This window comes from Salminus brasiliensis, chromosome 23 (assembly GCF_030463535.1).
Source record: "Salminus brasiliensis chromosome 23, fSalBra1.hap2, whole genome shotgun sequence".
Classification (NCBI taxonomy): Eukaryota; Metazoa; Chordata; class Actinopteri; order Characiformes; family Bryconidae; genus Salminus; species Salminus brasiliensis.
This window is the reverse complement of record NC_132900.1, coordinates 26,817,848-26,889,936: the sequence shown is the minus strand read 5'-3', so window position 1 is coordinate 26,889,936 and position 72,089 is coordinate 26,817,848. Positions and strand designations below refer to the sequence as shown.

General features: G+C 42.5%; 1 protein-coding gene and 1 non-coding gene across 2 annotated transcripts; both read left to right on the top strand.

The window, feature by feature from the left end:
* Window positions 1–12,499: 12,499 nt before the first annotated feature.
* On the top strand, window positions 12,500–54,069 carry cdh10a (cadherin 10, type 2a (T2-cadherin)). Its single transcript, XM_072668515.1, has 12 exons — window positions 12,500–12,732; window positions 20,226–20,599; window positions 32,633–32,927; window positions 40,502–40,621; window positions 44,189–44,356; window positions 45,044–45,231; window positions 46,385–46,638; window positions 48,271–48,407; window positions 48,527–48,648; window positions 50,428–50,536; window positions 50,755–51,006; window positions 53,020–54,069. The coding sequence occupies exons 2-12, from the start codon at window positions 20,369–20,371 to the stop codon at window positions 53,523–53,525; spliced, it is 2,382 nt and encodes a 793-aa protein (XP_072524616.1). The 5' UTR covers window positions 12,500–12,732; window positions 20,226–20,368; the 3' UTR covers window positions 53,526–54,069.
* Window positions 49,201–49,366, top strand: LOC140546263 (U1 spliceosomal RNA). Its single transcript, XR_011978325.1, has one exon. It is a non-coding gene; the product is annotated as a U1 spliceosomal RNA (small nuclear RNA).
* Window positions 54,070–72,089: the final 18,020 nt, after the last annotated feature.

Below are 72,089 nucleotides of genomic sequence, written 5' to 3'. Positions count from 1 at the left end.
TAGAGTTATTTACAGGTAGAAACCCTCACTGACCACTGACTTTGTTTATTTGCATTTATTCTAGTGTTATATAGAGTTAATTACAGGTAGAAACTCTCACTGACCACTGACTTTGTTTATTTGGATTTATTTAATTGTATATAGAGTTTTATAGGTAGACACTCTCACTGACCACTGACTTTGTTTATTTGAGTTTATTTTAATGTTATATAGAGTTAATTACAGGTAGACACTCCCACTGACCACTGACTTTGTTTATTTGAGTTTATTTTAATGTTATATAGAGTTATTTACAGGTAGAAACCCTCACTGACCACTGACTTTGTTTATTTGGATTTATTTAATTGTATATAGAGTTTTATAGGTAGACACTCTCACTGACCACTGACTTTGTTTATTTGAGTTTATTTTAATGTTATATAGAGTTAATTACAGGTAGTCACTCCCACTGACCACTGACTTTGTTTATTTGAGTTTATTTTAATGTTATATAGAGTTAATTACAGGTAGACACTCCCACTGACCACTGACTTTGTTTATTTGGGTTTATTCTAATGTTATATAGAGTTAATTACAGGTAGACACTCTCACTGACCACTGACTTTGTTTATTTGCATTTATTCTAATGTTATATAGAGTTAATTACAGGTAGAAACTCTCACTGACCACTGACTTTGTTTATTTGCATTTATTCTAATGTTATATAGAGTTAATTACAGGTAGAAACTCTCACTGACCACTAACTTTGTTTATTTGGATTTATTTAATTGTATATAGAGTTTTAGAGCTAGACACTTGCAGTGATCACTGATATTGTTTATTTGAGTTTATTCTAATTTTATATTGAGTTAATTACAGATAGACACACTCACTGACCACTGACTATGTTTATTTGGGTTTAATGTTATATAACAATCTTATGTTTTATAAGTATACTCTCACTGACCACTGACTTAATATATATTTAGTCATTTTTAATGTTATCTACTGTATTTGTTCAGGTAGAACATTATGTTTAGTTGGTTTTATGTTTATGTATGTTATATACTTTAGTTTTACAAGTAGACACTCTCACTGATCACTTACTGTTATGTTATCCCGACTTTACGTTTGGGTTTATTCTAATGTTATATAGAGTTTTGCTGGTATACACACTCACTGACCACTGGCGTTATGTTCATTTGGTTTTATTCTAATGTTTTATAGAATTTTACAGGTAGACACTCTCACTGACCACTGACTTTTTGTTTATTTCTGTTAATTCCAATGTTATAAACTGTAGTTTTACAGGTATAAACATTCACTGATCACTTACTGTAATGTTATCCTGACTTTATGTTTACGTTTATTCTAATGTTATACAGAGTTTTACAGGTATAAACTCCCACTGTCCCACCTTGTTTTTATTCTAATGTTATATACTGTAGTTTTACAGGCAGATACATTTTCTGACCACTGACTTTTTATTTACTTGAGTTTTTTCTAATGTAATTTAGAATTTACTGGTTTTGAACAATGGTGCTAACTTTCTAGGACTTTTCTAGGAGTTCTGCAAGTAAGTGGTTTAGCATGTAATTTTAGCATTGACAGCGGACTGTAAGTCCTTTGAGGCAGAAACTAGAGTATAAAGTCCAAGTTTAAGTTCTATCAGATTGTGATAAAAAGCTCCCAAGATACGTGTCCTGATTTCACCCGGCTCTGTTATCTGTCGTATTAAAATTTTGCAGCTTTCTAAATGCCAAACAGCCAGTTAGCATCAGCGCTGCTAAAAGATTGCTGATTCATGGAAAACAGTCTTGTATCTTGTGCCCATTAATTCAAGAACTACACTGGTCTGAGATGATTCGGTTCAGAAAGCATGCAAAGCTGACATCTGTTGTAGCTTTTCTCTAAACTGTGAACACGCTTTCGAAGAAGAATGTTTTCCTTGATCCTCTGTTTCACTGACCGACCACTGTTTTAGCTCCCCACCTTAACCACTCTTGCTGGTGGACAGTTAGAGACTGTTGCCATGCTATAGCTCTTTACCAGCTTCCAGTGTCTGACAACAGACCTGCTCTTGGGTGGATATTTTTGGGTGGTGGACCCCTTTCACCCCAGCAACTACCATCAACACTATTAAGTCAGGGTTACTGCTGTGCTGAGGATGGACCAGCACCCCAATAGTGTCTGGTCAACAGTCTTGGGTCAGAAACTGACCAATTATGAGTGCTACAGTAATTGGCCAGTGAGTAGAAGTACAAGGAAGGTGTTTCTAATAAAGTGACCAGTAGGTGGAAACACAAGGTAGGTGTTTCTAATAAAGTGACCAGTGGGTGGAAACACAAGGCAGGTGTTTCTAATAAAGTGACCAGTGGGTGGAAACACAAGGCAGGTGTTTCTAATAAAGTGGCCAATGGGTGGAAACACAAGGTAGGTGTTTCTAATAAAGTGACCAGTGGGTGGAAACACAAGGCAGGTGTTTCTAATAAAGTGGCCAGTAGGTGGAAACACAAGGTAGGTGTTTCTAATAAAGTGTCCAGTGAGTGAAAGGAAAAGGTCTGTGTTTCTAATAAAGTGGTGAGTGAGTGGAAGCACAAGGTAGGTGTTTCTAATAAAGTGGCCAGTGAGTGAAAGGAAAAGGTCTGTGTTTGGAGGTGAAAGGTAGGTGTTTCTAATAAAATGGCCAATGAGTGCAAGCACAAGGTAGGTGTTTCTAATAAAATGGCCAGTGAGTAGAAGCACAAGGTAGGTGTTTCTAATAAAATGGCCAGTGAGTGGAAGCACAAGGTAGGTGTTTCTAATAAAGTGACCAGTAAGTGGAAACACAAGGCAGGTGTTTCTAATAAAGTGGCCAGTGAGTGGAAGCACAAGGTAGGTGTTTCTAATAAAATGGCCAGTGAGTGGAAGCACAAGGTAGGTGTTTCTAATAAAATGGCCAGTAAGTGGAAGTAAAAGGTCTGTGTTTCTAATAAAGTGGCCACTGAATGGAGGTAAAAGGTAGCTGTTTCTAATAAAGTGGACGATGTACCAGCAATGTGGATATGACCTGAATCTTGTGTGGCTTGCATGAGAGAGAGAGAGAGAGAGAGAGAAAGAGAGAGAGAGAGGGTGAGTCACACAGATCCAGAGACAGCAGCACTCAGCAATATTTGGGATAAATCGGCGCGGCTAAAGGAGCAAAATCGCCGCTCAGTCCTCAAAAGCTCTGCTTACTCCAGCATTGCAGAGGTGTACCCTTTAACTGGGAGATTTGTGCCAGCTGTAGCATTTGGCAGGGCATCCCCCGAGGACACAACTGGCTGTGTTCCCATTGGCAGGGAAGGATGGTAGGAGCCCCCCTTTCTCTCGTTGCTATGTGACATCCTGTCCAATCAAGTGTCTGCATGGCTCGTGGACTTTGCCTTCTCCTCTAAATGTGTTGAGATGTGGATTGCAGGCCATGGTCTGACCTTTTCAGCACAGGTCAAGGAATGCAGGCCTTTCCTCAGCTTATCGCTGCATAAAGTCCAGCATGGATTTTCTGGGTATGACTTTACCCTGCTCATTGTGTTGCTTGGACATATGGAAGATATGGAAAATAAATACAGAATGAAATGTGGTGGATGTGCTAGCATCGTTAGTCAAAAGTTTGGACACACGTGGTTGAATGTGTGCCGGTCGTCACCTTAAAAATATTAGATCTTAATGCTTGGGCGACCATATTTTTGAGAACACTGGGGACACACAGGTCTCCACAGTTGTGGCTGGGGTGAAGAGGAACCATGGCAAATACCATTCGCCTATTTAGCAAGACCAACAATAGGCCTTAATGACCTATATGGTCCTGGTGGTCTTCCTGCCTTGCACATTTAAGTGCTTTCCTGCTCTTAACGCCTTTTCAGTTTAAGAAGAGCTTGTTGATGAGCTGATTAGCTGGATCAGGTGTGTTGGGAGCAGGGTAGATGCTAAAATGAGCAGGGCTGGTCGGTCCTCCAGGACCAGGGTTGAGGACCACTGCTCTATGTCATCATTCAAAGCCCCCTTTTTTCCTCAAATGTTGAGGAACAAAATGATGGAAAAGCGTAATTTCTTCTTGATCACTGGAACTTTGTTGGTAACAATTCCAGGAAGTTCTCAGATCACCACAGTGTGTTGAGGGGTATTTTTTTTTCCATGTTACTTTGATATGATTCTCCATCGGGCCACTTTAGCACAGGCCAGATTGGGGTGGCTAGACAACCGGGTCAGAGCATCAACTACTATAAGTTGTTTTTTGCTAATGCTAAACCTTCAACTTCGAGGACACCACACATGGCAGGGCTTGGAAAACTGTTGGGTTCCATAAATTGCTTTTTTTCATTAGACAATTAGTTTGGACTGTTAATTACTATAGTTCATTATTTTAAGTTGCGTATGTTTTCTGGCTAATGCTAAGCCTTTAGCTTTGAGGGTCTCAGGGATACTGCACACAACACGGCATGTTATACCTCAGGCTGGCCAAGCTGACTAAGCTTGGGGGATGTTTTCGTTTGAGTTTGATGGTTTAGCTTGTCTACAAGCAACCTGACCAGGCTAGACCACCAGTATGAACAAGCTTGACCATACTGGTTAAGTAGCACGACCAAGCTGATTGACCAGCACGACCAGCATGGTCAGCTAGCATAAGCAAGCCTGACCAGAATCAAACGCAACATACACTATACAGGTCAAAACCTGGCTATTTCAATTTAAGAAGAGCTTGTTGATGAGCTGATTAGCTGGATCAGGTGTGTTGGGAGCAGGGTAGATGCTAAAATGAGCAGGGCTGGTCGGTCCTCCAGGACAAGGGTTGAGGACCACTGCTCTATGTCATCATTCAAAGCCCCCTTTTTTCCTCAAATGTTGAGGAACAAAATGATGGAAAAGCGTAAAATTCTTCTTGATCACTGGAACTTTGTTGGTAACAACTCCAGGAAGTTCTCAGATCACCACAGTGTGTTGGGGGGGGGGTATTTTTATTTTCCATGTTACTTTGATATGATTCTCCATCGGGCTCGGCATGCCTTCGTCTCTCTAACCCCTGTTGACTGTTGCGTTCTGTCATTATTACAGCTGACGTTTGCACTTTGATAAGTCTCAAGTGGCACCTCGCCACGGAGTCAGGAATTTGAATCCATTAACATTTCATTCAGCCTTCACCTGCTGCCGCCCCTTGATGGCATTTCCAATACGGCGACACTTACATCAGCAATAAGCAAGTTAAAAGACCCTCTGCGAGAGGGGAAAAAAAAAAAAACACCCAAGATTGACACATCAGAGTACGCTCGCTGAAACGGAGGATTATTTCAACTGGGGCTTTGCTCGCCGTCGGTTTAAATATATACGGAAAGTGGAGAGGAAATTACCAGCAATTAGTTTACAGCACATGCTCTGTCAATTTCCGTTATTTTGGACCAGCAGAAAAGGGATGATGCCGGTATTGAAAAGAGGCATACATTTGGAAAACCTCTCTGGCATGTGGGCTATTCAAGCACCGTAGATCACAGACTCACAGATTCACAATAGGCACATTTCGCCTCAGGTGAGGGACCAACCGCAGCTCGGCTCATTGTTTATTTATCCGTTTATTATTTTGGTAATAGATTGACTTATGTATGCACATGCTCCTTCCAGCATCGGTGTCTTGGGACATTCCCATATCTCCGGTCTTTGATCCCCCTCATATATCACATCAAAGTGGAGCTTCATTGGAAAGCAGCATTTCTCATTTCTCCTCTTGACTCTTTCCAAACCTACTGGCTGAAGTCTAGTGGCTGCCGGTCCATGCTCGGCCCTTTGAGAGGCTACTGATGTTCGATACTTGACTAGATATTATGTGAAGACAGTGGGAATACCAGAAGACATACAGCAGGACATGCTCATTAGAAATGGCAACTGCCGATGTTTCCACCAGGCCTGTCAAATGGTTCTGATTGTTTATGGTGAAGCCCAGCTGCTAGTGCACCACGCCTTGCTTTGGTTGAATCCACACCTGGATTCAACCATAATACCTGTGGAATCTTCAGCAGATTGCGCTGGATGGTGCAAGCGGGAGACCTTTGGATAAGCCAACCGGCAGCAATGTAAAGCTACAGTTTCCTTTAAGGAAAATAAACCACTGATATCAAGTGACTAGCATTGATTAACTGGTTACAATGACACCAATCAAGATGTGGGACATGTTAGACAGTGGGTGAACAGACTCTGGAGACATGAGAGCAGTGTAAGGTGTCAGGTGAAGTCTCCTGGTAGAACTTTCGCTAGAAGCTTGGATTTGCGTAAGGATCCGAACAAGCACAGGCCAGATTGGGGTGGCTGGATTATATTTATATAATAAACTATTTATAAGTTGTTTTCTTGCTAATGCTAAATGTTCAACTTCGAGGACACCACACATGACAGGGCTTGTTGGTTGTCTGGTTGGGTGTTGGGTTCCAAAAGACAATTAGTTTGGACTGTTAATTACTATAGTTCATTATTTTAAGTTGCGTCTGTTTTCTGGCTAATGCTAAGCCTTTAGCTTTGAGGGTCTCAGGGATACTGCACACAACATGACATGTTATACCTCAGGCTGGCCAAGCTGACTAAGCTTGGGGGATGTTTTCGTTTGAGTTTGATGGTTTAGCTTGTCTACAAGCAACCTGACCAGGCTAGACTACCAGTATGAACAAGCTTGACCATACTGGTTAAGTAGCACGACCAAGCTGATTGACCAGCACGACCAGCATGGTCAGCTAGCATAAGCAAGCCTGACCAGAATCAAATGCAACATACACCATGCAGGTCAAAAGCTGGCTAATCAGCTAGTTTACCAGCATACGGTATGTTTTCACTTGATGACCAGCTTTTGGACCATCCCAAACCAGCTACCATTGTTCAGCAGGCTTGTAATGGACATGTTTTGGGTTCCGTATTTTGTTATATTAACTGAATATTTGCTACGGTTAACACAATTATCTGGGCTAACTAGGCTAACTAGGATATTTCTAGCTAACAACCTCAAGTCTCTAGAGGACACTATACATAATAGCTTACCAAATCATGAATCATTTGTTTTTATGCAACATTTTAATATTGAATATTTATTCTGAGGAGTATAATTAGTTTAGCTAACTTGGTGACTTTGGTGAGCTAATGCTAAAGCTTCAGGCTCTCAGGTAGACCCTACACCATACATAACGAGGCATGCTACCGTCTAGCTAATGCTTACGTCTCAACACTCTTACCTTACCTCAGAAAAGTTTTAGCTTCCATAAATGTTCGATTCTAAATAACAAAGTAACATCTGCTCATTTTCATATTTGACGATCAGCCATAACATTAGTACCACCTGCCCAGTGTGCAGTAGGTACCCCCTATATACCGCCACAAATGATCTTACCCCTCGAGGCATGTCCTCCACAAGACCTCTAAAGGTTTCCTAAAGGTGTGGTATCCTTTAAGATCCTTTAAGTCCTGTAGGTTGTGAGGTGGGGCCTCGCAATGAGACAATTGACCCATCGATGACCCTAACGAGAGTTCATCACAATTCGGCCCTTAACAAAGTGGGCCTTCTTTCATCACCTTCAAAATCTGACTGTTCACTTGCTGCCTAACACTGTATGTTGATCCCACCCCCTGACAGATGCCACTGTCTTCATCCGTCTGATGGCATTCATGGCTGATGGCGGTGTAAGGTTTACATTGGCTCTTGTAGGCCGCTGATATTCAGAGTAAATATCACCTTAAGCCTATATCTTTTCACACATACACACACACACACACACTACTGTGAAAGTTCATGGCGGGCTGCAATTTGACTGGCCCTTGCTGAGAGGGACAGCGTTTGGTCAGGGTTATTCCAGTTTCGGATACTTTGACAGAAAGAAAAAAAATTTTCTCCTATAGTCGGTGCCAACAAAGTGAAGCTGACAAGAATTTCTTTGCTAGGCTTTGCCCCTCGGCTTACTGTTCGGACTCCGGTTTGACCCAGTGGGGCAGCTCAGCTATCAGAGGCAGATCCTTTCTGAGAATGAAAGAAAGAATACCAACTGAGCTGTCTGGCTCTGATCTTAGCAAAAAATAGTGCACACCTACACACGTTTATGCTTTTAGAGGTGCCTGTGGCAGTTGCATAAGGATTTTTTACTAGAGCAGTGCAGCATTGTGTTACTCTGATTCTGTTTTCTCGAACAATTACAGCAAACACTCCTGTTACCCACACGGCTGTATCTAACAGCTAATGTTCATTATGGATTTTGACATGGTGTCGATTTGACAGTCTTCAGCGCTGTGGGTTTCAGGAGTCTGTCAGTTACGGCCATCTATTATTCACCAGTCGAATATCCTTGGACTTACTCTGGCAGTCAAAAAGAATTGCTCAGATGCACGAAATGTCATACGCTGAGTTGTAGTTACTGTTGTTGAGCGCTGCTGGACTGTGTGAAGGGGCTTCAATCGCTTCTGTGCAATTAAGGAGAGGAAAACCACAATTCTAACAAATATACGGTATATGGTAGCTTGGCAGCCAACAGAAGCCGATTTTCCTAGACTTTATTATATAAAAGAACTGAAAAACAAACAAACAAACAAATAAAATACCTTCTACACAGAATTAGTTATGCACTATATGTCTAGATGTTTGTGGACACCCCTTCTAATGAACACATTCGACTACTTAAGGCTGCACCCATTGCTGATGTGCAACAGTGTAAAGTTTGGTAGGGACGGTAGGGACATGTTCCTTCCAAATCCAGTGAGTACTGAATTGTCCCTAGCAAAATAATTGTGCATGTAGGCTCCATGAGAGACACCATGAAACAGCTGTGATGGTTAGAGGGGTATAAAGCCCCCCAGCATTGATCTGTGGAGCAGTGCTACTGTATTGTCTAAAAAGATTTTCGTATTTTCAATACTCTTGATTTCAGAAGAAACAATGAATGTGCAGGTGTCCCAATACTTTTGTCCATTAAGCGTATACAATACCATAACAACTCACAACAATCTTTGGATGTAGAAGTGGTTACTCACTATGTGTCTGAATATATGTGGACAGCCCTTCTAATGAACGCATTCAGCCCACATTGCTGACATGCAAGGGCGTAGAATTTGGTAGGGATGGTAGGGACATGTCTCTTCCAAATCTAGTGAGTACTGAATTGTCCACAGCAAAAATTTGTGCATGTAGGCTCCATGAGAGACACCATGAAACAGAAAAATCAAGTCTTGTGATGGTTAGAGGGATATTATGGCCCCCCAACATTGAGCTGTGGAGCGGTTGAACTGTATTCTCTAGAATGATGGATGGAGCTCCATCCAATACGTTTGGGATAAGTTGGTCTTGTCTCTGAATGCAATTAAACCTTCACAGCAGTGTTCAGAAATCTAGTAAAAATCCTTGTTCTCTGTAGAACAAAGAGGAGTACTCCAACAAAAGCAGGCTAACATATTTTCAATATTCTTGATTTCAGAAGAAACAATGAATGTGCATGTGTCCCAATACTTTTGTCCATTAAGCATATACAATACCATCGTGATGCTGGAAGTAGCCGTTAGAAGATGGGTAAATTGCTGGCTCAGGGATCGTTGTTTCAAATCCTGGGTCATAATGCCTGCCATCTGCAGCCAGAACCTGAGAGAGCACAATTGGGGTGCTGGCCGGCCTAGACATCTGCTAGCTGATGCACCAGTGCTGGGGACCCAGCGCATTCAGCACACATTGCTGACATGCAAGGGCATAGAATTTGGTAGGGACGGTAGGGACATGTCCCTTTCAAATCCAGTGAGGACTGAATTGTCCATAGCAAAAGCTCCATGAGAGACACCATCCAACAGATGTGCGCTCAAAAATCATGTCTCGTACAGAGCATTGGCTAGCGGGGTACAAAGCCCCCCAGCACTGAGCTGTGGAGCAGTATGACTGTGTTCTCTGGAATGATGATGGGATAAGTTGGGGAGTTGGTCCAACATCCGACCTCACTAACTAATGCTCTTGTCTCTGAATGCAATCAAACCTTAAACCTTCAACCTTAGTTCTCTATAACGAGTCCCACCTCCCTAACCCACATCGCTAACAGGATTGGCTTTGCTGTTTCTTGGTTTCTTGCTTTCTTGGTTATTGAAAGCGCCAAAGCTCTGTCAACTAGAAGTGCACGTAAGCTGAGTGCTCAAAGCTAGTGAGGAAAGCTAAATATGATGGCCTTTGGTAAACAATTAAAATGAGGTAATTATCATTTTAGGGAGATACTGAGAGAAAAACACTCCTAAAAACTCCCTGTATGAGCGTATTGGCTACCGTATCTATGAATAAAGGCTCTGGATGACATGAAATTGCAGTCCGAAGTCAATCAGAAGTGCAAAGCTTCTGTGGACTTCTTATGTCCCCACCAATGTCAAAATCAAACCTACGCCCTTGCTGGCACAGGTCCCTGCAGAGAATTATGGCCAATAGAATAGACTAGACTCTTTTTAATACCCTTGATTTTAGAAGAAACAATGAATGAGCTGGTGTCCAAATACTTTTGTCCATTTAGCATATGTAAGATCACACAATGTTGGAAACAATCCTCTGAGGTTCTGGTGCAAGTGCTCTGCAGAGTGCTGTATAATGCTGTGAACTTTCATCTGCATTACTTCCATATCCCACGGGTCTTCTACTGGATTCAGATCTGGTGACTAGAAAGACCATTGAAGACCACTCAATTTTCTGAATATTCATGAAACCAGTTTAAGAGACTTTTGCTTTCTAACATGATGCATCGTCATGCTGGAAGTAGCCGTTGGGTAAATTGCTGGCTCAGGGATCGCTGGTTAAAATCCTGGGTTATACTGCTTGCCATCTGCAGCCAGAACCTGAGAGAGCACAAATAGCCTGGGTAGATGGCTTGCCCTCTCACCCCACATCACTTCAGTATGGTGCTGGCTGGCCTATGCACCAGTGCTGGGGACCTGGCCCTTTTCTCTGAGCAGCAGTTTGAAAAAGGCAGTGGCTGGTTGCACATGTGTCTGGACCTCTTAGTGTTGGGTGCGTTTACATGTGACATGGGGACGAGTGGGGCTAACTAAAATTGGGTCAGCATGGTCAGCAACAATACTCAAATAGACTGTGGGATTCAAAAGACGGCTAATTGGACAGGCCCAAAGTGTCCCAAGAAAACATTCCCCATGCCATTACACCACCACCACCAGCCTGGACTGTTGACCCAAGGCAGGTGGAGTCAATGGATTGATGCCAAATTCTGACCCTAACATCTGTGTGTCTCAGCAGAAGATTCGAGATTCATCAGATCAGGCTACATTTCTCCAGTTATCGACCGTCCAGTTTTGCTGAGCTTGTGCTAACTGCAGCCTCAGCTTTCTGTTCTTGGCTGAAAACAGTGGAACCGGATGTGGTCTCCTGCTATTGAAGCCTTTTAGGTTGGACAAGGTGTCGTTCCTGCTGTCTACAATTGTAGCGATAAGTGGTTACCTTTCTGAGTGAACTCTAGGGACTGCTGTCGTAGCTCCCCCTAGCCCTAGCAATGTTCCTAACACTAGAAGAGTAAGGACTTAACACGTCTCCTTCAATACATGGGAAGCCACCACCTCTTGAACTGCCACCGTTGCGGCGTCGCCAGGTTGCTGACACGCTCAGAGGAAAGCGCTGGGTCCCCAGCTCCACCGCACCAGTGCCGGCAAACACTGCTTAAGAGAGCGCCATCTACCCACCCGGAGACAGCATTGCCAACTTTGCTCTCTATGTTTCTAGCTGCTGATGGCAAAGCGTCATGACTTGGGATTGGACAAACCAGTCCTTTTGGCAGCATCAGCGGCATCGGCAGGCAGCCGACACGCTTGGAGGAAAGCGCCGGGTCCCCAGCTCCACCGCACCAGTGCCGGCCAACATCGCTTAAGAGAGCGCCATCTTCCCACCTGGAGAGATTCCGGCTGCTGATGACAAAGCTTCATGACTTAGGATTGGACAAACCAGTCCTTCTGGCCGCATCAGCGACATCGCCAGGCAGCCGAGATGCTCGGAAGAAAGCGGCGGGTCGCTTAAGAGAGCGCCATCTACCCACCTGGAGAGAGCACTGCCAACTTTGCTCTCTCCGATTCCGGCTGCTGATGGCAAAGCATCATGACTCGCGATTGGACAAACCAATCCATCTGACACCAATAACCACGTCATGCTCAAAATCACTCAAATCCCATATTCAACCCCCCAATTCCAACGGTTATTATGAACATTATCTGCATAAGTTCTTGCATTGCGCTGCCGCAGCCTGATTGGCTGATTCGATAATTGCAGGAGTGAGCAAATGATGTTGCCAAAAAAAATAATAATAAAAAATCACCATCATCAAGATAGTATATAAGTCATCATACCCACTGCCCTAAACCCCAATGTCCTGGATTGAATGCCTCAGTCAGCTGCCAACACTGCTCCCCCCCCCACCCTCCCTTCCTCCCTTCCCTATCACAGCCTTTATAAATGGCAGCCAATCAGAACGCGTCCCCCTCCGCAAACTGCATCCTTGTCTAGCAAAAGCAAGAGAGAGGGAGCGAGTGAGCGAGCGAGAGAGAGTGAGTGAGCGAGCAAGCAAGCAAGAGAGAGTGAGAGCGAGAGCAAGCAAGCGCAAGAGAGAGAGAGAGAGAGAGGCATGCAGCTGGAGCCTCACACACAACTGTAGCCAGTCTTGGAATCTGAGCGCTGCCAAGAGGCAAAAAACAGGAGCCAGTGTCGCACTTCAATGAGAATGACATGCCCTCAAAAGAGCAAGGGAAGCTTCTACTAAGGTAAAGACCTCTCACTGTCTCTGTCTTCACTCTCTGTAGGATAGCCTGCAGCCTAGAATCCTGAACCTTGAACCGTGCATAGCCGATATTTTGTGTTGCTCAGTGGCTTCGGGGAGAGTTCCAGCGGAGCAAAGTGCGTTAGCTGCCTTGATGCTGTCACAGTGGTGATGATGATGATGATGATGATGTTGTTGTTGATGAGTAGGAGGATGATGATGATGATGATCAGGATGTATGATGGTGATGCCAATGTCCTAAGCAGGTGGGTGCTCAGTGTTCCTTGTGCTCGATACTCACTCATCAGTGCCAGACTGAGAAAACTTTCATAAGCCTGCTGATCGTAGCTAGCTTCAAAAAACCTGGCTGCGCTGTTCTACTGTGCGCTTTTGCCGCTTTGCTTATGAGCGCTGGCATCTGGCGTGACTGCTGCAATAAGAAAGCGGCGAAGGGGTGAGTGAATGAAAAGGATGCGTTCCCATGAAAGCTTCACCTACCCCCCCCCCCTCCACCCCCCGAAGACTTGGCGTTCGGATGGAATCAGCAATTAAGTTGCTCAGATCCACGGTATTAAGCCGTGCCGTCGGGTTCCACGTGCCAGCTTGATTTCCTTCAGGTGTTGGTTCTTAAAAGTGCTTGCGTCTTCTCTTCGAGGTGTGCCCTGAACCTGTTTGATGTTTTCCGCCGAGGATATTAGGCTAGGGGGACCGCTTTGATGAGTCAGTCACTGCCTCCCTCTCTTGCTCCCTCTCCCCCTCTCTCTCTCTCACTACGTCTCCTTCGATGAGGCTCAGCCCTGGGTTTTAACTCGGGACGTACAAATGCACAGACACGCTGGCAAAGCTGTTAACACCCAAGCTGCAGTCGTAGACAGCGTCTCTCTCTCTCTCTCTCTCTCTCTTTTTTCCTAAATGCTCCTCGGTGTTCTTCTCCAGGAGGAAAGGTGCTGCCTGTTTGAATGTGGAGTTTGATGAAGGAAAGAAGGGACAGCTGAGACGCAAGATAAGTGCTGGGAGCTCCTCAATGAGGCAGCTTAGTGGCTCTTTTAGTGGCCTCGAGTCCATGAAATTAGTCTCCCTTGACAAAGCTTACAGAAAACCCCGACCCCAGTCAGCCCCGTCAGTTCGGGCCCCTGTTTACTCTGTTTGCCTGTTCCGTTTCCCTTGCTAGACGTTGGGCGCAAGCTGCCAAGCCTTGGAGTGGGCCAGCGTGTGATTTATACGTCCGAGCCCCGGCGCATAATGGCACGACTGTTTCGCCCAAATTAAAGTGCACATTTCCTCCCAGCCGGTGTCACATGTATAATTGCCTTTCAGCGCAGAGATGAAGCACGAGACAAAGTCACTTGCACTTCGATTCCGGATAGCATTTTCTCTCTCTCTCTCTCTCTCTGACTCGGTCTCCCTCACCCCTCCCCGGCTCTCTGTTATGAAGAGGAGGTTCGCAGTGAATGCAATTTGTCTCATAATGAGATAAAAGTCAGAGACAATCAATTTATTTCATTCGAGAGCAATGCAGCGATATTAATGCCAGCCCCCCCTCCCCCACATCCCCCACCCACCCGCCTCCAAGCTCCACCAAGCTCCAGCAGTGGTACACATCTTAGTAATGTTATCCCTGCCTGATGAGCGTCCAATTTATACATTAAAAAAAAAAGCCTGATTTATTCGCCCGCCGGGTCCATGAACACGGCACAGCCAAGTAATCACGGTGTGGCTAACAAGGGTTTTTTTCTGTATCCACTGTAGAACACTGTAGGAGCACCTCGGTGGCCTCCTAATCCCTGTTTTGGGGTCCATATATCATTTATTTGAGGCCTTAAAAGTTAAAGTTAAAGTCTTAAACCACACCAAAAAAAAAAAAAAAAAAAAAAAAACCCAAAAAAAGCCGAGGCCGCACAGAACTTTCAGATTCGTTAAATTCATTGAAAAATCCTGAGCAGCCGAATAAAACGAGAGAAAAACGTCGGGCCTAATAACGTGCGCCTCCAAACGATGGCCTTGATTCTATGAACCTGGCCATATCAAAGCCTGGTCCTCCAGGCAGGCAATCAACATGCAGCAGATTTGATCTGTATCAAAGTTTCAAAACAAAGAAGACAGGGCATTAATATTACAGAGGAGGCAGCAGCTGTGAAAAGTGTCCAGCCTGAGAGATGGAGAGATGGGCGAGCCAGGTAGGGAGGGAGAAAGAGCGAGCGAGCGCCCAGGAAAAGCTCTTGGGCTCCACCAAGTGGTCGTCTTCCTGTATGGCATAGGGAGTTCCTGGCCCGCAACCCGGAGATGAGTCCAAGTGAGCCTGGACACATAAAGCCAACTAACCAGCGAAAGCACGGCCTGGTATTTCTGCGCCATCTCCGGCCATGCCGTTCTTGGATTCCTTGGATTGGATTCTTTGGATTGGCTTGGATTCCATGAATTGCTGATTTATACTTGCACCCAGAAAAGCTGCAACCTGAGCTGAGGGGTTAGATGATGTGGATCACTCTCCTCCATTGGTTCATCATTCCAGAAGCTTTCCGATGTGTCTGCACGGCTTATTATGCAACACGCGTCCAGGATTAATATCCACGATGCTAATGACATTCATGGAAAGGGTTTAAACTATAGCCCTAATTAGAGCATTCAATCATAATAATAATCAAAGAGGTTTAATTGTTACAAAAGGGAGTTGGTTTCACACAAGCCTGAGGCCAAAAAGAGATTAACAGCGGAGTCAACGGTGCTGAGTTGTATTATGCATTTTGAAGGATATTTATACAAGCAGCCATTTAAAGCATTTTCGCTCTGTAGAAAGCCATTAGGTGACTGCTAGGCTTTTTTTTTTTCTTTTCAATTACAAAAGCAATCCCAGCCTAATTTCTGGGGCTTTATTATTTCATCCTTCATTTTAACCGAGACATTCCAAACTTCCAGTGCTATTGGAAATCTATTTCCGTGCGAATGGATACATTTGCTTGGGAAAAAACAAAACAAAAGAAAAACACTCAAGGTTGGTGTTTCTTTGTGTTTCTTGCTCAGTGTCTGGAAAAACAGGTGTTGGGGGCGAGGTATGATTGTGACGAATGTGTCAAAACACCAGTGTTTTGCAGTAAAGGCGACTGTTGCTATGTAACGCCAAATCAAACGGTCATCCAGGGGCGACCAGCGGTACATGAAAGTCATGATTCGGTTTACACTGCAGTTCGGTATAACAGGGAAAGGTGACGAATCCTCCAAATACACAATGCCAAGGTTCTTATCATTCACTATCAACTGAAAGTCAAGTGCTTACAACTCACAGTTTGTTCCTACGTAGTGTTGCATAGCTAAAAACGGACTGAAAAGTGGGCTTTAAGGGCCCATATTATAGTTTGTTTCTGTTGCATTGAACGTCTTGCTCACCACTGAGAGCTCTGACCCTGCGGGCAATTGTTTTTAGACCTAAGTGTTATTTTGAGATATGAATCTCAAAGAGATATGAGGCTAAATCTCGTCCTGAAATCAGGTTTTAGAGACGGCGTGCCTCAAGGCTCCATATCAGGGCTTGCTTTGAACGTCTCTGCTGAAGGCTCAGACCCTGTGGGAAATAGTTTTTAGAGGAAATTGCCATTTTGAGCTATGAAGGAAGGCTAAATATTGTCCTAAAAACAGGTTTAGATATGGCGTGCCTCAAGGCTCTGTCCTAGGGCCCGCTCTCGTTGTTTTCGAACGGCTTGCTTTGCAGTGCCTGAAAAAAAACTCGTAAAAACCCCCAGAAAAACAGAACCTGCAGGAAAGAAGGTAGAAGCGAGATGAGTGGTGTAAGACTGGTGTTTTGGCCTGAAAGAAATGCACATGGCCTGTCATGCTGAGACGCCCCGTCTAAAGCCGGAGCAACAAGCGCAGTGGCAGGCCGCGCGGCCGAAGGCAATTACCGCATCAGGCAGGAAAGCTGCGCTGCTGTGTTTCGGAGTGAAAGGGGGATTTAAATCCAACCCCAGACACGCTGCTCCACATAATCAAAGTCAACTGTATCGATTGGGTTTATATGAGCGGCTTTGCGTACACTCTAGTGCATTTATGCACCTGAGCTTCGCTTTCGGCAGCTTAATCCGCGGATGAAAAACTAGTAAGCGAAAACAGATTTGACACTGGGGAGAGGCGGGTTTCGGGGGAGATGGGGGGAGATGGGGGGGTGGTTGGCCTGTTGCTCGGAGAATAAGATTTGTCTTACGGCTTTATTGAGTTGCGGCGCTTGTTTTCTCGGATTATTCATTGTTAGTGTTCTCGACTCCCACGAGGGTTTTGCATGAGGGGAGCGCCGTCAATAGCTCTGACAGAGGATGAGGAGCAACCTGTGAGAAAAAAACAACAGCAGCTCAACTACAGTCGCAGGCCAAGGATTTAGCTAGAGACTCAAAAACTGGCTTGTGTAATCAGCGTCCTCTTTAATGGCCCTGACACCTAAATCAATACATGTTGTGTGGGGCCACGCCACAGGCTTCATCCTGAATGGAGCGGACTACATATCAGGAGACTGTTATATCAAAGTTTTATTTGATATCAAAGGGCTGCCATTGCAATAAATTTCACCATGAACTCGCTCGGCTCTGCAATCACAGCTTGTTTCCTGACCGAGATCAAACACGATGTGTTAGGTGTGATGTGGTCGGCTCTGTCGGACAGCGGCAGGGTTTCCAAAAGACTTTATTTGCAAATATGTTTTCCTTCTCTTTCAGCTCGTGTTAAAGGAAAGGTGGAGGAGAGCGTGTGGTAGGCTTGGGCGATTGGTCAATACCGTCATCCAGTTGTCCACATCCCTGAATGATGGCTGTATTGTAGAGTAGACCTGAACGGTTCTCACACCGTTCATGATAATGCCGGAGCATAAAACGTAGCCTTCAAAACGTCCCTACATACAACCATAATTCAGCCATTCAAATACAATAACCAGAGTTTCCACTCCACCGCCATCAAAATGCTCAACTCCAGCTGACGAGCTTTTAATGAAGTGACCCATGAAACCTATAAAACTCAATTCAACTGAACCAGAGCAAACATGACAGATTTACTCTTACTATGTTTGTGATTAAAAATGCTAGCATGCTAAACCTAACGACCAACGTTAAATTCAGTCAGCATCCATTTAAACTGTCTCAGCAAGGTTCGGTTAGCACCAGGTCTTGGTGAGCAGTGTAGCAGTGGAGAAATATGAGACTAGTTGTGGTGTTCAGGACGCTCACTAATGTTGCTAACGTTATCATGGACTGAGTGGGAGGAGTTAAACACAGGCACATGCCCAACACGCATACACTCCTTTAAATTTGCGCCATTCAAAAATAGCAATCCGCCAAATTCAATAGGGCCCCAGGTCTGTAGTCTGTCTGTCTGTCCAGTCAGAGATGTGATGTGGGGTTAGCAGAAGAAGATGCTCAGCTCCTTCGCTGCTTTGCTAAACTCGTCGCAATTGTGAAAATGTAAAACTTCATGATGAACAGACCAGTAGAAATGCTCTTCTTGCACTGGCTTCCACTGGCAGTTATGAAGGTTGTTTCCTTCTCCTGGAAAGTTGATATTTTAAGAGCCATCTATTGTTAAAAGAAAGAGAGGCTACTACCCAACCCTACACCTCCAATATTTAGGTACCCCTAAAGCCTGAAGGCCATCAATTATTGCATTAGTTGTTTTAGTGTTGAGTGCCTGCAGGGTGGTAGATCTTCTGGGCCAGGACTGGACTGTAATGGAACCTTTTTTGGCACATTTATTTTATTAAATGTATCTCAACTTTTAGTGTTTTTCAATTTTGACTGTTGTGAAAATTTAAAACTTCATGATGAACAGACCAGTAGAAATGCTCTTCTTGCACTGGCTTCCACTGGAAGTTATGAAGGTTGTTTCCTTCTCCTGGAAAGTTGATATTTTAAGAGCCATCTATTGTTGTCAGATGTTAATGTTGGAGGAAACCAAGCTTCTCTTCTATGGCAGTTTCTGTAAAAGAAAGAGAAGCTACTACCCAACCCTACACTCTAGGCAAAGAGGGTACTACAAACAGCAGTACTGGAAAAGGGTCAAATAGTAGGAGCTCTATGTAATGTTCAGTGTAGAACCATCTACAAAAGAACCCTTTAACAAGCCAACAAACCATTCAAGCATCTAAATGGTTCTTTGAGTTGACTTGTGGCTTTAAACAGAACCATTACCTTTGCTGAAAAACCCATGAAGAAAAGCCTGTTAGAACAAAGCTCTTGTCAGAAGAGATCCTAAAGTAAAGAGTACGGCTCAATTCAGCTTTATTGTCATTCTGTTCATATCCGAATCTGAAGGAGATGAAACACACTTTCTTTTTCTTCGCACTGGAATGGATAACAAATAAACAGCTACTGGACATTTTACAAATATTGTAAAAGAAAAAAAATTCTATAAATCCTCTTCCTCACTTAACAGACAATATAATCCTGGTAATGGGAAAATGATTGATGGGCAAAAAGGCTAAATTGATTTGGGCATAAATAAATGAGCAAATGCCTGTGCTGCCAAAAAGAGTTCTTTGGAGCGATGCCATAGAAGAAGCTCCTTTGGTTCCGTGAAGAACTTTTCAAGGGATTTTTCTTCAAACACCCAATTGAAACAACTTAACTAAAAGACTTGAAAGCAGTCATGGAAGCAGAAAGGCTTCATCTATGACAGGGGTGCTTATCTCCTGGTCCTGGACATCTCCCTCTCTGGAGACTCCAATATTTAGGTACCCCTAAAGCCTGAAGGCCATTAATACTTGCGTCAGTTGTGTTAGAGTAGAGTGCCTGCAGGGTGGTAGATCTTCTGGGCCAGGACTGGACTGTAATGAACCCTTTTTTGGCACATTTATTTTATTAGATGCATCTCAACGTTTAGTGTTTTTCAATTTTGACTGTTGTGGAAATTTAAAACTTCATGATGCACTGACCAATAGAAATGCTCTTCTTGCATTGGCTTCCACTGGCAATTATTGTCCTGGAAAGTTATTATAGATATTTTAGAGATACTCACCTATAAAGAAATATGTAGCACCTCAAACCTAAACCTGGTCCTAGTACTTTGTTTACCCAATCATTACCAATTCATAGGCAATAAGAGTCCAGCCACCATCTCTTTTAGAATGGGTCATTGTGCTCTCTCAGGCTCTGGCTGCTGATGGCAGGCAGCAAGCTTTGGGTCATTGTAGCAGTGCCTTAGTCTGCTGGACCAATCTAGGATGAACTTTTGACGTCTGAACCCAAGTAGATGTTCTGTAGAGACCTATTTTTATCACAATAACCAATCTCCACCAAATTTGAAAGGGCTTGCAACATGGGGCATGGTACTATTGGCACAAAGCATCTTGAAGAATGTAGTAAATGCCAGAGAAATATGACATCTGCTTGCTGTTTGATATCAAAGAGCTGCCATTGCACTTAATGGAATTTTCCCTCTTGACAGGAGTTGCCGTGACCTCGGACAAATCGAAACTTTATATTTTCATTCCCTTTTTTTCCCCACTTTGATTTTTTTTTCTCGCAGGGAATCAAAGGAACATCAAAGCCAGCGTCTACAATGCCAGAGTTGCTGATCCAACCGTTTAGATCATTCGCCGTTCAGCGCTGCCTTCCTTATTAGATTATTCATCCGGAATTGTGCCTGTCCCAAGGATCAATCGGATACTGATGATGATGATGATGATTCACTTCCTCTGGCTGTTCCCGCTGCTCGGCTTCCTCCCTCCGGGCTCTCCTGTCATGCTGGTGGTACGGAGTCGGGGTAGTGTCCTCCGCCCTTCCAGCCAAGCGCAGCAACCTGAGGGGAGAGCGCTGCACAGATCCAAGCGCGACTGGATGTGGAGGCAGTTCTTCCTGTCGGAGGAGTACATGGGGAACAACTACCAGTACGTCGGCAAGGTGAGGTGTAGCGCGATGGGGTCGGGCTCACAAACGAGCCCCTGGGGGTGGGGGGGGGGGGGTTGGGATGTGAAGACATGAAGGGGGGATGGGGGATATGGCTCCCCTTTGAGGTTTTATGTGGCATGGCATAATATTTGAATATGAATGCAGCACTTTGAAAAACTTGACGCCATTATCAAAGAAAAGCCACGCAAATGTGAATTACACACTCGCTGAGGCATGAATATTCAGACTGAGAGAAAGGCAGAGCCACAGTAAAGATGGGGGCCAGAGGAGGGGGATTCGGTGGAGTTTTGGGTATTTTGTACTGGGCTTTGAGCCTGGTTTTACTGCTCTCATTTCTAGGACGAAAGTAGCTCCCCAGAGACCTGACTGGATTTGACAATTACGGGCTATTTCATTGTCTCTCTCTTTCTCTCTCTCTCTCTCTCTCTCTCTCTCACACACACTTTTTTTTTACCCATTGACTTCCCACCCATCTGCAATGAATGTGCTGTGTGAAAAGGAAAGGGGCTTCATCAATTCATCAAGCTGCAATTCACCGATGTGCCACATTTATGCCACATTAAGCATGAAAAAGAAGCCCATACCAGCATCATCAGCACGTTGTCTTCTCTCGACGTGTACGGATCATGATGTAGACTTCGCAATAATGGAAGGAAATGGCTCCCTTTTGTTGTCGCAGTTGGCAGTGCAACATTTAGGGTGGCTTAATGCGGCGCCTAATGGTGTTCCAGGAGCCCATATTTGGGTGTGTTGGCTGTTCTAACTCCGAAATCCCAGGCCTAGCAACTAATCAGGATTGTTATTTGGTAACTGTATTTATTATTCAACCACAGCAATGGTCAGTAACTATCAGTAGGACCTGGGCTTGTATTTCTAAAATGTCTCAGAGTAGGGGTGATGATCTGGGACCTACCAGGAACATATCCTAGATCTGCACTGCTACTCTGATAAGCGTCATTTCCTACGTCTTGGTGCTGCTGCGATTTGAGAACATCCCACAAGAGCACATGGAGATTCATCACAATCACATACCTAAATACAGATCAGCCATAACCTAAAACCACTGCCTATCTGCTTCCAGTGGCACTCGTCAAAGGGGTGGGATGTATTAGGCAGCAAGTGAACAGTCTTGAAGTTCTTCAAGTTGACATGTAGGAAGCAGGACAGAAGGCCAAGCATTCAGGATCTGAGCCACATTGTCAGGGGCCAAATTATAATGGTTAGACGAGTAGTTCAGAACATCTCCAAAACATGTGGCCAGTCCCTACCAAAAGTGCTCCAAGGAAGGACACCAACAAAGGTCATGGAGCGCCCAAGGCCCACTGATGTGCTTCATAGAGGCCCCACCTCAAACTTACAGGACTTGAAGGATGTGCTGATAACCTGTTGAAGCCAGATAGACCTTAGGATACCTTCAGAGGTCTTGTCGAGTCCATGCCTTGATGGGACAGTGCTGTTTTGGCAGCACGAGGTGGGCCTACACAATATAAGGTGGGTGGTTATCGTTAGTGGTGATGGCAATTAACAATAAGCAGGTGGATGAGATGAGATGGAGATGGCGTTCTTGGAATTGTTCACTCGATCTATTGATTCCCAACCAAGGATCGACCACAACGTTAACTGTTCGGAATGTGAGCACTTCATCATGGCTAACTAACTATGGAATCAATCCCTATTAGACTGTCTCTCTAAGGGGTGGATCCGAACACAGCTTAGATGGGCTGGAGCCTGGATGGCCTTGAGTCTGGCCAGGAATCCCTTGGAAAAATGAATCAATTAATTGGCTAATTAGCAAGCCCTGAGACAGAGTGGGTGTGACAGAGCAGAAAAACACTAAAATGCCCAAGGTGGAGGTATTCAAAGAATCCAGGGCTTTGATTTAAAGGGCATTTTGGACCATAGGTAGTAAAAAGGGGCTATCTTATATATAATGCTGCAACTTTGTAGTGGATTGCTTTATTTCTTGCGCATTACATTGGTCAGGAAAGCCGTTTGTTGACCATTGTAAACACTAGGCCCGAATTAATAATCCAGTGTGAATATTTCAGTGTAAATCCTTGAGTATTTATTAACATTGGTCAGGAAAATTGTTTGCTGGCCATTATAAACACTGGGCCCAACATGAGCCAGTGTAAATAATCCAGTGAAAGTACTTGATCTTATGCCAGTAATCGTAAAATGACATGAATGTTTTATGAAGTGAATGGAATTGTATTGATACAAGGGCTCTAAAGTGACATTTTTCCATTTATATCATTCTCAAATTGTGGACTCCAGTTATAAACTCCATATTCTTGATATTACTTAAAAAAAAAAAACAATTTTATAGAAGTAAAAAATCTTCTTAACTTTCAATGGAAGTCAATGTAAAAAGATTTCATCCAGGTCATTCTGGAGCAATTCTGTTGGTCCAAATTATGATAAAATTCAGACCCAATGTTATGAACAACTGCCAGAATCACATTATGTCAAAAAGTGAACTCTTTATAACAGGAAAGATTCAGATACAAGGTTGCATAACTGTGATTCAACATATTGGTTTTGTTAACTTTGAAATTTGAACCGTGATAGTTTACATACATATTCATGCCTATTTTTCAGTATGTATTTAAGTACTTACAATATACAGAGAGATATAGGGGCAATATAGGGTCAGCCCCCCCCCAAATATTCAAACGTTAGCTACGTTCAAATATTCAAATATTAGCTACGTTTAACTTGATATGCACCCCCAGGTCTGTAAAGACTGCTTAGAAAACTGCATGTGGTAGACATTGACGATGCAGCATTGTGGGAAATGTAGTTTTCTAGCTACAGCATGCGTGAATTTACGTTAGCGTGTTGTGACAATGACTAATCACTCCATTTGCATTGCTGCCCGCTTCATAAGGGGTCTGATGAACACACATGACCAGGCGACTCAAACGTGCTGGGATGTCCCTTATAATAATAATAATAATAATAATAATAATAAACAACATCATCCATGAGCTGTTGAATCCCACTCCACCCGGTAGTTTTTCCCCCCTCACAAAAGTCATGCGGCCCTATGGCCTATGCGGATGTATTTTAAGGGCCCTGATATCAAGACAAGGTAATTCCATTCACAATTAATAATTCTAGGTATTCTTGCGATTACTATTTCCTCAAAAATACGTTATTCGATGTTTATGGTCGTTCTAAGGAGAATCTCTGCAGGTAGACTTCAGCCATAGTGTTAAACTAATGAATTGATACCTTTCCGATGTCCATTGCATTGAAACTGGCTTGCTTACTGGGTTGCTTACCCCTGTTTTGTGACTCAGTATTTCAAAGACAAAAAACAAGCTGTGGCTTCAAAGACAATCCAGTATAAAGCACTGCAGTGGCTAACCTTGAGTCCAGCCTGGCAGTGCCACTTCATCTCTATTATCCCAGATTCGGAAGGTTTACCTGAAAAGACCCTGCAACTCCTCTTGTCAAGAAAGTTCCAATGACCTGTGACTTGCTGCTAATGACTGCTGGTGTAGTTTGGCATGCCATTTGCTTTGAGTGAGCTTGATGAGTGAGTAGTTGAATCGTGCTGGACAGCTGGCCAGCAATTAGGCCAGGCTGGACTAGCCAGTGGCTCTTTCTAAGAATAGTTGAGCAAACCAACATCCTTTCATTTACACATCTGGAACTCTGCGGCCATTTATTTAATTTTCTTTTTTTATGCTTATAAAGCACGCAGTGTTGGGCACATATTTCAAAATATATGTACATATTAATAAGGCATGTATGGATGCAAGTACATAGATATTTTTCTTTTGGTAAATACATATAGGGACATATATTTTAGAAAGGCTTTATATCACAATTTGTTTTATATTTGTGCTTGACCCCTTAACACAGAATAGCTTATTACACTTTAAGGTGTATTACTTAGTACCCACAGGGTGTTCTGTTCAAACTGGTGAGGCTATTCTCTGGTTATAGAAATTTATATATAACACTTTCGGCCCACCGGCGGACCACAGGCTTTTTAAGGGGTGAAACGGCTGAAATTGATGTCCCACCTGAAATCAATGTGAAATATGCTTGTTTAAGGTGGTTGTAGCTTCAGTAATGAAAAGGCCTGTCACGACCAGTACAGCTGGTGGAGGGCCCATGGGCAAACCTCCAGATTGACTATGTCAGACCGCTACTGGTCGCAAAGGGACGATACAGACCTACTCTTCACAGTCTGTGAATCCCGTGGCGCCCCCCTACAGGTATTTACAGCCCAATCATCCTCGTGCAGCACCATCTGCAGGAGCCTGAAGTTACCACCACCTTAAACACACGAGGTGACACACAGGATTTTTTTTAGTCCAGGGAGCTTATAGTCCATTTATTTTTGGCATATATGTGACAAATATATGTTGAATGTAAGGGAATTCCATATACTCAAAAATATATAAATCCATATGGGGAATGTATAAAAGCATAGAACAGCAGAAGTTCATTTTTCGCATGACACTCAAGTGCAGAATGCCATGAAAACAGAGATGGTCAGTGACATGCCCTGAAGGAGGTCTAGCGCACAAAGGGCAAAAGGTGCACGTTGTGCTGGGAAGAGTGCTGGGCAATGGGTGCTGCTGAGTCTACTGTCAGCTGGCAGCATCTTTTCTGTCTGGATTAGGATTGTTTGTGAATCGGCGAGAACACAGTGAACAGAGTGGGGCTTTTGCTGCAACTTGCTGTAGCCTCAGTGTTAAAGAGTTTTTGTGGTCACTCTCTTGGTCAGTTTGTTGGCAAAAGAGCTGCTTTGTAGCAGAAGTGAACCAGAACCCCACTCTCTTACAGTGGCTGTGTTTACATGCTCTGCAACAGATTCATATCGCAGCTTGATGTAAGAGCACACTGATTTTTAAAGAATTTATTTGCAAATAATGGTGGAAAATAAGTATTTGGTCAATAACAAAAGTTCATCTCATTACTTTGTTATATATCCTTTGTTGGCAATGACAGAGGTCAAACATTTTCTGTAAGTCTTCACAAGGTTGGCACACACCGTTGCTGGTACGTTGGCCCATTCCTCCATGCAGATCTCCTCTAGAGCAGTGATGTTTTGGGGCTGTCGGTGGGCAACACAGACTTTCAACTCCCTCCAAAGGTTTTCTATGGGGTTGAGATCTGGAGACTGGCTAGGCCACTCCAGGACCTTGAAATGCTTCTTACGAAGCCACTCCTTTGTTGCCCTGACAGTGTGCTTGGGATCATTGTCATGCTGAAAGACCCAGCCACGTTTCATCTTCAATGCCCTTGCTGATGGAAGGAGGTTTGCACTCAAAATCTCACAATACATGGCCCCATTCATTCTTTCATGTACACGGACCAGTCGTCCTAATACCTCTGCAGAGAAACAGCCCCAAAGCATGATGTTGCCACCCCCATGCTTCACAGTTGGTATGGTGTTCTTTGGATGCAACTCAACATTCACTCTCCTCCAAACCCAACGAGTTGTGTTTGTACCAAACAGTTCTACTTTGGTTTCATCTGACCATAAGACATTCTCCCAATACTCTTCCGGAACATCCAAATGCTCTCTAGCAAACTTCAGACGCGCCCGGATCTGTACTGGCTTAAACAGGGGAACACGTCTGGCACTGCAAGATCTGAGTCCCTGGCGGCGTAGTGTGTTACTGACGGTAGCCTTTGTAACGTTGGTCCCAGCTTTCTGCAGGTCATTCACTAGGTCCCCCCGTGTGGTTTCTGGGATTTTTGCTCACCGTTCTTGTGATCATTTTGACCCCACGGGCTGAGATCTTGCGTGGAGCCCCATCGAGGGAGATTAGCAGTGTTAGCAGTCTTGTAGGTCTCCCATTTTCTGATTATTGCTCCCACAGTAGATTTCTTCACACCAAGCTGCTTGCCTATTGCAGATTCAGTCTTCCCAGCCTGGTGCAGGTCTACAATTTTGTTTCTGGTGTCCTTCGACAGCTCTTTGGTCTTCATCATAGTGGAGTTTGGAGTGTGACTGTTTGAGGTTGTGGGCAGGTGTCTTTTATACTGTTAACAAGTTCAAACAGGTGCCATTAATACAGGTAATGAGTGGAGGACAGAGAAGCAGTCAGGTAAGCAATAAGTGGGGAGAGAGCTTCATCTACCCACCCAGAGAGAGCTCTGGTGGGACTCCATGGCTCTTGGGATTTGAACTTGCAACCTCTGGGCCATAATACTGCATTAGACCACGCTGAGCCACTAGGAGCCCCCTCTGGCAGGATATTTGATCACGTTTCTGGGCAGATTTGGTAGTTTTGGTGTCCTGGCCCAGACCTGACCTTTACACACTGTCCAAGTCCAAGATTGTGATGTGTGTTTGGGGTCATTGTCCTGTCGCAACACCCAGTCTCAGGTATCAGGAGGAATTCTCAGGTAGTCCTCCTTTGGCATTATACCACTACCATTTTGTGCAATGTACAGGTTCCACTGGCAGCAAGACAGCCCCAGTGCAGGACTCTACCACCACCATACTTGACTGCTTTTGCATGACTCTTGTCAATGTCCTGGTTCGGCCCAGTTTTTTAGACTTTCTGTGGGCCTGATCTTAACTATTAGCCAACATGTGTGGGGAAGTTGGCTGGACGGTGTAACTTCAGCTCTCACAGACAACAGCCAGGAGTTTCACATTTCCAGGGATGATGGTCCAACTCAGCATTAAAGTGTTGCCTTACAAAGTTGTAGCTTGTACTTTTTCATGCATGAAAAAAGTACGCTTATCTGTCTAAATGTGTGTTTCGTCTTAAGGGAAAAGCCAGGTCCCCTGTGGCTCCTCCTTATGCAATGCATGAAAATGTAATTTCCTACGTCAGGTTTGTTCAAGTCCAATTTGGCTCCCCCGAATCAGCTGGAGAACATTTCTGAAGAGGTGTTGGTTGTTAGAGTTTTCAAACGGTCTCTCTGTAGGTAATACTGTATCAGTGATGTTATCTGAAAATGCTATTTTAAGCACTGTATGAAATTTGGCACTTGATTTAGCCTCCCTGCTAAGAAACGGGGATGGGTTTTGTCTTCAGAGCATCTCCGGTCCATCTAAAGATGCTATTACATCTCTTTTTTTGAGCAATTTCTAGCAGGAAATTGGATCATTCTTCAAGAAGACCAGTCCGTCTGGACAGCTGGGAGTACACACTATGGTTCCCTTTGGCTTTCTCAAAAAATAAACCAAAGCTGTAACAACAACAACAACAGTATGTAAATGTAGATTTTTCCACTGTTTAAGGTCCAGGTCTTGATCTCATTACTTCAAGTTTTGCAACAACACCGTCATTAGTCTTTTTTTTCCCCCTTTTTTCTCGCACCCGTTGCATAAATGAACACCTGCAGAGCCAAGCTGATGAGGTCGGCTTTCTCAAACTGGGTCAAGGAGGTGCAAATTGAGTTGCGTTGTAGTTTCCAGCGCTTCTTCAGGGCTTTTCTCTTGTCTGCAAGTGCCTGTCAGTGAGCTACACCCTGAAGCCCATGTCCCTCTGCAGAAGTTTCCTATGTTTGGACTGAGCTGTCATGATTTTGACCATTCCCCTGCCCTTAACACATCATTGGATGTTGTCCCTGTCTCCCATATCTCTACCAATTTGGGCTCCAGTTAGCTTTTTGGCAGAAACATGTGGGAAATCAGTACTTAAGTGAATGAACTGACATATACACCGATCAGCCATAACATTAGCATAACACTCCTGCCTAATATTGAGTAGGATCCCTTCGTGCAACCACAACAGATCTGACCGTTCGAGGCAAGGACTCCACAAGACCTGTGGGGGTGTCCTGTGGTATCTGGCACAAAGACGGACTTTAGCGGCAGATCCGTTAAGTCCTGTAAGTTGTGAGGTCAGTGGGGCCTCCATGGATCGCATCAATGAGTCTTAGGTGCCCATGGCCCAGTCGCTGGTCCTTTCTTGGAGCACTTGTTGGTAGGTACTGACCAATGCATTCCCTACGATGAGCGAGTGGCCAGAAATCCTAGAGAGCACAGTTGGCCTCATTTTCTTTGGGTGGGTAAGACAACCCTTCCTCGTCCCCTCATCGTTTAACATGATGCCAGCCAGTGAGGGTGTCCAGTAGCTGGCGTGACAGAGCTGGCAGAAAGCCAAATGCTAGAGGGACGTGCTTTTGAATCATGTTACACAGGACGGTGAATGTAGTGTTAGGGTTCTTGCCCAAGGATTCCTATTGGTGTAGTGTGGTGGTCTTGTCCAGCTGGGGAATTAAACCCTGGCCTGAAGTGTTTGGGTTCTTGCCCAAGGACTCCTATTGGTATAGTGTGGTGGTCTTGCCCAGCTCCTTGGGTAAGAACCCAAAAACTTCAGGCCAGGGTTTAATTTCCCAGCTGGGCAAGACCACCACACTACACCAATAAGAGTCCTTGTGCAAGAACCCAAACACTTTCCCAGCTGGGCTAGACCACCACACTACACCAATAGGAGTCCTTGGGCAACAACCCTAACAGTACTGGCCAGGGTTTGATTTCCCAGCTGGACAAGACCACCACACTACGCCAAAAAGAGTCTTTGGGCAAGAACCCAAACACTACAGGCCAGGGTTAGATTTCCCAGCTGGACAAGACCACCACACTACACCAAAAAGAGTCTTTGGGCAAGAACCCAAACACTACAGGCCAGGGTTAGATTTCCCAGCTGGACAAGACCACCACACTACACCAATAGGAGTACTTGGGCAACAACCCTAACAGTACTGGCCAGGGTTTGATTTCCCAGCTGGACAAGACCACCACACTACACCAAAAAGAGTCTTTGGGCAAGAACCCAAACACTGCAATCACCTTCCTGTGTTAGTAATAGAGAATGGGAATGACTGACCATCGTATCCTAGTGGAGGCAACTCCAGCTTCATTACAGTGGCACACATCAACCAAACCACCTAAGCCTTGAAATAATTGATTGATTGTGCCGGCATTTCTATTAAGAAAAAACTCTTTATTAAGGAGAATTCTATAAAACGCACACAAGCCATCCCCGAAAGGATGCAGAAGTGCGTTGCCGCCGCAATGGAGTTTTGGGCACCAGTTGTGCCCCAACGCCTTGGCAACTAGTCCCGTCCAGCACACACATGAGTGAGAACGTAATCGTGCATCAGCAGACAGAATGTGGCAGTTGCGGAGCTGGAGGGTGAATCAGTCCCTTCGAGTGGAGAATCAGGTGACAGACCGTGGCGGCCTGACTTCATGCGCGGTTATAATTTCATACACGCTCAATATTCAGGGCAAGCCGCACGCCAGAATATTCCATGCACTGGTATAAGCTGTGCTTTTGCTCTTGAGTGAAATGCAGTGGCGGACTTAGTGGATTATATAACATGGATTTCGACGAGGTGCTTTGTCAAGCTAATCTGGTTATGATAGTAAAAAAAAACATAAATAAATAAATTATTTATGGAGAAAGACACAGCAGAGGGAATGTGAATGGCATTTTCTAGCATTAAATATATACATACATATATACACATACATATATGTGCTTTAATAATTAGAGAAAAGGCTTCAGCAACTTTTTAAGAGCTAAATGGACAATCAGTCAGTGGGCTGGATTAAGCTAAGAGCTAAGAGAGGGGCAGGTGTGTGTGTGTAAGAGAATGAGAGTTAGATCTGAGATTTAATCCATATTTCAACATAAATAAAGTGAAATCTACCCTCAGAGCTCAACAGTAGCGACGCTGTGTTTACATCCCTACATAAAAGCGCTAATACGTCACTAAGCTCTGTAAAGAGAGACAGGCCTAGGGGAGGAAGTTGGGGCCAGTTTCGAGACCACCATCGTTGCTATTTAAATTACGCAGGTAGAAGACGTGAGACTGTTGGTGGGGTTGTAAGATAGCAATGAGCATCGCAACGCTCCTTCCGCAGGGTGTAGGATAGTGCCCATACAGTCCAGTCAGTTTTATATATATATATAATTAAATGGACTAAAAGCTTCATTAGTATTTAATGGAATAAGTCCAGAAGACATATGCTCTGAAAACTCTCTCTGTGGCACTTATTAGCTGAGCTATTGTCTCGGGAGAAATTCCTTTCTGAAAGCTTTTTCTCATAAACCACAATGCACTGCTCCACACGCCAGTGCAAAACCATCGCAGAGAGTCCATCAGGGGATAAGCGAGAGAGAGAGAGAGAGAGAAAGTAAAACATTAAATTAGCACTTTCAACATTTCCCCCACAGTGGTGCAACTCAAGCAGAGCAAGTCAAATGATAAATATCTGTGCTTCGCATGCCTGACGGTGAAATATGGCCCATAGTGCGCTACTGGAGCCCCTCCCGCCTCAAAAACAACATCACCCCCCCAATTAAACATGAATGGCTATGCTTTTTGTAACTTTTCGAACTGCTAAACTGACACCAAGGCAAGTCAACTCATCTTAAATGTGTTTAAAATCCTTTTCAGGCTGAATGAAGGGATGCTTTTCTTTCTGGCGTTTTTTCTTGTGAAGGTCATATTTTACCTTTTGAGAGTCTCCATATGTCCCTGAAGGCCTGGATTTTGCTTTTCTAGCAATCCCAAGAGCAATTCTCTCAAACACTACAGGCCAGAGTTTGATTTCCAAGCTGGGCAAGACCACCACACTACACCAATAGGAGTCCTTGGGCAAAAACCCAAACACTACTGGCCAGGGTTAGATTTCCCAGCTGGGCAAGACCACCACACTACACCAATAGAAGTCCTTGGGCAAAAACCCTAACACTACTGGCCAGGGTTAGACATAACCCCCCCACCCTCATAAAACATGAATGGCTATGCTTTTTGTAACTTTTCGAACCGCTAAACTGACACCAGGGCAAGTCAACTCATCTTAAATCCTTTTGAGGCTAAATGAAGGGATGCTTTTCTTTCTGATGACTAGATGGCGTTTTTTCTCGTGAAGGTCATATTTTACCTTTTGAGAGTCTCCATATGTCCCTGAAGGCCTTTAGATTTTGCCTTTCTAGCAATCCCACAAGCAATTCTCTCTCTCTGTTTTCTCGGCCTTTCAGACCTCCACTTGACCTCCGCTGTCCGACGTCAGCTGCCATTTCTTAATTAAAAAGTGCTGAATTGAATGTTCAAATCTCTAACTTAATGCCTTTTGGAGATCCATTCTTCTTCTACTTTCCCCCCGAATGTTTCTTATATGCTTCTTTCCAAGGTTAAATGGAAAGCAAAACCTCCAGATGTTCTCTGGAGAATCTTTTTTTTAAAAATGGCTGTACATATATATAGCCCTAAAAAGAGTTCCAGTATTACCTATTATTTGGCTTGAGATGAGGGGCCATGCATGAGGGTTCTTCTTCAGTGTGGTACTACAGTTATGGAGTGGGTCTATTGACAAGTATCAGTAGTCATTTCGAAAAAATACTGAATAAAAGAAACTATTTTATGGGAAATTATTGATAATAATGATTTATTGATAAATATTATAATAATTAGACTAAATATCAGACTAAAGTGACTTTTTAAATATTCATTATTTAATAAGTTTGTGCTTAGTTTCTTATTTTATTGTAAAAAAAAAAAACATTTCTGGCACATTTTAAATTAATTCAAATGGAAATTGTTTTTTTCCAGATTTATAAACACAAAAATCTTAAAAACATAAACATATTTATTATAATACACTAGTGTCTAACTATCTTAATATTCAGTAAGGTTTATTTTTTAAATTGACGGTACATATATATATATAGCCCTAAAAAGAGTTCCAGTATTACCTAAAGAATGGCTTGAGATAAGGGGCCATGCATGAGGGTCCTTCTTCAGTGTGGTCAAGTGATAGGTCTAGGAAGTAAGCTTGGGTCTGGGACGCCAACCTGAAGGTGAAACGCTAAGGAAGGGAGGTGCCAAACTGATGACCCCTGGAGATAGCTTGTAAAGTAGTGGACTATTGGGGAAGGGAATATGGGCTGGACCTTTTTAGGAGTTATGAGAGTTATAAGAAGAACCTTTTGAAATAATTCCACGTATATATACCCTTTTTTTAGTCCGACATAAGACAAGAGTCCAGGCATGACATGTCCTTCTTCTATCTCCCTCTAGCTTCGCTCAGATAAGGACAGAGGGGACGGGACGGCCAGGTATGTCCTCTCTGGAGAAGGAGCGGGCACCATTTTCCGAATCGATGAAAAGTCCGGCGATCTCCACGCAACTCAGAGGCTGGACCGAGAAGAGAAGGCTTCGTACACCCTGCAAGCTCAGGCTTTCAACAAGAACACGGGCCTCCCTCTGGAACCTGCCACCGAGTTCATTGTCAAGATCCATGACATCAATGACAACGAGCCCAAATTTACCAAGGACGTCTACGCGGCCAGTGTGCCGGAGATGTCTGACGTGGGTGAGGGAATTAACGTTGCCATTTCTGCTTTGTTTGTCTTTTTTTTTTTTTTTTGTTCCACGTTGCATTTGATGTCGCCATGGGAGACTAGTCTCGGCCGCGACGGCTGCCGTTCTCTCATCCCAGAGCTTTTAAGGTCAAGGATGGCTCAGCGCCTCTCGTTTTGAGGCTTTTATTTTTTTGACAAGCCCGTGGAGCATGAAGAATGTCAGCGAGTGCCGCACTGGGACTGAAGTGTGATGCTGGAGTTTTGCAGCAATTTTCCTCCCCCTTCAAAGCGGCCTTGCGTCCGCCATGAGCATGTGGAGTCCGTTTAGCATTTCTGCACCTGACTGCATTACAGCACGGCTGCAGCTCTACAGTCCAGTTGTTAGGAGGTCAGGACGGATGTGCTAGCCCTGTGTAGTTTGATTGGACTGTTTGCCTCCCTATGATAGTTCCAAAAGCTCCAGAAGATGCACTGCTCAGTGCTAAAATGACAGGAAATTATGCCCAATTACATCCAGTCAAACTGACTACACTGGATAAATATGGTTTTATAAGCTAGACAATGCCCCTCACAGGGAAATAGCAGTTTAGCAGCTTTAATTCATGTTAAATAAATCCTGTAATTAAAATGAAGCAAAGAGAAATTACAGTTTAGCTCAAATGACAATGTTCACCATTCCTCCATTATCTCCACATCTCAGCTTCAGAATCAGTATATTCAGAATCAGCCTTTCTACAGATCTACAGTGTAAACTAAGCATCACTGGGACAGGATCTGACTTTTGTCTTACCATGGATATATTATATAGACACTATACGTCCAAACACTTAGTAGTGCTGCAGTATGAGCTTCTACTCTTCTGGAAGGGCTTTCCACTGTATACAATATAGTTATATATATAAGAATATTGGGTCTCATTCACCAACATCTTTTCAATGTCATTCACCAAAGTATTTTCTTAAATTTGAGGTCTATAAGGTCTATATCAGATTCTGTAATTATAGCAATAATTAAGATAACTAAATGAGATGACAAGTATCAGTAGTCATTTCTACAAAATACTGAATAAAATAAACTATTTTTATGAGAAATTATGGATTTTTCACAATGTAAATATATATATATAAATATATATATATATATATATATATATATATATATATATATAAATAATAGACTAAAGTGACTTTATTAATAATTCATTAAAGTTTGATCTTATTTTCTTATTTTATTGTAAAAAAAAAAAACATTTCTGGTAAATTTTCAAATGTATTCAAATGAAAATAGTTTTCTTTTTCCAGATTTATAAATACAAAAATCTAATAAAAAAGTAAACATATTTATTATAATATACTATAGTGACACTATAGTGAGTATCTTAATATTCAGTAAGGTTTGTGTGTAAAAATCTGGCTAATTTCCAAATGTATTTTAATGAAAATATTGTTTTCTCAGTTTTGTGAAAAATATCTATTTACATTGTAATTGTATTTCCTAAATAGCTAAATATTAGACCGTTGCAATTGATTTGACTTGGTATTTACTTAAAAAGTAAGACTTAAACACATGGCTGAACCTCAGTGGGTGTAACCTAGGCAGCACAGTTACAGAATTTGACTTACCCTAAATATATTATACATACCCAAAATATATCTATAGACTTGCCCCAAATATCTTACATAGTTTAAATATTTGATTATTATATATTTCGGTGCTGCTGCAGTAAATAGAATACATGTAGTAGAAGATTGACCCTCTTTTTTACCAATTTCTTCCAAAGTATAATTTTTTATTATATATTATGATATATAAGTATTATATCCTATCCAATATATATATATATATATATATATATATATATATATATATATATATATATATATGATTCTCAGTGTTTCTCTTTATTGCAATAGACTAAAGTGACTATAGTCATAATCAGCAATGTTTGTGCTTATTGTTTAAGCCAAAATAAACAATTCTGGCAAGTGTATTTTAATGAAAATGTTTCTCCAGGCTGATTTATAAATCACTATCAAATTAAATGAAATAGAAATTAGACTTAGACATAGTGGGTGAACCTTTATTGGGTGAATGCCAGAGTCAGAAGTCTTTTCTGCAGTGGAACAGTGCTAACTAACACAGGAGCTGTCTTTTGACGAACCCTGGATATATTATTTAGACATAATATGTTTTGTTTGTGCTTATTTTTAGGTTAAAATAAAAATAAATAGCTTTTTCAAAATATTCAAATGTTTCTCCAGTCAGATTTATGATACTTGGTGTAATTTGAGGATAATTTTGGAAAAAAGGTAGTTTTGCCAGTTTTTTTAAATGAAACTGCTGGACAAAAAATTTATCATAGTGAGGAAAAATATAAATCAAGACAAAACTCTTGCTAAATATAAGAAAGTTTAAAAAAGGTAAAAGAGAATAAATAAAAATGGGTACATTATGATCCATGCATATACAGTATATAAACTTTAATAACTGTAATACCTGTAATACCATTGAATAACATAAGGTTGGATGGGCAAGATCCCCAGATCTCTTACACGTAGCAGGATGCCAAATTCAGCCTGTCTGTTCTACAGTTGTCGCAGTGCTAAGGACGAGATAAGACGCCCATATTCACCATTTGTGTTGGACACAGATGGAATTTGGCTACACGCTAGTGATCGAACACACACACTGACAGTGAGCACACATGCCTGGAGCGGTAGGCAGCCATCGCTGCTGCGCCTGAGGAGCAGAGATGGTTAAGGGCCTTGCTCAAGGGCCTAACAGTGGCAGCTTGCTGAGCCCGGGTATCAAACCCACGATCCTGCCATCAATAGCCTGATGATCTAACCAGTGAGCCACCACTGCCCACTGCACTCTACTCTTCTGGGAAGACTTTTCACTAGATGGTTAGAACATTGACCTCATCATATAAAAAATCACATTTGTCTCATGTGTAGTCATACACGCTACAACTAGAAGGGAAATGATTTGACAACTGCCTGCCAAAGAGCAAAGAAGCCAAATAACATAACAGACTAAACTCGCTAATGCTGCTAATGTTTACACAGATGCAGGGGAAGAATTAGTCCTTCATCCATGTTGGACTGACTTATCAGACATCTTAACTACCCTCCTGTTCACCGTGCTCAAGCCCAGTGGAGATTTTTGAGGGATGCTGAAGCCGAGTGCGCTGTAAACAGTGCAGACGGACGACCCAGTACTCCACTGTAAGAAAGGTCTATAGGGAGCCATTGTAGTCACAGCCATGCTGTGTATGTGTCTGTGTTTGTGCTGCTGGTGCTCTTGTGCGGTGCATAAAAGCAAATGTGACTGATCCAGAATCTGCTATATGAAACTGATTGGCCTGTCACCAGTCATCACACTGGTCGTGCTGAAAACCAGTTGATTCTAGTCACCAACTGCTGGCTTGGTGCGTGTCTATTTTTTGAGATTTTAAGTTTTTGCTTATTTTTGAATGTATTTTAATGTAAATAGTTTCTCCAGCCAGATTAGTTTCAGCAATGATCAAATTAAAATGAGTTTTTGTGAATTTGTTGAGCATGTTTTCAGAGACATTTCCTAAGAAGAAGAAAACCTTAGACCATTGTAATTGGTTTGAATGGCTATTTGCTTTCTCACAAATAGTCTTAAACATGGCTGCTTGAGAGGGGTCTTTCTTCTTAGCCTTAGTGAAGATCATGCCAGCGGCAGAACGACTTTAGGGGAAGATGTACTGAAGCTGTTCAGTACTATTGCTATGGCTTCAGAGGGATTCCACTTAAGACGAAACAACATTGCACCTCTGTGTGAGGAGATTGAAAAGTCTTAAAAATAATAGAATAAAAGAAACTGCTTTTTCATTAGGCTGTTCAACCATTGCAGTTTTAGTCTGGTTTAGGCCTTGTAAGATCAGGGATATCAGAAAAGCATGGAACCGTAGAACCAGACTGATGTTCACTGGCTACCAGGTTGCTTGGGGCTGCATTTTTCTTTAGGCCTTTAAACCACTGCAGTTTTAGTGTGGTTTAGGCCTTGTAACATCAAGAATATCAGAAAAGCAAGGAACCCTAGAACCAGACTGATGTTTCACTGGCTTCCAGGTAGAAACAGACTGATGTTCACTGGCCTCTAGGTTGTTACGGGCTGCATTTTCTTTGCTTTAGGCGGTTTAACCATTGCAATTCTACCCTAGTTTAGGCCTTGTAAGATCAGGGGTATCAGAAAAGCATGGAACCCTAGAACGAGACTGATTTTCACTGGCTTCCAGGTAGAACCAGACTGATGTTCACTGACTACCAGGTTGCTACAGGCTGCATTTTTCTTTAGGCCTTTAAACCACTGCAGTTTTAGTGTGGTTTAGGCCTTGTAACATCAAGAATATCAGAAAAGCAAGGAACCCTAGAACCAGACTGATGTTCACTGGCTTCCAGGTTGTTATGGGCTACATTCTTCTTTAGGCTGTTCAACCATTGCAGTTCTAGTCTGATTTAGGCCTTCTAAGATCAGGGGTATCAGAAAAGCAAGGAACCCTAGAACCAGACTGATGTTCACTGGCTTCCAGGTAGAACCAGACTGATGTTCACTGGCTACCAGGTTGTTATGGGCTACATTCTTCTTTAGGCTGTTCAACCATTACAGTTCTAGTCAGATTTAGGCCTTCTAAGATCAGGGTATCAGAAAAGCAAGGAACCCTAGAACCAGACTGATGTTCACTGACTACCAGGTTGCTACAGGCAGCTTTTTTCTTTAGGCCTTAAACCACTGCAGTTTTAGTCTGGTTTAGGCCTTGTAACATCAAGGATATCAGAAAAGCATGGAACCCTAGAACCAGACTAAGGATTACTGGCTTCCAGGTAGAACCAGACTCGTATTCTTTGGCTACCATTTTGCGACAGGCTACATTTTTCTTAAGACTGTTCAACCATTGCAATTCTACTCTGGTTTAGGCCTTGTAAGATCAGGGATATCAGAAAAGCATAGAACCTTAGAACCAGACTGATGGTTCACTGGCTTCCAGGTAGAACCAGACTAATGTTCACCAGCTTCCAGGTAGAACCAGACTCATGTTCACAGGCTACTAGGTTGCTACAGGCTGCATTTTTCTTTAGGCCTTTAAACCACTGCAGTTTTAGTCTGGTTTAGGCCTTGTAACATCAAGGATATCAGAAAAGCAAGGAACCCTAGAACCAGACTGATGTTCACTGGCTTCCAGGTTGCTACAGGCTGCATTTCTAATTCTGGACTTTGGCTGTGGGTGAGTGTGATGATGACCAATATGTGGCGGTGGTGCAGTATCATTAAAGTGCACTGTAGGTGGCTAATGATGGGAGTGTCTAACTGGACCCTGGAGTTCTCAGGAAAGTAAACAGCGGGGAAGTACAAAGAAAAATAAGTCCCTTTAAAATAAGTTCAACTCGAGCAAGTCAGAAGACGCAGCATTATCAAACGTATAGAAATGTGTACGTTATTTAAAAGAATGAGCTTCGTACCTAAAGAATCACATTATGCTGGAACCAGCAGTGAATGGGATTCGTGAGGCGCTTGTGAAGTTACTGTGTAAATTGGCCTGCATCGGTTTTTATTATGCATGCAAATGTATGTATGAATGAAACCCAATTTAGGTGCAGTGGCCTCGTTTGAGCTCCAGTGCGCCGTGCCAGACTAAGACAATCCTATTTGCTTGTCTTATCACATTTCCTACTTTACATCTAATTTTAATTCCCTTCTTATCACCCCAGTGTCACACAATCGGGGGGCCATGGCTCGGTGGTGACGTCCTGACGTACGACACTGCGGCTTTAAAATTGCTGGGTGAAATAAAGCAGGGCATGCATATGCATAAGAGCCTGGCAGCCTGCTGCTGTAATGGGACAGTAACCTCTGAGCGTCTCAGCCGAGCAGTCTGTTCGCCGTCTTTATCCCGTGATTAATCAACCGACACTTTTTTTCCTAACACCAATCTCGGACCTCGTGTTCCGAGGGAGGACCCTCACCTAAAGAGCGCAACATTAGCAGAGAGGAACTTGTTAACATCTGGCCTGCAGTCCGCACGCTAATTTCCCCCATTAATCTTTCCTTAAACCGGGGATGGAAGTTGTCCCATTACAAAAATGTAACAATTCACGGCCCCTGATGACTGTTAACAACTCAAACAAGAACAATCGGATTACTACTAATACTACTGCTGCTGCTCCTACTGATACTGCTAATAATAAGAATTATTATATTTATTACGGTTATTACAGGAACTGTGATGATACAAATGGTTATATTTGAAAGTAAACTATTTAATTGACATGAAATAAGATAAACAGGAACAATGAAACAACAAGAGCAACATGGAGAACAGAAAGAACAGAAAGAAAAAAGAATACCAAGAGGAAGAAGAAGAAGAAGAAGAAGAAGAAGAAGAAGAAGAAGAAGAAGAAAAAGATGAACCAGATGTAAATTAAGAAGAAAACAAATATCAAGAAGAAGAAAAAAAAGAGTTACAACAACAACAACAAAAAAAAAAAAAAAACAGATAAAAATTAGGAAGAGGTAGAAAAATATCAAGAAGAAGAAGAAAAAGGAAAAGAACAACACCACTAAGAAAAGGAAGAAGATGAAGAACAACAACAAAAAAGTAATAATAAGAAGAAAAAGATCAAGAAGAAGAAAAAGATGATTAAAAAAAGAAGAAGAACAACAATCAGAATAAGAAGAAAAATAAAAAGGGGAAGAACAACAACAACAAAATAAGGAGAATAATAGGAAGAAAAACATCAACAAGAAGAAGATCAATAAGAAGAAAAAAAAGGAAAAGAACAACAAGAAAAATAAAAAGTGGAAGAACAACATCCACAAAGAAACGGAAGAAGAAGAAAATGAAGAAGAACTACAACACAAATAATAAGAAGAAAAAGATTCAGAAGAAGAAGAAGAAGAAGAAGAAAAGGTAAACAACAACAATAAGAATAAGAAGAAAGAGGGGAAGAACAACAACAATACTAAAAGCACAATAATAAGAAGAAAAGAAGAAAAGGAAGAAGAAGAACAAACAGAAGAAGAAGAAAGAGAAAAGGACATGGACACCTCCAAGAAGAAGAGGAAGAAGAAGAGCAACAGAAATAAGAACAACAATACCACTGATGTAGATCAACAATAGAATCAACAAGAAGCAGATGATCAACATGAATAAGGACAACAATAAGAACAAAAAGAAGAGTAGTATGAATGAAGATTAAGAGAAAAGATCAACAAGAAGGAGAAGACAAATGAATAATTTTGTTATGTTCGTTGATGGTTATGAAAAAGTGTTGTTATCTTGTTAATATTTATTATTGGTGCTATCCTGTTAATATTTATTATTGATGTTATTATCCTGTTATTATTTATTATTGATGTTATTATCCTGTTATTATGTATTATTCATGTTATTATTTATTATAAAGACATATTTCATAATTTATTATAAATAAATTACTATCTTTATTATTGATATGTTACTTCACATCATCTAATTTCACAACCAAAGCAGATACTAGCCAAACTTTTGATGACCTACTTGACCTCTCTGCTGACGTGCTGTCTCCTCTACCTACAGGTACTTTTGTGATAGAAGTCAATGCCACTGATGCAGATGACGCCTCATATGGTAACAGTGCTAAGCTGGTGTACAGCATCCTACAAGGTCAGCCATACTTCTCTGTGGAGCCCGAAACAGGTGGGTCCTCTGAACTTACGCTATGACATTTATGATTCAATCACTTTTTTCTTTTCGTTTTTTACAAGGGGATCTGCGGGGGGGCGGGGGGGTTGCTAGCATGGCCATGACTTTTGGAGCTACTGAACTAGTAGTGTGCAAAAGGAGATCATGCATAAACATTCCTGGAGTAGCGCACTTGACAAGAATACCTCTAGAAGAGAACGAATAGGCTTAAATGTTAACAAATACCTGCTGAACTGTATAAACCTGTCACTTTATTTAGACTGCTGTTAATACTCAGACCCTGGATGTTCTTGTTAAGTCCATTAAGGCAATACCTTTATGTCTGTGCAAAATTGCAGCAGTTCTCTTAGCAGAAGCGCTACTAGAGCCAGTTTACTGGGATACGTCTCCTGGTAAAATGTTGCTCGGGTTCACAGGGACAAGAGTCAACACATAGGCCCTAAAGCAGGGGTGTAAATCATGTGCCCCATGAGCCAGGACCAGCCCAATAAAGGTCCTAATCATGCTAGATGCTAGTTTCACAAATCCACTCTCCTTAATCATACAGTCACTGATCTACACCCATAACTGGAAAGACAAATCAAATCCAGCAGCAAAACCAGTCAGAATGTCCACTTCAGCTTCAGGGGTGGGACAACAACCGGACAAGTTTAGTGTCAGAACCAATCAAAATCTCTAGTTCAGTGAGGGATGGGACAACAGACAGTCAAATCCAGCAGCAAAACGACTCAGAATGTCCATTTTAGCTGGGGGTGGGACAACAGACTGAAATCTTTCATTTGTTTGGGAGGGAGGGGCAACAGACAGCCAAACTCAATGGCAGAACCAATCAGAGTCCACATTTAATCAAATCTCTGTTGTGGAACCAATCAAAATCACTTGCTCAGCTAGGGGCAGGGCTACACACAGTTAAACCAAGGTACGACCAATCGAAATCTCTATTTCAGTTAGGGGACAGGGCACAAGCGTCAAACCCAGTGGTAGAACCAATAGGAAGCTTAATTTCAGTAAGGGGTAAAAACCAATCAACCAAAAATCCAATCAAAATCTTTAGGATTCATCTGGGGGGCGGGACACCAGACAATCATCTCAATTACATAACCAATCAAAACAACAATTTTAGCTGAGGGTGGGACTATACACAGACCAATCAAAATCTTTATTTCAGTAAGGGGACAGGACAAGAGAGTCAAACCCACTTGACAAACCAATCAGGGGGCAGGGCACTGGGCAGGACACCAGACAGTCAACTCACTTATACAACCAATAAAAATCTTTCCTTAATTTGAGGCCGGACAACACAGTCAAACTCAGTGGCAGAACCAATCAGAGTCTCCATTTCAGTCAAACTGAATTATAGAACCAATCAAAACCTTTATGTCAGCTGGGGGTGGGACTATACATAGTTTAACCCAGAGGTAGGACCAATCAAACTCTGTCATGTTATCTGAGTGGCGGGACAACAGACAGTCAAAGTCAACAGCAATATCAATCAGAATCTCCATTTCAGCCGGGGGACAGGACAAGAGAGTCCGAGAGTCCAGAGTCCAGAGTCCAGGGCGGAACAGCACACATTCCAACCAGATTTCATAAAACAGAGAAAGGAAAGTGATCCTGGGTTCAGAGAGACTCTCTCACTGTTCAATAGAACCTATATTAAAACGTACACATTCGCTCTGACAGACGCTGCCCTGAGTGGTGGACCTTAGCTTTAGTTAGTCAGTCAGTCTGTCAGTCTGTCAGTCAGTCAGTCAGTCAGAGGTCTCTTTTATCAGTCAGAGAAATTTGGCATTTGTCAGTCAAGACAGGAAGAAGAAATCAAAGGAGAATCAGAACAGGGAGAATTTCTGAGCCTTAAAAAATAGGATATGCAAATTCCTTTGCCAAAAAAAAGGGCCAATTTTCCTCCACTCTACCATCTCCAGTCCAATCTGTTTTACTTAAATTAATTATTATTATTACTTATTATATAATTTATAAAGAAAGAAAGTAATTATATATATTTTTTATTTACATTAAAATGAAAATTTAAATAGTTATTTTTTTTTAGTTTAGCTTCATTTTAGTTTGCTTATTTGATTGTAGTTTTATTTCTTATCATTTTGTTTGGTTGTTTAAAACTGTGCTTATTTATTTTTCAGTCATTTTTAATTTGTAAAAACAATTTTAAAATTTATGTTTGCATATTTGTACCTTTTTATCTCCCAACTCTGGCTTTATTTATTTGATTCTACATTATTTGTTTCCATTTTATTGTTTCTCTGACTAATTCTATTTTAGTGGTTACCTTTTATGCTCTTGTAATGTTTTATTATCTTGATTGTTTTCCTTTTTATGTTTTTTTTTGGTTAATCTTTGATTTTAGTTTAAATTAAATACTATTTTTCTTCAATCCCTGTTTGTTGTAAATTCTCGGCTATACTGAAAATGAGGGTCACCCTCAATATATGTCAGAGTGAAAATATGAGTTGGCTGATTGACTCTATTTAAGACATTCTCTCTAGCATCATAACAAAAAATTTTATCCTCAGAATTGGCACAGAAAAGCATTTTCTATTAATTCAATGACACCTGTAATGACAAAATTCTCATAAATGAATATCAATAATAATAATAATAATAATAATAAATGAAATGACACACACAGACATTAAAATGCAAAGCTTTTGGGAAATGCATTCCAGGGTGGCCTTGAGAAAGAGCTACTGCATTTTCAGCCACTAGTGCTGAATCAAACTCCTCTCGCCACCTCTCTGGAGCACATTTAGTCAATATTATTACGCTACATGATATTAAAGGCATTATATAATGGCATGTTTAATTCAGCACCAGATCTTTTTACTGCACAGCCTGCATAAATAAAGCTACCGTTTCTAAACCTCCTCTTTGAAAGTCTATCAATAAACCATAGCTTCCACAGGAACAGGCAGTCATATCCTGAATGCAGCATTTTCCAAAAAATGTGAATGCATGCCTACTATAATAGCCAAGCACAGTCTGTTATTACACTATTAGCAGGTTTAGCCCAGCTTACGTTAAGCAGACACTCTCTTCACTGTTACCTCAGAAAATAGCCTTAGCTAGTTTGTATCGGCTAGAATCCAGAAGATAGCTCAAAGCTTAGACACTACTAAATATGGAGACCACAATACTCAACATACACTACACTTTGCCTTCCTTGGGTCTTCAGTTCAGCGACTCTGACGCTCGGACACCCAGGGGAAGCTCGTTCCACCACTTTGGTGCCAGATCAGAAAAAAAGCCTGGACACTCGTCTTCCGTGGATCTTAAAGGATGGTGGGTCGAGCCGAGCCGTACTTCAAGCTGGAAGGGCTCTTAGTGTGGATCGGCTTTTGACCATCACCATCAAGTACGAAAGACCTGGTCCATTCTCGGCTTTGTAGGCCAGCTTCAGGGGTTTGAATCTGATGCGGGCAGCAGCTACAGGAAGCCAGTTGTCCAGTTGACTGTCTTTGTACTGCCATGCTTACAACATGCTGAACTGGACTGTACGAATGTGTGATAAGCTAATCCAATCTGTGTGCATGTTCTCTCGGACAGGGATCGTCAGAATAGCGCTGTCCAACATGGACCGAGAAGTGCGAAAGGACTACCAGGTGGTTATTCAGGCCAAGGACATGGCAGGACAGATGGGGGGTCTCTCCGGAACCACCATGGTCAATGTCACCCTCACAGATGTAAACGACAGCCCCCCTCGCTTCGCCTACAGTAAGATGGACTGTTCATCTTAAAATCTTAAAATAGCAGCTTCAGAATCACTGTGATGCTGCATTGACTTGTAATAGGGAGAACCGCACCTGTAGCACTCCACACTGAGGCTGCGTAACTCCATCCATAGTTATATTAATAAAAAAAAGCCAGTATTTCTGTAATTAGCCAATCCTGCACAAGGCTCGCCATTTACAGGGCGCTGCAGTTCCTTGTTTGACCACTAGATGAAACCACAGAGCTCATGCATGCTCACTCATGAAACCAGTGTCATCAGTTGCAGCCCAAGTACTGTTCCGTTCAAAAGTTCACATCCAGCCGTGCCCATGTTATGGAGGCCGTGTCAGGATGTGACTTGATGTGGGCTTGGCGCAGGCAAATATCCCAAATAGGACTCTCTGGAGCAGATAAACAAAATGAACCTATTGGCCCCATGCTGCCTAATGCCAGGCGGGGGCTAGAGGGGTAAAAAGCCCCCCAGCATTGAGCTGTGGAGCAGAAGTGGAACTGTGTTCTCTGGATTGATGGTGGTGCTCCATCCAGTACTTTCAGGATGTAGTTGTTACTCACTACGCTACACCCAAACCTCTAGATGTTTGGCCTACCATAACTCTTCATACTTCATACGATCATTTTTCATATGTTGTGAACTTAGCTTTCAACTAACCAGAACTTCTCATCCTGAAGGCTCTTACCATCTAAGCGCTTACGAGTCAGCGGAAATTGGCTTCACTGTGGGTCGAATAAAAGCCAACGATGGGGATGAAGGAGAGAACGCTGAGATGAAGTACAGGATTGTGGACGGAGATGGGAAAGACTCGCTGGATATCATCACAGATGAAATGACCCAAGAAGGGATCATTGTGGTCAGAAAGGTACAAATGTTAAAGCAGTACTTTTGATGTACTTTTAGTTTTTTTATTTTATTTGATCTTTTGTTTGTAAATGTATTGTTTTGTTTGCTTGTTTAAAATCATACTTTTATTTATTTGATCTTTTTTACTATTCTACATTCAAATGTTTCTTTTTTTTTAATCTCCTAACATTTACTAATACTTTTCATAATACTGGTTTACTTTTAGTTTTCTTATTTGTTGTAATTTGAGCAAATATATATATTTTTGTTGTTTTATTCTAAAGTTAATTAGCATTTTTCAAATGTAGTACAATGTGATAACTTATTATTTTTTACTTTTATCTACCTCTAATGTTAATCCAGTACTGGTGATCTTCTGGTGAAGTTTTCTTTTGTTGTTTTAGGGTTTTAGGATTTTGATATGGATTAAAACCATACTTGTATTTTATCATTTTAATCTTCATTTTAATAAAAAAAAATGACTGATGTTTAAAAAAACAGAGTTTAAAAAAACTCTGGTTTAAGGGTAAAGTATCAAATGAAAACCACTGGACTGTACACTGTACACTGTTTTTGGAATTGATTTTACTTTTCTTTTAATTTGAGTTTTTTCTTTTCAGATTATACTTTTATTTAATCATTTTTAAAGCTAATTTTAGAAATTCAATGTTTTCTTAATTTTTACTTTTTATCTCCTTACTTTGGTTAAGGTAAAAATGTTAAACCAATACTTTTTTTGGTTTAACTTTAGAATTTTTGGTTGTTTAAATGCATACTTTATATAGTAATTTCTTTTTTATAAATATATATTTTTACTGTATTATTATATTGATTTAATTCTGTTTTTTTATTTTTATTTTATTTGTTTCCCTTACTTGGAATCTTAATTAATGTATTTTATATTTAGATCTTAATTTTATTTAAGATTAAATATTTAGTTATCTTTAATCTTCATTGTTTTGTTTTTTGTTCATTTACTTCTGTAGTTTACTATGATTCAACCATAAGAGGTCTTTTCAGTAACCATGAACATGGAATGTGGACTAGTGTGTGTCTTACTTTATGAATATTCACTTTATTTATAGTATTAATAGTTTAAATTGCTTAACTTGTTAGTAATGTGACTGTCGGCTACAGTGATCAGCAATCCTGTGAAATTATTTTTTTCATAGCAACTTGACTATGAGAGCAGGAGGGTGTACACCGTCAAAGTGGAAGTCACCAACACGAACACGGACCCCAACTTCCTCCACCTGGGCCCGTTCTCAGATACTGCCACTGTTAAAGTCACAGCTAAAGATGTGGACGAACCACCGGTCTTCAGCAGGCCTCAGTTTGTTATTGAGGTCAATGAGGACACGCCAAAGGGAAGTATTATTGGAACGGTCACGGCCTGGGATCCTGATGCTACAGACTACCCCGTCCAGTAAGCTTATTTTTTCAGTGGTCAGCAGGTTTGGATTCTTAGGTTGAAAATGTGTTATTAGGCATAACGGAGCAAGTTGGCTGGACATCATGAACACCATACACCCAGTCATATAGTACAGACCTCTATATCAGTGGTCTCCAACCCTGGTCCTGGAGGACACTCCTGCCCTGCACATTTAGTGGTTTCCTTTTAATGAGCTGATTAGCTGGACCAGGGGTGTTGGGAGCAGGGGAAAATCTGTGTGCAGGACAGTGGGTCCTTCAGGACTTCTATGTCATTATATATAATACGAATGTCCTTAGCAGAAAGGATGTTACATAGTACTGAGAAAGGGATCTTTGGACAAAAGTATTGGGACACACCTCTTAATCACTGAATTTAGGTGTTTCATTCAAGCCTGTTGCCACAAGTGTAAAATATTAAGCCCATAGCCATGCAGTCAGCCTTTCCACACACATTAGTGAAAGAACGGGAGGTTCTAAAGAGCTCACTGAACTCCAGCGTGGTTCTGTATGTAATAGGAGACATTGCTGCAACAACAACACGTCAGCTGGTGAAATTTTCTCCCTCCTAGATTTTCCACCATCAGCTGTAAGTGGTATTATTATTGAACAGTGGAAGCGTTTAGGAGGAACAGCTCACAGAGAGCAGCTCAGCCACCGAGTGCCTGTCAGACCATGTAAAGTTACAGAGCGGGGTCAGGGCCGAGTGCTGAGCTTATAGAGCTCATAGTGCAGAAAAGCCTCTGACGCTCAATAACTACAGAGCTCCAACTGCTGCTGTTAGAGCTGCAAAGGGGGACCAGCTTCATATTAATGCCTAAGGGTTTAGAATGGGATGTCCTAAATGCTCCTGTAGGTGTAGTGTGTTGGGGTCCCAATACTATTGTCCATTTAGTGCTACAAAGATGGTTACTGGTGGTTACTGGTTTTTCTAGGGTTCTTTCGCAAAGATAATGGTTCTTAAGTATATAGAACCATGAAAACTGGACATGGCTTAAATGGTTCTTGGTACCTGGTCAAAGCTTTCTTCGTACTGGTGAAAAACCTTGGGCCGATGGTTTCATGAAGCACCAAACAGGGTCAAGAAACCCTTCTTCAGCTCTAGATCCATTAAAACCAGTTAACCATTTATGCAGTCAAATAGTTCTTTGGGTTGTCATGGTTCTATGGTTCATGATAACCCTTAAAACCCGTGAGTTCAAATCCCGATCCATGCCACTTTGCCATCAGCAGCCAGAGTCTGAGAGAGCATAATTGGTCTTGCTCTCTTCGGCCTGGATAGACGACGCCATCTGTCCCAATCACTCTTAAGTGATGTTGGCCGGCACAGGCGTCTGTTAGCTGGTGCCGTGGAGCTGGGGGCTTTGAACTTGTCGACTGCCCGGCAGTTAGAAAAGAGGCATGTGTTAAGCCCTTACCCTCCTAGTGTCGAAGCATTGCTAGTGCTAGGGGAAGCTACATACGGGTGGGTTAATTGGTAGCACCATATTAAGAATAATCTCTCAGACATGGCCAGAAATGTCCCATTTTTGAAGATCTGCTGTCTTGTCCTATAAAATGTAGAAGCAGAAGTATCCCATGACCTCTATACAGTAATTCTAACACATTCTAACACCTCCACCTCCAGGTTCGCAATAGACCAGCACACAGATCCCGACAGACTCTTCCACATCGACCCCAGAAACGGATCCATCACCACCTTGAAATCTCTGGACAGGGAGGTGTCAAAGTGGCACAACATCTCCGTGCTCGCCAGCGAAATAAGTGAGTTTACTCATGGGAGCCGAGAACACAATCATGGCAACATCTCGGCAGAGTATCATTTCCCAAGCGGGAAGGTCTTTACAATGCTGCTTAAACTGCCAATTTCCCCTCTTCTCCAGATAACCCTCGTCAGAGGAGCCGCGTTCCTGTCTTGATCAAAGTCCTGGACGTGAATGACAATGCGCCCGAGTTTGCCATGTCGTACGACACGTTTGTGTGCGAGAATGTGAAAGCTGGGCAGGTACGCTGCATTCAAAAGCTATTTTCATTTTGGTGGGAGCTGTTCTATTATTATAAGCATGTAGTGATTACAGAGGGCCTGAATATGGCAGGTCAAATTTTGTGTAAAAATTGGTAAGAAAATAAATAATAAAATCATAAAAATATTAGTGCCATTTTGCTTGAAGTCCATTTAACAGTCCATATGCTGACTCTATCATAATGGAACTTTTCCATTAGTAGAAATGGAAGCAGATTTGCGCTTGATGAAAGGTGATTGGCAGTACAAAGCCAGACAAATGGACGGCGAGGTCTGAGACAGTAATGCTCAATGGCCTCAGTGCTAAATTGATCAAATCGTGCACAGGTAATGCACATTCAGGGAGAGGGCAAAAAAGTCAATGCCAATATGCTAATATAATGGAAAGCAATTGTGTGGGAGGAGATAACTTGAACCCTGATGCATAACATTGACAGTGCCATGCCATAAACATGCCATTGCATTGCATCACAAGGTCTCCTCACAGATTGGGTCTATGACTACTGTCTACTACAGTATTGTGTATCTTTGTCAATACTTACATGGCAGGGGAGATACATGATCAAGAAGGTGGTTCACCCATTGTGAGGCTCAGCCATTGCACTCCAGTTGTGCTGACCAGTCCTGCAAATTCCCTAAATGTAGGAATCTCGACTGCATCATTTCTGGTAGTGAGAGACTGCGTTCGCGCTCTGCCCTGAGATTGTGGGCAGTGGTGGCTCAGCGGTTAGAGATCTGGGCTATTAATGACAGGGTCGTTGGTGTACGATAGCAATGAGCATCGTGAAGAACCTTCCGCAAGGGTGTAAGATAGGCCCCATCTTATGCTTCTTTCTTGGACACAGATATGTACATGGCTTCCCAGCTCTAGAGTGGTTCAACTGTCTAACTACTTGCATGCCAAGAGTCTCAGCAGATCATCCATTCAAATCCCATCAACACCACATACTTCCACGGTCAGGAGTCTGAGAATAAGAAGGCCGTCCCTATATGATGGGGGAATCCTAACTTGTAAATGGGAACAAACAGTAAACAAGTTTAGGGGAGGGGCCAAAGAGCAATTTAGTTACTAATGAGTCAACTCTACTCAGTGTGTATTGTTGACCCAACTGAGATGCATATAATAATATATTAACTCAAAAAGCAACGTCTGTAGTCAGGTACTTTATCACTTTTAGTTGGCTCGACTCATTTTTTTATAGCGTACTATAGCAGTGTTTCTCAACCCTGGTTCTCGAGGCCCACTGTCCTGCTCTTTGTACTGCTTTTCCTGTTTTAACACACCCGCTTTAACACAATAAAGGCCTGTGTGTTGGGAGCAGGATCAGGGCTGAGAAATACTATACTATAAATATAAAAGACTGCGCTACCAGCTATCGTTGGGCTGCGTAGTTCCTACCTAGAAAGGGTACATGACCTGCAATGAGGCTTCAAGAATAATCTTTAAAGTGACCTTTTGACTTGACCATGCTTGGGCCCCATAGTTCTTGTCAAATAAAATAAAATAAGAATAAAAAGAAATAATATTATTTTTTTATTTATGTATATAAAAATGGGGGCCAAGCACCGGAATATATGTAAAATTAATATAGTTTTTTGGCAGCAACTATTATACTGTATCTATCTATCTATCTATCTATCTATATATATATATATATATATATATATATATATATATATATATATATATATATATATATATATAATTTATTTATTTATTTTATTTATTTATTTATTTATTTTTTGTTCTTGTTCTTCCAGATAATCCAAACCATCAGCGCCATAGACACGGACGAGCCTCTCATCGGTCACAAATTTATATTCAGCCTAAGCACCAGCAATCCAAACTTTACCATCTTTGACAATGAAGGTGAATCAGTATTCTCTCTGATGTCTATCTTGGTATTCATGAAAAATTCATTGACCATAATACTGCCTTTTTTCCTCTCTCAAAATTGCAGGGGTGTGTTTATATTTTCTCGTTTTCAGCAGATGGTAGCATTTGGCGCTCACTGCTTCAATATTCTCTTTCTCCCCCCCTCCCCTCCCCTCCCTTTCACCCCCCAACCCTCCACCCCACCCCACCAGATAACACAGCTAGAATTCTGACCAGAAGGAGTGGGTTTAACAGGCAAGACGTAAGTGCCTACTACCTGCCCGTGGTCATCTCAGACAACGACTACCCCATCCAAAGCAGCACCAGCACGCTGACCATCCGTGTGTGTGGCTGTGACAGCACGGGGAGCATGCGTTCCTGCAGCGTGGATGCGCTCCTGCTCTCCGCCGGCCTCAGCACTGGAGCCCTGGTGGCTATCCTTCTCTGCATAGTCATCCTGCTCAGTACGTATAATTGGAGATGTGTTTTGGCAATATGCTAACGCTCATTTCTGTTTTGTCAGCTAACAGACCGGATAATGGCTAGCATCAGGCTGAGGGCCAGCTATACCAATTGTGTTGTCTTGGACTGTCAGCTATTTATGGCTATGGCATTGCCATATTGTCACTCAAAACCTCCATACAATAGAGCCAGCACTTAGACAGTTGGGCCACCTGAGGCACTACTGGGTCTTTCGAAACTATTGCTAATGCAGCTTCAAAAAACATCAATGAAGACTATCAATACCAGAATGCTAACTCTCAAGTATGTTATGTTAGCTAACAGACATCTATAATAGCTAGCATCATGCTGAGGTTTGGGGAAGAGTGAGGGCCAACTTGAGGGCCAATTTTTTCAGCCATTGTTAGCTGTAGCATTGCTGGAGATTTAACTCAAGACCTTTCTATGAAAGGGCCTGCACTTAGACAGTTGGGCCACCTGAAGCACTATTGCTAATGCAGCTTCAAAAAATATTGGTGCAGACTGTCAATACCAGAATGCTAACTCTCACTTGCTCTCAGCTAACAGACATCTATAATAGCAAATGCATAATCTTGAACTTTCAGCCATGGATGGCTGTGGCATTGCTGGGGATTTAATCAAGACCTCTCTATGATGAGGCCAGCACTTAGACAGTTGCGCCACCTGAAGCACCATTGCAACTATTGCAAACACAGCATTAAAAAACTAAGAGGTAACTGTTTATACTGTAATGCTAACACTTATGTATGCTATGTCAGCTAACAGACATCCATAATAGCTAGCATCATGTTAAGATCTGGGGAAGAGTGAGGGCCATCTGTGCTCTCTTGAACTTTCGGCCATGGATAGCAGTGGCATTGCTGGGGATCTTACTTAAGACCTCCCTATGATAGGGCCAGCACTTAGACAGTTGTGCCACCTGAAGCACCCAATACGAATCTTTTTAAACTATTGCAAATGCAGCATTAAAAAGCTTTTAATTGATAACTGCCTATACTGCAATGCTAACTCTCATTTCTGTTAGGTCAACTAAAATATATCCATAATAGCTAGCTAGAAGAATAAGGGCCATCTGTGCTGTCTTGAACTTCCGGCAGTGGTATTTCTGGGGATCTAACTCAAGACCTCCTTACGATAGGGCCAGCACTTAGACAGTTGGGCCACCTGAAGCGCTACCCTGTCTTTTCAAACTAAAGCTTTAAAAAATATCAATGCAGACTATCAATACCAGAATGCTAACTCTCATTTCTGCCATGTCAGCTAACAGACATGGCAAGAGTGAGGGCCATCTGTGTTTTTTTTAACTTTCAACCATTTCGACAGCTGTGGCATTGCTGGGTCTTACTCAAGACCTCTCTATGATAGGGCCAGAACTTAGACAGTTGGGCCACCTGAAGCACTATTGCAACTACTGCAAACGCAGAATCAAAAAACTAATTGGTACGAACCCATTGTATTGAACCCATGTTTTTAGACCGGTCATTATACCTTTTGTTGTTCGATTTTTTTCTTTCAACCATCAATTACATTCCTGATGTCAAAAATATTTACACAGTGATTGCCACTTTTAGCATCTCTATCAGAAACCCTCATTTCGGCCCATCTATTGAGGCATGCTTAATTTTAGACATCATCTAACACTCCAACGATGGCCTATTTCTGACCATAGAGCCACTCAGGCTAGATATTTTTGAGTGGTGGACCACTCTCAACCTTGGCAGTGCCACTAATCCTTGGCATTCTCCACCCATCGTCCACTGCACAAATAACACTTAGTCAAACAGTAGTCCTGTGTCCAGAAACTTTTACACTTATGCCTAATGGGCTGATAAGCTGTCCAGAAGCAGATGGGCTACAGTCTGTAACTGCACATCTGTTGTATATAATGGACCTTTAAGGTCCAGTAGGTGGAATTCATAAAGTGACCAGCTGGAATGTCAGGGGTTTCAGATAAAGGGGATGCTGACCGCAATGTATCTCTGTCTTCATTTTAGTGATTGTGGTGCTGTTCTCGGCTCTGAGGAAGCAGCGACGGAAGGAGCCCCTGATCATCTCCAAAGAGGACGTGAGGGACAACGTGGTCAGCTACAACGATGAAGGCGGCGGCGAGGAGGACACGCAGGCCTTTGACATCGGCACGCTGCGCCACCCGGAGGTCATGGAGAGCAACAAGATGAGGCGCGACATCATCCCCGAGATGCTCTTCCCGTACCACCGGCCTTCGCCCATGAACGAATGTTCAGACGTCCGCGACTTTATCAGCAGCCGCCTGCAGGAGAATGACACCGACCCATCGGCGCCCCCTTACGATTCTCTGGCCACTTACGCTTACGAGGGAAACGGTTCGATCGCCGAGTCCCTAAGCTCCCTGGAGTCCTCGTTGACGGAGGGAGACCATGAATACGATTACCTCAGCACCTGGGGGCCTCAGTTCAAAAAGCTGGCTGACATGTACATTGGGAAGGATACTGGTACTTCAGGACTGGCTAACAAGACCTAGACGTCACAAGGCCTAGAGTAAATGGCTCTGGTCCTGGGACGCGAGCCGACGTCCATTCATGGGATGGATCTACGTCAGACGAAGGTCTCTCCTCGCTTGTTTTCTACTACTGACCTTCGCTGACTTTCACTTTTGTTATCTGACGGATTCTTTGTTGACAATGTCGTGGCAATTTCGTGCTGATGAGAGGAGTGATAGTGGTGGTCCTTGTTGATGCTATTTGTTCACTAGCTGGAAAAAAAAATCATCACTTGAAGCAAAATGAATGGTTGACTTTGGCTTAAGAAAAAAAAGTTACACACACACACACACACATACACACACATACACACATAACAACGACGACCAGACAACCAATCCAACTTCATTTGCTTGCGTGAAAGGTTTCGTTCACTTAATTTGCCAAACTGTGGATTACATTGAAATCAACTTCTAGACGTATCATAGAAATGCTGCAAAAACACTGGCTTGTTTCTGAATGTTGTTGAAGTGTTTTCTATCCATATTTTATATGAATATATTTTAATAAAAAACACAAATGCACTGTTGTTCGCCCATGTGTTCTGCAGATGTTCTCAGACTACCCTTCCCAAATGTCCAGAGCCAATTCTAAGAGCTACACCTGAAGGAATCGGTAGGCAGTGGATTTGCGATGCCTCTCTTCATCTCATAAAAACCTGAGAGCACCTAATAAAAACAGAGCCGAGATGGTCAACAGAAAGCCGTCAGAGTCTGGACAAATAGAATTTCGGATTTAAAGCCGCCGTCACGGATTTTCAGGACAACAAAGAGGTGGCCTTGGAAATAAGTTTTCCAAAAAACAGCGAAGGAACGGGTCAGGGGCAGGAGTGAGAGTCAGTGTCCTCTCTGAATTCGCAGGCTGAGCTTTCAGTACAGACAACAAATGGTTATATATAGAGGATTGTTCACGCAAAGGCTCTGAATCATCTTTTATTTATTTCATATTTCAGTCAAAAAACAACCAAACTTTGTGCATGATGAAATATGAGAGCCGGACAAGAGGAATCTGAAAGACGGGACCTCGGTGAGCAAAAGGTCGGCTTAGGAAAGCCCACATAGCAACTTTCACAAAGTTTTACAGACTTAGGTGAAGTTCTCAAAGGCTCATTTGAGTTGTGTAGCGTAGTGGATAACAATACTGCCTTCCCTGTAAGCAAGACTCCTAGCTCGGCAAGGGTGGTATCCATTTTTTAAAATATTGTACTTAATATTGAACAAGAAGTGAACAAGCACACTTTTAAATGAGCCGTCAGTCTGACAACCACTGGTAAACTGCTCTGAATCAGCTGAGAGACGCTGCTTAGTTGGCACTGGCGTCAGCTGGCAGATGCATCAGAGCCGACTACACAGCCCTTTCCTCAGAGTGTGTTGGCTGCCTGCTGGCGTTGCATCGGCAGCAGTTGGAAAAAGATGCGCTGGTTGACTGGGCATGTGTGTCGGTCTTCACCCTCCCAGTGCTGGTGGGGGAATAATATGTATGGGTTGAGTAAGGCAGGTTTGTGATTGTTCCTCGCCAACATTGTACGCACATCTGCAGTTCAGTCACATCTGTGGGAGCGGCCATGAGGACTGAATGTGCTGCTGCCACTCTTGGTACAGAGGCAGGAAGGAAACCAGTTGTGACTCTCGCTCATGGCAGTATTGGCACTTCTCTTATATGGGAAGTAGCTTGGTTGGTAAAGACAGTCACTAGATTCGGCCAAGTTGGCAACACTGTGGCTACCTCTGGTCCAGATGTCACATGGTTGCCAGCTTTGCTATATGGAGTGGGCTTTTAGTGGGCAGAATCTAATTTGTGATTTGTGATTTGTGATACATTTGTGATCACATGTTCAGTTCAGTCGTAGTTAATTCATGTTTGCATGTGTTTAAAAATTACAACTGCAAATGAAGGCAATCATAGCTAATGGATCCAAAGCAGAACATTAATCAACTGAAAGCCATCATGCTGGTCCATGCCCAGCCTCTATTTCCAGTACATAATCATCATCCAGGCTGATCAGAAGCATACCGATTGACTAGCTTGGTCAGCTTGGTTATGATGGTACACCAGATAAACCATCAAACTGAGCAGGGGATGAGGATCAATAGGTAGTCAATAGCTATCTGTGATGACCAACAAATGATCAACAGCACTATAAACAATAAAGAGCTAACAGATACTATGGTTAAGTTTAGGGTTAGGCTTAGGTTAACTTTTTAGCCTATGTTTGGGTTAGAATTAGGTTTATATGTAGTAGGTCAGGTTTAGGTTAGAATTAGGTTGAGATGTAGGTTAGGTTAAGGTTTAGGTTAGAATTAGGTTGAGATGTAGGTTAGGTCAAGGTTTAGGTTAGGTAAAGGTTAGAATTAGGTTATTATGTAGTAGGTTAGGTTTAGGTTAGAATTAGATTGGGATGTAGGTTAGGTTAAGGTTTAGGTTAGGTAAAGGTTAGAATTAGGTTTAGGTGTAGAAGGTTAGAATTAGGTTATTATGTAGTAGGTTAGGTTTAGGTTGAGGTGTAGGTTAGTTTTAGCTTAGGTTAATATTAGAATTAGGTTTAGGTGTTGTAGTTTAGATTTAGAATTAGGTTAAAGTTAGGTTAGGTTAAAGTTAGAATTAGGTTTAGGTGTGGTAAGTTAAGTTTGGGTTCAGTTTTAGGTTTAGGTTAGGTTAAGGTTAGAATTAGGTTTAGGTGTGGTAAGTTAAGTTTGGGTTCAGTTTTAGGTTTAGGTTAGGTTAAGGTTAGAATTAGGTTTAGGTGTAGAAGGTAAGGTTTAGGTTGAGGTGTAGGTTAGTTTAAGGTTAGGTTAAGGTTAGAATTAGGTTTAGGTTAGTTTAAGGTTAGTTTAAGGTTAGAATTAGGTTTATGTGTAGAAGATTAAGTTTAGGTTTAGGGGTAGGTGAGGAAAAGTTTAGATGTAGGTGTAGGTTAGGGCAAGTTTAGCTTAGGTTCAGGTTAAAAATAAGTTTAGGTTTAAATTGAGGTTTAGGTTTAGCTTAGGTTAAGGTTAAAATTAGGTTTATGTGTAGAAGGTTAAGTTTAGGTTTAGGAGTAGGTGAGGTTACGTTTAGGTTGAGGTGTAGGTTAGGACAAGTTTAGGTTAGGTTAAGGTTAAAATTAAGTTTAGGTTTAGGTGTAGGTTAGGTTAAGGTTAGAATTAGGTTTAGGTGTAGTAGGTTAGGTTTATGTGTAGGGGTAAAGTTTAAGTTTAGGTTCAGATAAAATTCTCTGTTAGGTAATTAAACAACTACACTATTGCTTAATCAGTTTATCAATTGATTTGACTTTTAACTTAAATTCTGTAACACTAGTTTAGATTCTGCACTTCTACCTTTTACTCTTTGTGTAAATGGCAACTTATGAATGACAAACATTTTGTCATTTTTTATTGATTTGTTTCTATTAAAATTGCCATTTTACTAAAGTATAAATTATGGATATAAAATTTTAGCACGATTTTCTCATTAGAAGTGTAACGTTTATCATATAACATCATTAATCTACTATAAAGCCATACTGGAAGCCAAGCTGAAGACCAATTTATATGATAAAACATGAAACTCCACAGGCAACTGCTAGAGGCCAACCCCTCAGAGGAGATGCAGCCGGGGGTCAATACAGAATGTAAATATTAATTATTACTTTACACAAGCTTTCCTATACTAATATTCCTAAGCCAACACAGTTCAAACAGATGGGGCGGCGGTTATTGCAAGCCAAGTGTCGCAAGGGATTACTCTGGTCATTTCAATATACTTCCGACCAATAGGCAGCCAACACATAAAGCCTAGTAATGGAATTTCCAACCACAATATATTCACTGCATAAAACTCATAAAATCTAGAAATCATATGCCAAGAATGGGCCGAGATAAACAGCTGACGAATTATGAGTGATATTCTTTTGTCATCATAAATACATACCTTCCACATATTCATGCCAAATATGGCAAAACCTTAAAGCTATCAAAATCGGAAAGTCTGCAGAGTACTGCTGAAGAGTATATTGCTGCTGTCCAATCCATCTCCATTTATGTCCATTTTTAGTTTTCTCCATGGTTTGAACCCTGTAGCTGCTCTCTGTTTACTGTGTAAACAATTCTGAAAGAATGGACCAATAGGAACGCTCCAAAATGACTTGGATTCAAATGTTTTTACAATGATTTCCATTGAAAGTTAAGAAGGTCACCGTTTTGGTCACATATTTTTCATTGGACAGCAACGATACATTGTAAAAGAAAGGTTCTTCAGGGGGTTTTCTGTGTAGAACCATTACAGGGATGCAAGAACCATCTACCATTCCAGCGAGTTGTAGAAGAACCCCCACTGTTACTCTAGCAGGAGAGGTTTGGTGAGAAACCATTGTGTTTTTGGGCCCTGAGTGAAATAAGGCGCTGTCACTATGACCAGAGAATCGCTGGTTCGAATCCCGGTCATGCGGTCAGCCATCGGCAGCCGGGCCCAGAGAGAGCACAATTGGCCTTGCTCTCTCCAAGGTGGGTAAATGGCACTCTCTCTGCTCTCTCCCCACATCACTCCAGTGCGGCACTGACCACCACTGGCATTTGCATGCTGGCCGGTTCATCGGGTATATGCTGGGTATATGACGCCTTCCTGAGAGCATTGCATGCATACGGGCTGGAAACGTACAGGACCCGATCTCATGTGCGGCCTTTGCATGTGCACTTTGCACTCTGTGGTCCAAAACTGGGCACTGATGAAGGGCTAAATGACCAGAAATGACCAGCTACTAGTCAGTGCTATGACAGAAGGGTAGCATTCGTAAGGTGACATAAAGGCTGGCATCTAGCGGGCATAAACTTGGGGGTCAGGTAAGGCAGTTATGGTCAGCTTGTTGCTGCATTTGAACTCTGGGCCACATGCTTGATCCGGGCCAAAACTGGACCGACTCTAATCAGCTCTGCCTGGGCTCTGGCACCCAGACTGGGCAAGGTCCTTCCACGGCAGTCTGTAAGCCAGATGAAAGGCCAGACTTTAGAGTGCATTCTCTCATTAGGTGAGAGCAGAAAGTTTGGCCGACGTTGGGCATCCCTGCTTTCGACTGGATCAGAACAACTGACCTGCTCGTCCTGAATCTCTGGAAGGAGGGCCATACGTACTGACTACGCTCTGTCCGAATGGAAATACGTGGTGCAATTAACTGGAGTTCATGAGACTCATCAAAATTCCTCTTTTTCTGAGTGCAGATACAAATGCCGCACAACATTGTGCCCGTTTAATTTCTGAGCAAGTAGCTCTCCAAGCGCTAACGACCACTCCGGTCCCGAGCCTAACGTGATACATCAAGCTGCAGAGACCACAACAAGACCATGGCCGGGGCCACTCGATCATTGGTTGTGCTCACCGCATGTGGGCCCGGCATCTCCGAATCATGCCTTAATTGTAGCTGCGTAGGAGGGGTGGAAATTGCTCTCTCCAAATATAGTGCATTAATAATGCACTTCAGAACATCAGATGGTGGTTATGAAGGGTTCTTCCCGGCTGTACGCCCCCAGGAAAACACTTTAATCATGTTTGATGGTTTAGGCAAGAGCACGAGGCCTTTTTGGAGTGAGAGTCACTCCATTTGATGCAGCGCTTCGCAGGCTTTGGTCTTTTGCGCACTGTCAGGTTTTACGGGATGAGCGCAGAAAATTCCGCTCTGCGGGTGTCAGAGCCGGGAGCTCATATAGGCGGCGTCTGCAGAACGTCTTCAGTGCCAGCACTTCTGAAAGCAGATGTGAGGAACGTGGTGCAGAACTAGCCGTCATGAATGGTAGACAACTCTGGGAAAACGTCAACTCCGTGAAACGACGGACGGAAGATTGAGTCAGCGGATTGCTTGAATTATTTTGTGAGATTCACCACCAATATGGGCTAACTGTCCACTTTATTGGAAACTCTATATCAGCCTACTGTCAGCCGCCATATAGACCCCATTCATTGCTGGTCAATTTCTGACCTCAGGGCTGCTGTTGCTCAGATATTAATAATATCTTTGACATGGTGGTACGTGGCATAGTGCTGTTGTTGGGGTTTCTACTCACCCCAGTATCACTTTGCTGAGAGCGAGATTCCACGCGAGAGTCCACCACCCTATATCTCAGAGTCAGCAGCAGCTCTGTGGTCCAAAACTAGGCACTGATTAAACGCAAAAATGACCAGAAATGACCAGTTACTAGTCAGCGCTATGACAGAAGGGTAGCATTCATAGGGTGACATAATGACCCCCAGGCATAAGCCTGTCATCAAACTGACATAAACTTGGTGGCAGTTATGGTCAGGGTTATGGTCAGGGCTAGAACTGGACCATGACTCGGCTACTAACTGGGTAGAAGAATGGTGGGTTAGTGATGAGAGTGCTGGGTCATTGCTCACAGGGTTGTGGGATCCAAACCCAGGTTTTTTTTTAGCTGCTACTGTTGGGCCTTTGAGCAATGTGCTGTAGCATAGCATGGCTGACCCCAAGTTCTGACCCTGGCTTTCTAAGCTTCATTAAACTTTATTCTACTGCAGATAGTGTGTGTGTGTGTGTGTGTGTGTGTAGGTTGGGGGGGGGGTATCCTCGTGAATTGGCTGTGCTAAATTGCCTTTGTGTGGGAGTGAATAGTTGTGTGTGACATCCTGTCCAGGGGGTGTTCCTGCCATATGGCCTATGGTTGTAGGTAGGCTCTGGACCTACCTCGATCCTGATAAGAAGATGATGTGGATGGATGGATGGATGGGTGGATGGGTGGATGTTGGAGTGTAATGACAACAAGACAACCTTTCTGGATCCCACCGCTGGCAGATTTACTACCACTGTCATGTCTTGATAACTATCATGTTCCTGTAGGTCTTAATCACTCATATTAGTAAAGGCTTATGTAGGGGCTGTGCTGCCTTATGAATGCCAACCCTTTTGTAAACTGCTTAAAGGGGCATGACTGGATCAGATTCCTGGAGAGTAGGTGTGTCTCTGAATTAACAAAATGATTTCCTTTAGCATAAGGCTGAGCTTAAGCATATGATACAAGGCAGCAGCAGAGGGCACTGCTGACTTGGAGAATTGTGCTTCCCATTGAGTATCATTTCCCAGGTTATTGGTGCAGTATTAAATAACTTCAGTCTCAGGTCAAGGTGACAAAGGTTTCACGTAGGCTTCTTCACACAGTGAAATACGTTACCTGTTGCGTTACTTATCCAGAACAGAAGCTCTTTCAATGGATGCACTGTTTATTTTATTATTTTTTTTTATTTAGTCATTTATTTTCAAGTTGTAATGCTTAGCTTTAACCACAAGGTGGTGGAATTGAGCAAACTTGACCTGAAGCAGGACAGAGAAGCTTTGGATTCTCTTTTTTTTTTTTTTTTTTTTTTTTTTTTTTGGTTGTAAATCAATTAAATAACATATCATTCATTCATTTGTTTTTAACTTTTACTACATTTACTACTAATGCTAATTACTATATGGACAAAAGTATTGGGACACCCACTCATTCATGTTTTTTTCCAAAATCCAGAGTTTCTCCTGCTTTCGTTGGAGTAACTGTCTCTACTGCCCAGACAAGAAGGCTTTCCAGTAGATTTTGGGGCAGCATTGCTGTAAGGATTTGATGGACCAGTGACAAGAGCAGTTGTTAAGGAGGCCAGGATGTTGGATGATCAACACCCCCACCTCATCCCCAACTCCCCAACTCATCCCAAAAGTACTGGATGGAGCACCAACCACCTTCTCAGAGAACACAGCAGTTCCACTGCTTCACAGCTTAATGCTGATGAGGGGCTTTATACCCCTCTAGCCCACGCCGGCACTAGACATACTGCCAAAAGGTTCATGTTTATCTATCCTGGAGAGTCCTATTCTATTGGTAGGTCATTTAGGTCTTATTACAGTGTAATAACATGTTAGTAAATATGAATAAGTTCTGTAATAAGCAGTATAATAAAATACTGTAAAAAAAGTTCCATATACATATTACTCATATGTGTGCAATGGCATTTGGCTCTTAACGCAAATATGGACTATGGGTGGCAGTATACCATATAAGCATTTACATATAAGCAATCCTGATGCATAGTCATATACCTGAATAACCCACATCCCATAACAGCTCAGCATTAAAAGCCATTTCCGGGGCTGAAAATGCAAGCTCTGCACCAAAGGCTCATATTGGGTTCGAAAACTATTGCTACATTGGGCATAAAATAACTGCAACCAGATTTATGGGCCTGAAAATTGCTCAGTAATTTGCATTTGAGGCGAGGATGAAATATATGCTCGAGACAGGCCAGTATTCTCACAAGAAGCTGAACCTGTGAACATGCATCCATTAAGTCAGTCATTTATTTATTTATTTATTTATTTACAGACTTATATTTAGCTCGGCATACATGTTGAATGGAATGACACATTGCGGTGGAAGAGCTGTCCTGCGTATAATCGCACAGAGGTCTGCTTTCTTTAAGAGGAGAAGACCAAGCCCAACCACACCCAAATTAGGGTGAGATCACCATGCCCAATCCCAGCAAGTGTCCGCTAGAGAGCTATAAAGCCTCCCAGCATTGGTGCACTCCTGCTCATCCACTGTTTCTTCCAAAATCCAGAGTTTCTCCTGCTTTTGTTGGAGTAACTGTCTCTACTGTCCAGAGAAGAGGGCTTTGGGGCAGCAGGATTGCTGTGAGGATTTGACGGTTCCTGGGCTGTGGAGCAGTAGAACTGGAGAATGGAAGTCATGTGACATCAGTACCTGAGCTCACCGCTGCTCTGGTGAGGCTATGATGCAATCACATTCTCCTAATTTGCAGAGTTGCAACATCTAGGCCTTATCAGAGAGGAAGCTACAGTAGGAAAAGAAGACAAAGTCCCTATTTTAATACCCTCGATTTCAGCACAGCACTCCCCACCTGACTGACTTGCAAAACCAAAGGAACCCAAACAAGCCTTTACCACAACAGCTAACAGTCTAGTGTACTCTAGAACACCAGGCTGCTTTAGCAAGGCAGTAATGAGTCAGAGGTAGCCATATCTGAATTTGTCTTGTGTGGTTAAACTCCTGCCTCACATTTTAGCCAACCAACAACAAGGGTAGCACTTGCTGGAGTAACCTGACAGAGCATCTTGCAACGGCACAAGCACTCAGCACTGAAATTGCCAAGGCTTAGGGATGGTATTTACAGAACGCTAAAATTCATTAGCGCTGATTAGTCATATATACCCACCATCTGCTTCTTCACTGGACATGTTATGAGCACCGCATTACCTACATGTCCAAATGTTTGTGGACACCCCACAGCATTGAGCTGTGGAGCAGTGGAACTGTGATCCTGGAATGATGGATGGTGCTCCATCCAATACGATTGGGATGAGTTAGGGAGTTGGGGATGGATGAGGTGAGATGAGGAACAACCTGACCTCACTAATGCTCTTCTCACTGAATGCAATCAATCAATCAATCAATCAATAAATCCTCACACCAATGCTCCGCAATCTAGTACAAAGCTTTCTTCCCTAGACAGTAGACAAATTGTTTTAATGCCCTGGATTCCAGAAGAAACAATGCATGAATGCCCATATAGTGCACCTTCTCCACTAGCTCCACCATGTAGGTGTAAAGTTACAGACTACAGACTGCATGCGGTGCTGGGTAAGTGGACCAGGCACAGCTGTTTTGTGTGGGTTAAGAGCTGGTCCACCACTCAAAATATCCCACTGCATCAACAGATGGGCCTCGGTGTCTTGCTAACTTGGAGTAACTGTCTCTACTGTCCAGGCAAGAAGGCTTTCCACTTGATTTTGGAGCGGCATTTTGGAGCGGCATTGCTGTAAGAATTTGATGGACCAGCGACAAGAGCAGGTGTTAAGGAGGCCAGGATGTTGAATGATCAACACCCCTACCTCATCCCCAACTCCCCAACTCATCCCAAAAGTACTAGATGGAGCACCAATCATCTTCCCAGAGAACATAGCAGTTCCACTGCTTCACAGCTCAATGCTGATGGGGGGCTTTATACCCCTCTAGCCCACGCCAGCACTGGACATGCTGCCAAAATGTTCATGTTTATCTATCATGGAGAGTCCTATTCTATTGGTAGGACTTCTCCACAAAGTATGTATTGCGTGGGTTAAGAGCAGGTCCACCACTCAAAATATCCAACTGCATCAACAGATGGGCCTTGGTGTCTAGCTGGACACCAGGAAGGTGAAGCTACAAGTAGGGGTGTGCGATATTGACAAAAAATGATATATCGATATTTTCTGGGATTCTGCTGATAACGATAATTAGACGATACTTTTCACCCTTTCAAAATGTGTTCATAAAAGGTTGTTTACTTATTTATTTATCTAAAACTGAAGCTTTCAAGTAAAATTAATACAATAACGACAATAACTTCTCTTTTTAACATTAAATTGTAATTTAAAAAATGTGCTGTATTTATATTACATTAGATTTATATTTCATGTTATTTATTGTCATTTTCAAAGGTTTTAAGTTATCATTTTACTTTATGTATGTTTAAACATCCTAAAAAATTCCAGATCTATTTAATTTGCACTCTAAATTACGTGACTGCATTGATTCTAATAGAGGTATACAGGGGTCATACACCCCTCTATACAGTGCAGTCACATAATCTGATAATGGTGGTCTCTGTATACAGGTGTATACACTATATACAAGTGACTGTATACAAGTAGAAATCTCAGAAAATACCTACTGAGGTCACAGATTACGGTCCAACAGGTCCTTGGCTGGTTTCGGCCTGTAGTGGGCAGCGGACTCCCAAAGGTTTTAATAATCTAATAATCTTCAGAAGGCAGTCTTTTAAGAAACCTCTGTGTTTTCAAAGCAAACCACTTCCAAGCTAGTGAGGATGAGCCAGGTCTAGCAGCTAAATCGCCGCAGACTGGCAGGTTGCGGTGAACTTGTAGGCTATGCTAGTGTGCTGCATGTGCTCTGTGCACATGCGCAGTAGTCTATCCTATCAGGCGTGTTTTTGATTGGTTTCCGCAAAGTGAGTGACATGCTTGATAATGTCACTCACAACAACTAAGATATTATCATACACAATACATATCGCACACCCCTAGATACAAGGCTAACCAGGTTGCATGTATGTATTCATAAGAACAACCTCTGGCCATGCTAGCGTACTGTAGTCATCAAGGGTCTCCAAACGTCCTGGGATGGGTTTCAACTCCACCCCAAACCCAACACACCCTGTTCAGCTAATCAAGGCCTTCTGAAGGTAGTAATTTGTTGAATCAGGGAGGGTGGATTAGGGTTGGATCCAAAGGTCTGCGGGAGGGTAGCTCTCCAGGAGCAGGGTTGAAGACCACTGGTATGAATGTATGATACATTGCAATTCTGCAGCTGTTGGTTATTTATCCTCTCAAACGGAAAAAAGCAAACGCCTGCACTCAGCAGGCCTGCAGTGGGCGAGGTAGTTAGCTACTCTGGCTGGGTCTCTTATGCACCTGTGGTATAAGTCACTCTGTACGGGTTTAAGCCATCATCTATCAACACAGTGGCGATACAATATTTCCTGGTGTTTTGGGGAGGAAAGCCGCAATCATAAATAAATCAAGTAGCTGTTGGCTCAATCTGACCAATGGGCAGTATCACTCAACTCCAAGACGTGGGGATATTTTTTCACAGACAGAAATGAAACATCAAAACCCTGGTTTTCTTTCATGCTCCATAGTTATGAATGACATGACAGATGAAGCCAGCTGGTGGAACGAGGAAAAGGCCCTCAAAACTTCAACTTTGAAGACCTTTTTTTTTTCCTGCTCAGAATGATGAGTTTGTGAAGGCAGTGTCATGGCTCCACTATTTGACGAGGATTACAACTTGAGCAATTAATTTCAAATTGCCATATGGTGATGTTTATTCCCCTTTAGCTAAATAGAGATTTGTAGTCAGGAATCCTGTACAGGGTAGCAGGCTGACTTTAATGAAACGGATATATAGTGCTTAAACCTTAAGACCCCTTAAAACCCCTTCCCAACTGCATCCCCCCTTTACAAATTGTCTCAAACTGTAAATAAGTTCAACGTTTCTAGAAAAAAGGCCGCCATTAAAGGAGCTGTATGCGATTTTAATCCAATACACTTTTAGTGAAATTCAACGTATATGTTTCCCCGTGGTTCGCTAGCTCTCCGGTCTGTTAGCATGTTGGGAAAAAGTCAGATGTTTGCGTTACAAAGTCCTGGTTCTGTAAATGGGAAATATTGATTGAATTTTTGAAATGCTATGTTGGATAATGCTGCTAGCAGGCGTCCGGCTGCTGAGGTAGTGATGCTGGACGAGGCTAGTGCCTGGCGTGCTAAAGCCGCGATAGGGATGTAGTTGATGACGTGGCCTGTAGCCAGCATGCTACCATTGAGGTACCGGTGTTGGATGAGGCCGGTGGCCGGTGTGCTACCACCGAGGCAGAGATGCTGGACAAGGCCAGTGTTGTACCAGTGTTGGACGAGGCTGGTGGCTGGCGTGCTAACACCGCCACAGCGATGTTGGACATGGCCTGTTGCCAGCGTGCTACCACTGAAGTAGTGATGCTGGACGAGACTGGTGCCTGGCGTGCTAAAGCCACGATAGTGATGTAGGACATGGCCTGTAGCCAGCATGCTACCACTGAGGTAGCAAAGTTGGACGAGGCTTGTGGTACCACGGAGGTATCAAAGTTGGATGAGGCTTGTGGCCATAGCGATGTTGGACATGGCCTGTTCCCAGCATGCTACCACTGAAGTAGCAATGCCGGACAACACTGGTAGTCGTCGTGCTAACACCGCCATAGCGATGTTGGACATGGCCTGTAGCTGGTGTGTTTTTGGATGGTGTATGTGTGTTTGCTGCCTTTTGGTCCGCAAGCCTAGTGTCCTTTCCTTGGCGATGCACCTGCATTAATTTGAAGGGTGGACCTTTTAAAGGGTGGTGGGGGGGGGTCATATCCAGCACCTTTCATTCATGTATCACTGCGAAGCATGGAGGCGGCAGCATCATACTGTAGGAATGCCTCTCCATGGTGCGTGATCCGGCCAGAGCAAGACCTTCACACTGTGTCAGAATTCCATTAATTAATAGAATAAAATCCTTATACATGGACTCTCTTTTTTTTTTCTTTTCAAACAAATGACCAAAGCTTTTGTCTCATTCTGGCTTAATCTGGTATTTCCACCTAAGCTAGCTGAAATTCATCCCATTTTAATCTTTTCTGCTCTCTGTGACATACATCTGTCATGGAAAACGAACGAGAGTGGGCGCCTCCCCTCCTGAGTAATGACGGCGCTGCGTGGTATGGACAGCATGTCCACCGGAATCATATGCATGTAGGTGATAATGTTAAAGGTTACTGCTTCAGTGCAGATTGTAAATGTCTCCCTCCCTTCTCGAGAAAGACCTGATCAGCGAGCCAATGTGCTACAATTCACACATTTGCTCACTGGCATTTGGGCCTTCATTGGTACATTGCTCTTGCTGCTGCTGCTGCTGCTATCTCCAGGCCTGTGTTGACATTGCCCAGTGTCTTTTAAGAAATCCATATTTTCTTGGAGGCAATTTATGGTGCAAACAGAGCGGAGGAAGATTTGCTGTAAATTGCTATACAGGATTACAGTCAGTGTCTTACAGGATTTACATGAGGAATCTGCATGCGCGTCAGGGTGTTTAATTAAGTTCAAAAAAAGGAAAATTCAAAAGTTCTCTCTGAGGGACTCTCCGATTTGCCTATGAAGCCTCACTACTAAGAAGCCTCTGTATTTTGGAGTACCCTTGGCTGTAGAACCTGCGTTTCTTTGCAGAATTAGCTGTTTCTTGTCACAACAACACACATATGAATGCTGGAAATCTGGTAATCGCCACAAAAGAGAGCTTCCGCAAGGACATCCAACAATTTACTCACCCAGCGCTAGCATGGAGAATTGAGCTAATGGACCCAATGCTACCTGGCTAACAAAAGGAAGATTTTAAAAAATGTCAGTCATATCAAACCATGGCGAGAACACATTATACCCCCAGTACCCTTGGAGCGTTTTGCTCACTTCTTTCAGCTGCTGTTGATGAAACATGATCCATTGAGCACTCTTTAAGCACTGTAGGCAGCCTTTCCCTTCAAGGATTGTGCAACAGAAAGGCAGTTTATAGGATTATGCTTGCATTTTCTACATGTTAACCCTGCCACTGTTGGCATGCAACTGGGCCTAGCTGTATATAATTCGTTGCTTGATGTTCTACGCAATGCTTTGAGCACCTCGTTGTGGAATTCTGGGATCTGCCGGCCTGCAATAAGCAAGACTTGTAGGCTAACACAGGCTAGCATTACGCTTCAGTCACTTAATAGTAAATGAGGAGTGGTAGTCAGCGTGCTAACACTGTCATAACGATGTTGGACGTGGCCTGTAGCCAGCATGCTACCATTAAAGAACTGATGTTGGACGAGGTTGGTGCATGCCCAATGTCTTTTCCTTGGTGATGCTCCTGCATTAATTTGGGGGGTGGACCTTTTGAACGGTGGGGTTAAATCCAGCACCTTTCATTCATGTATTACTGCGAAGCATGGGGGCGGCAGCATCATACTGTAGGAATGCCTCTCCATGGTGCGTGACCCGGCCAGAGCAAGACCTTCACACTGTGTCAGAATTTCATTAATTAATAGAATAAAATATACCTTATACATGGACTCTCTCTCTCTCTCTCTTTTTTTTTTTTAAACAAACGACCAAAGCTTTTGTCTTATTCTGGCTTAATCTGGTATTTCCACCTAAGCTAGCTGATAAGCAAGACTTGTAGGCTAACACAGGCTAGCATTACGCTTCAGTCACTTAATAGGAAATGAGGATTTTTCGAATCCCTGTGATTAACACTACACGTAAACGCTCTGTTCGCTTCAGTTTGCAAGTATGAGTGCATTATGCTTGGCAGGGTCGACACATTAGGCTCTCCAGCAGTCCTGCTCCAACATCTGGCAGCGACAGAAGGCTCTCGCTCTGTAAATATGTACTGAAGGGTTGCCCCAGCGCCAGTGCCAAATCACCAGCAGCACACTTTCTGGGGTTTTGAGCAGGGGGTGGGCTGTGGTCTACAGTACAGTTTCTGAGCTGTACCAGTGACTGACCGTTTTATCCTTTTACTTTTTGTGTTTGAGGACTTTAGAAGTTTAGACGGTGGAGTGGCTAATTCTAAAAATTGAACTGAAGCCACTCTGGCCTGGGAAAACGTCCAAATCTGACTGTTCAAATATCAAATATTCATAAACAAGACAAAACTGTGATAAAACACTGGTCGTGTAATGGTCACGGTTGATTGGGTCCCTATAAGACTGACACTGGTCAGAACAAGTTCGGTTTCCAAATGTTATTGCTAGAAACCCATTGGGGGGAAAAAACAGCAAGGCCAGCTAAAGCTGGTTAAGATGGCCGACCAGCATAGGTTTGTTTGAGCTTCTTGATGGTATAGCTAGTCTATAAGCATGACCTATCTGACCAAGCTAGTATTGACCAGTTGACCAGCTTAACCAACCTATCAATCTATGGTGATGCTGCTATTCCCGGACTCCTGCAAGATATATATATATATATATATATATATATATATATATATATATATATATATATATGTGACAAGCTGATTGAGTGCATTCTGGGGTTGTTACAGTCCACTGTAACATATTTTGGACACCACAATAACAGAACCCTAGAAAAAAGGAACCCCAAAGCAGTGCACTGTATAGTGAATAGGTCACAGTTTTAGACAGCATTTTTAGCCTTTCATGGGTTCCCATCTGGTTCAGTTCCTCTTAAATGTTCTCTTATTTGTTATTGCCTACATTCCCTTATATTTGGTTCTTGACGTTTCTGCCTGCATTTATGAGATTCTGCTTTATCTAAATGGAGCCATTCCGAAACAGATGCTCTGAGCATCCAGTTAATGCTAAAGCTTTCACTTGCATTTTGTTTTCAGAAGCAAATCTTCCCTCTGTATATTTGGCTAAAAAAAGGCCCTGGAACTAAAGGGTCTTGCTAATGATAGCTTGGTTGTATTTATTAGCCTACAGATGAGTGACAAGGCTAGCAGTCAGGACTAGCTCAGCACCACAGGTATTTCCAATGTTTGAGCAGCATATGCTTGGTAAAACTCAGGATACGAGGGGTACAGCACTGTGTTCGGGAAGACAGACACAAGCTTTAGCCTCTTTAAGGACTGTCCCACAGGTTCCCCTTCCCGGTTCCGTCCTCTTCAGTCTTCGACATTCTGCTTCATCTGAAATGTGACTGTCGCCATTCACAAACAGATGCTATGAGCATCCAGTTAGCATTGTGCAAATGAGTCCAAGCTAATGACTCCTCTTTAGCTTTCATTTGCATTTTGCTTTTTTTCGGAAGCATTCGCCCTTTACAATTCCTTCTGTAATGAAACTAAGTAGAACTTGAGGGGTATAAACCATGACTCACAGCAGATTAGCTCAGTAATAAGGCACTGCTATATTGGGATTGTGACACCTAAAGATTTTTATTCCTCATATCTCTGACACACACTTTATTCCACTTGGGCCCCTCGAATTTCCCGGCCTTTTCATGTCCTTTAATGCGATCCAAAGAGGTTTTTAAATAATGTAAAATCACAGCAAGCGCCGGGTCAATTTCAGAAATCAAAGCTGAAACATAAAATTGGTCTGATTTACCCCGTCCCCGAACCCAGCCCTCTGAATTTAATAGTGGAGTTAGACATTATTTCTCCACACACTTCAGGTCTAATGCATCGGGCTGCAAAGAGCGTAGACAGATAGCGCCAGCAGTCCTGTGAACTCAAAAGCGATCCACAATCTACTTGAAGTACAAAAAATTGCCAGCAGGGAGCCTGAAATTACCGACATGAAATATGCATATGAAACTTTAATATTTCTCTGGCTTGTTTTCAAAGATAAGGGGAAAAAATAACCACTCGAGTCAGGTGGGAGTTAATGTTTTATGAGGCTAGCCCAGAGTGACCTGGCGTCCCGGCAGGCTGAAGACAAGGCACCTGGTGGGCTGAAGAATTCAAAAGTCTGAGGAAATAAAAATAAATAAATAATAGAGATGCAAAACACTCCGGAATATTTGAAGCAAACCTTTTCTCTCCAGCTGTGAGGAACCTTTCCTTAGACAATACTCAAATGTTCTGTGCCACCAGTAAGTAATAAGCTCAAAACTGCTTATTTAGAAGAGTTAGGTCTGAAAACTGAGCACATTTTTACCATCAAATAATTAATTTCAATTCAAATATATCAAATTTATTAATGGGGCAATGTTGGGGTTCGAGCCTCGGGTTCGAGTTTTGAGCCAAGTCGCTCAGATTGAGAATGAGGACCCAAGACTCAAAAGGTAAGCTAGCACTGGAAGTATACAATAATTTGATCTCCCCTTTATTTCAACTGCTGTTTATATACAGTAAATGCTGGGGACGTCCCGATCTTGATCAGTGCCTTGGGATCAGTAGGAGGCGATCCAGGGATTTTTATCAGATCAAGTTTTGGCTTTTAAAGTAAGGATCCACTTCCGATGCTTGCGTTTGCTGTGGCAGAGTGCCAGCCATAGCAGAGGGTCTTCTAGATTCCATTATAAGACATGGGCCTGTTTTTTTGGAAAACTACCCTAGACAGAGCAAAACTAACCAGACGTTACCAGAAAGCAGCCAAAACAAACGCTAAAGTTAGCTCTAATGCTAACTCTCCAGTCCACTTTACATAAAAACCTAGTATCACTCAAGACACTGTATATCTGATGCCTGAATTCTGCTTCTTTAAGCTAATGTAGGTCATAGGTACTGCAAGATTGTATCCCACCGATTAGCATTATGCTAACTGCAAGCCTCAAACCATGTGGAGGTGTTCAGTCATGTCTAATAAACTTGCTTATGTGGTCTCTGACACTGCATTCTGAAACACTGTGATCCATAAGGTATCAGATTCACGTAGATTGGAAAGCAATCAATATCCTGACTGGTAGGTTTCTGTAAATTGGTCTCTTTTGAAATTATAATTTTTGTGATGTCAAAAAAAACCCCCACCCATTTACACTGAAGTTTTTTTTAAATGAGGCTTAATTTAGGGCGGCCAATTACATTGGAGCTCATTTACATATACCTACCTTTTCTATTTCAACAGGCTAGCCCCACCCATTCATATTGAAGGTAAATGGAGTGTTTCAACCTGGACTGCTTTTTAAATGAGGCCCCATACAAGGTAACCAATTACACCAGAGCTAATTTACATATATCTACTTTTTTTCATTTCAAAATGTTAGCCCCACCCATTTACCCTGAAGTTTAAAGGAGTGGTTTAGCCTAGACTGTTTTTTGAGTGAGGCCCCATACAGGGTAACCAATTACAACAGAGCTCATTTACATATACCTACTTTTTTCATTTCAAAAGGTTAACCCCACCCATTCATACTAAAGTTAAAAGGAGTTCAGGTCAGCACCTCTCTGATAAGTGGAGCCAGGAATGAGGTGACGGGGTGGTGACAGGGTGGTGGAGGGTTGCGAAGGCTGGTCATAACCACATGATCACGATAAAGATGGTGTTTATAGGATGGTAGATTG

Excerpts from the sequence above, each read along its gene's own strand:
- cdh10a (XM_072668515.1), top strand. The coding sequence starts at position 20,369 with ATGATGATGATGATGATTCACTTCCTCTGGCTGTTCCCGCTGCTCGGC. Across the intron at positions 45,232-46,384 it reads GGATCATTGTGGTCAGAAAG|CAACTTGACTATGAGAGCAG; the intron begins GTACAAATGTTA and ends TTTTTTTCATAG. Across the intron at positions 48,649-50,427 it reads AGAATGTGAAAGCTGGGCAG|ATAATCCAAACCATCAGCGC; the intron begins GTACGCTGCATT and ends TTGTTCTTCCAG.